The sequence below is a fragment of the Miscanthus floridulus genome, chromosome 14, assembly GCF_019320115.1.
Source record: "Miscanthus floridulus cultivar M001 chromosome 14, ASM1932011v1, whole genome shotgun sequence".
Lineage (NCBI taxonomy): Eukaryota > Viridiplantae > Streptophyta > Magnoliopsida > Poales > Poaceae > Miscanthus > Miscanthus floridulus.
Genome location: NC_089593.1, coordinates 74,041,506 through 74,113,594, shown reverse-complemented (window position 1 = coordinate 74,113,594; position 72,089 = coordinate 74,041,506). Strand labels below are relative to the sequence as shown.

At 49.1% G+C, this 72,089-nt stretch overlaps 2 protein-coding genes and 1 pseudogene across 2 annotated transcripts; 2 read left to right on the top strand and 1 right to left on the bottom strand.

The window, feature by feature from the left end:
• Positions 1 to 31,778: 31,778 nt before the first annotated feature.
• LOC136504652 (protein MAIN-LIKE 1-like) lies at positions 31,779 to 37,018 on the bottom strand (annotated as a pseudogene).
• A 6,971-nt stretch (positions 37,019 to 43,989) lies between these two features.
• On the top strand, positions 43,990 to 45,228 carry LOC136503750 (uncharacterized). Its single transcript, XM_066498731.1, has one exon. It carries the CDS (start codon positions 43,990 to 43,992, stop codon positions 45,226 to 45,228), a length of 1,239 nt encoding a protein of 412 aa, XP_066354828.1.
• Positions 45,229 to 48,487: 3,259 nt separating this feature from the next.
• Positions 48,488 to 50,843, top strand: LOC136506102 (cyanidin 3-O-rutinoside 5-O-glucosyltransferase-like). The gene is made up of 2 exons (XM_066501225.1): positions 48,488 to 50,019; positions 50,617 to 50,843. The coding sequence occupies exons 1-2, from the start codon at positions 48,500 to 48,502 to the stop codon at positions 50,630 to 50,632; spliced, it is 1,536 nt and encodes a 511-aa protein (XP_066357322.1). The 5' UTR covers positions 48,488 to 48,499; the 3' UTR covers positions 50,633 to 50,843.
• Positions 50,844 to 72,089: the final 21,246 nt, after the last annotated feature.

The window sequence follows — 72,089 nt, the reverse complement described above, 5'->3', positions numbered from 1 at the left end:
GGCTTGGGCTTCGGTCCTCGCCGCTGTCGTAGCGTTCGCCGCATCAAGGATGATAGCTGCGGTGGGCTCCTTCCCTCAGGTCATTGTAGGTGCGTCTGCGGGCGGCGAGGGTGCTGCGTGCGTCGCGGTTGTGGCCAAGGCATTGATGTACCAGGATCGCAGCGCGTTGCCCACCGCCTCACGACGCTTGGTGGACTAATGCGTCCCTAGCAGGGCGCATCGAGGGCGTACGCTAGGTGGTGTCGAGCTCGCATCGCCGAGACCATGAGCTCTCTGCCTACTGTGCTGCCGCGTGCTCAAGTAGCGTCCGAATTTCATGGTGGGCCCGACGATCCTCGGGCGTTGTGGCCTCTAGAAGGCCATGGAGCAAAGCCGTTGTGGTGGTGATGTTCTAGCTTGCCCGAGCAAAGTGAGGAAGGGTTTCATCGTCGGTGATAATCCTTCGGTTCACGTCATAGGCCATGGCGCATGCGCGCCCACTGTTTCCGTAGCGTTCGATCTCCTGATCGACCTCCACGTACTCCCGAACAAGCTATTGTCCAGCTTTGTTTATCTCCCGCTTTCAGCTCTCAGCTACTCCACCCCTATGTGAGGTGGGGCCATTGTTCCCCCTTCGGTTCCATCGCTGAGGTTGCCTGTCGGGGTAGCCACATCCGCGGAGACACTTTTGACGTGTCCCTCGGGGGTGTCTGCCACGAAACATTCCTGGGAGGGGTGATGGCTCCCACTACTAGAGTCATAGCCAGAGTCCGACCCCGGCCCCTCCGCGAGGAGGCCATGGAGGGATTTTGTGATTCTTTCGATCATCCCCACGAACTCGTTGTTCGTAGGGGACGGGATCGTGCGCTGTGCCACAAGGTGGCTAACGGTCGCCGCGGCGTTGCGGAAACCAAATAGAAGCGTCGTCGGGGCGCTCCATGCGAAGTGTTCCGGAGAGAGGGTGAGGCGGCATGGGTCCTCCCTGGACGGCTGGGGTCCAAGGGAGACACCGGGCTGGCGCTCAAGCCTCCTATGGTTGAAGCTAACGGAGGGGAGAGATTGGATGGCGGCATGGGCCAGCGCCAACTCTCCTCCCACCGTGACGATGAAGTTTAGGTCACCAAAATGCACGTGTGCGCCCGGGACCCAGCTGATTGCGTGGGTAGCCATCCGAGGCCTGATTTAGAATGCGCAAAGGCCCATACCTAGCGCGCCAACTATCGGTGTTTCGAACAAACACCGGCTAGTAAATTTATAATTGTTGCGTATTAGGCTCGAATGGTGTACTAAAGGACACAAGGTTTATACTAGTTCATGCAGAGTGTCCCTACGTCCAGTTCGTTGTTGCTCATGTTATTAGTACCGAAAAAGGTTCGTAGTAGGGTGTACAAACGGTCGAGAGAGGGATAGTTTCCAAGTCTCCGATGGAAGGGTCGAAAGGACGCCAAGAGCTCGGTTGCTGCTTGACTACATGTTGTGTGTCCCAAACGATCCATCAAAAGTTGGTCCCTTTAGTGGGGTGCCATGCCCTCCTTTTTATAGACCAAGGGGGAGCGGGGGTTACAGATGGGAGAAAGAGGAAAAAACCAAAGGTAGAGAAGGTCCTTCGGAGGAGCCGGGTCTTCCTTTTCCCATGTGCCTACCTTGCTAACATGGCAGACCATGTGAGAGATGACATGTTCGTTGATCCTTATAGGGCCATGCCCTGGCTTCTGTCAGCAAGTGGGTGCGTCCCATCCTATGCCGACGGATGGTGCGGCATGTCAGAGGGCCAAGCTATGACCCTTCAGGGAGTAGATGGGGAAGTGACCCTACGTCCGTCACTGTAGGTGATATGAATTCTATCTTGGATCGTAGTGGTTGTCGCATGCTTGTGTTAGTATCCGTGTCTGAGGGCTGATGGCGGCGCCTACAACACTGTAGGACAAAAGTCGGTGCCTACAACACTTTCAGGCACTGTTAGGTTGGAAAGGGCTTAAAGTGCCCGTCCCATCGTATCCTGGCGGTGCCTTCCTACAGGCGTACAGGGCATGACCCTCGATACTACGGTTGACTCGAATGTCCTGTCGTACCCTGTGCTCATCTTTATGAAGGATCAGGGTGCAGTCGTCGGGCAAGGCGAAGCTAGCCCTTGGTCATTGGGCGAGGTGGAGCCCACCCTCGGGCGTCGGGCGAGGCAGAGCCCGCCCTTAGCCATCAGGCAAGGCGCAGCCTAGCCCTTGGGGGTCGGGCAAGGTGGAGCCTAGCCCTCGGGGGACGAGCGAGGCGGAGCCCGCCCTCGGACATCGGGCAAGGCGGGGCCAGCCCTTAGCCATCAGGTGAGGCGAAGTCTAGCCCTCGGTGGTCGGGTGAGGCGGAACCAATCTTCCGTCGTTCGGGCAAGAAGCGCAGTAGCATTCTTGTTTGATCAGAAGTGTCAATGTTCGATGGTTATTAGTTCCACCTCATTGGGTACCCCAGTACTAGGTCCCCGACACAGGGGCACCCAAATTAGGACCTATGGGGGTATGGCCCCCGGTATCCTCAAGACAAGACATGGACCGCACCATCAGAGGTGGCCCAGCCCACAAGATCAAGGCGTGCACGGCGCTGCTCGGCGTGCACCGCAAAATATTGTATAGTACCAAATATGATACTTTTCATGTAACCCTATCCCTCCAGAGTATATAAGGAGAGGTAGGGGTCTCCTAGCGGATAGACTACATCAAGATACATACATATGCAGTCACACAATATCATATGATAGCTAATACAAACCAACAGACCACAGGAGTAGGGTATTACGTCATACCGATGGCCTGAACCTGTCTAACTTGTGTGTCTCTGTTGCCTTCTTGTTCTTGATCTCGCGCTCCTCTGCCGATCAATCTACCTTCGTAGAATACCCCTCGGAGGACTACCGATGATATTCTGTCGACAGTTGGCGCGCTAGGTAGGGGTGTGCGCTTGATCTCATGGTGACCCAGATGGACCTCAAATCAACAACGCGTTCTCATCGTCAATCTCGTGGAGATCTATGTCGGTCCATTAGACGAATCATCGCTGGCTACACCAGCCCCCACGACAGTAGATCCGATCTCAGAACCACCTCCGAGGCCGTCTTCACCAACAACTCACCGCTCGCTAGGTGTTCGCTGTCAACGCCAACCAGATAACGCCATACGCCGCCGACCAGACGTTCTGTCTAAAGCTAAGTCACGTTTTAATATTTTCCTAAATATGCTCCAATCTCCGTATATCGCCATGATGTTTCTCCGAACTATTTTCTCCATGTTTGCTCTCCAAATGATTTTTCGAACCCCTGAACAGTCATGTTGATGCTCGGACGCCTCCAGAGACGGCCCTGTCTCTGGCTCCTCCCTACACGTGCATGAGCGTCTGTCCTCTGCGTTGTGGGTGGTCGGCAGCGGCTCCTTAACGATGCCTGTTCCTCCTACACATGCACGGGCTCCGTGCTCGACGTTATGGACTATAGGCTAGCTAGGGCTGGAGACTCAGCTACACACTAACTGGTCGGGTGGTTTATATTAAATATAAATACATCTTCACACCAACTGATCGTCGAGCTGCATACGCCGTTTCCATTACTGATTTTTCTCTGGAGTTTATATATTTTTACATCATGAACTACACGTTCTACATATTTGTATTGCAGGATCATCGTCCAGGTGATCGGACCGCCTAGTGCTCGGACTTCTCCACCGATCAACTGGTCGGACCATTTGGTTCATGGACTCCATCACCGACCAATTAATCGGATTGTTCGCCGGCCGCTTCTACTCAATGCTCACTTCGCCACCGACCAGTTGACCAGATTGTTTGTCGCTCGTGCTTCATCGCCAGCTACGCCAGTTACTCCTCGGCGCTCGAATTCTTCTTGCTCAAGGACTAAGTGGGCACACTTCACCGCACGGACGTCGCCAGCTATGTCGGGACCTCCTCGGTGCTCGGACATCGCCGGCTACGCCGGAAACTCCTCATTGCTCAGACATCACCTCCTACGCTGGGTACTCCTCGCTGCTCGGACGTCGCCAGCTACGCCGGGGACTCATCGGTGCTCGGACATCGCCTACGCCGGGAACTCCTCACTGCTCGGACGTCGCCAGCTATGCCGGTGACTCCTCGGTGCTCGGACATCGCCAGCGACGCCGGGGACTCCTCGCTCCTCGGTGCTCGGACATCGCCAGCTACGCCGGGGACTCTTCGGACATCGCCGCCTACACTGGGGACTCCTCGGTGCTCAAGAAAAAGAAGTTTGAAAGCTTTGCCGATGTCATCCAATATGCGCGTATCAAGACCCTAGATGTGCTACCCAAGATCAGCACCCTGATCCGAACAGCATGGAGCAGCTTGATAGCACACCGATGAGATGTAGCAAGATCCGACCACCAAGGGCGATGTCCGAGCGTCGAGGAGTCCCCGACGTAGTTGGCGAGGTCCGAGCACCGAGGAGTCCCCGACGTAGCTAGCGATGTCCGAGCACCGAGGAGTCCCCAGTGTAGGCGGCGATGTCCGAGGAGTCCCCGGCGTAGCTGGCGATGTCCGAGCACCGAGGAGCGAGGAGTCCCCGCCAGCGACGCCGGGGACTCCTCGCTCCTCGGTGCTCGGACATCGCCAGCTACGCCGGGGACTCCTCGCTCCTCGGTGCTCGGACATCGCCAGCTACGCCGGGGACTCCTCGGACATCGCCGCCTACACTGGGGACTCCTCGGTGCTCGGACATCGCCAGCTACGTCGGGGACTCCTCGGTGCTCGGACCTCGCCAGCTACGTCGGGGACTCCTCGACGCTCGGACATCGCCCTTGGTGGTCGGATCTTGCTACATCTCATCGGTGTGCTATCAAGCTGCTCCATGCTGTTCGGATCAGGGTGCTGATCTTGGGTAGCACGTCTAGGGTCTTGATACGCGCATATTGGATGACGTCGGCAAAGCTTTCAAACTTCTTTTTCTTTGACCCTGCTACAAGATTCATTCTTCATCTTCCAGCAGGCTCGAGGACAAAGTGGGCACACTTCACCTTGCGGTGAATGTGCACTTTTCTCATCTCGAGGCTACGCCCGGGGACTGGCTGCCTGCTCGGCTTGTCTTCTACTTTCTAACCCTGGCACCACGTGACTACGTCACCTACTGTCAGGCTCGGGGACTAGCTGTGGGGGTATGGCCCCCGGTATCCTCAAGACAAGACATGGACCGCACCATCAGAGGTGTCCCAGCCCACAAGATCAAGGCGTGTACGGCGCTGCTCGACGTGCACCGCAAAATATTGTATAGTACCAAATAGGATACTTTTCTTGTAACCCTACCCCTCCAGAGTATATAAGGAGAGGTAGGGGTCCCCTAGCGGATAGACTACATCAAGATACATACATATGCAGTCACACAATATCATACGATAGCTAATACAAACCAACAGACCACAGGAGTAGGGTATTACGTCATACTGACGGCCTGAACCTGTCTAACTCATGTGTCTCTGTTGCCTTCTTGTTCTTGATCTCGCGCTCCTCTACCGATCAATCTACCTTCGTGGGATACCCCTCGGAGGACCACCGATGATATTCTGTCGATAGGACCCCTACTTTTGATTTGGGTGCTCTCCCTACTTTTGTCGGCTCAGTTTTTTACTTCCACTCCAACAGTAGCACACAAATTTAGTCCCACAAATCCATACATATAGAAACTGACAAAGGGACCCGCTTGTCATTCTCTATGCTCTATCAACTAAGCTATACACGTGGGAAAGAGGGGAAGCGGCAATGCAGGAGCGCGCTGCTTGTGCTCGTGGCGAGGACAGAGTCCGCTCGTCGGGGGTTGGGAATCGAGAGATCCGCTCATCGGGGCATTGAGGAAGTGGTGAGATCCGCTCGTCGGGGCATTGGGGGAGCGGCGAGATCCGCTAGAGGTGGACCTCCACTCGTCGGGGGATGGCAGGGTCCGAAGAGGTCGCACCGAGACAGGAGAGGCTCCTGCCAGGCTTGGATCGCTGCACTGGGAGGAGCTCTGGCAGAGGCCCCGTCGAGGTGGGGCCACGTCCACCGGAGAGGGGGGAGGGGAGTGGCTGCCGGAGCAAGAAAGGCCGCCAGAGGTAGGGGAGGCCGCCGGAGCAAGGGAATGGGGTGGGTCGCTAGTGAAGGAGGGAAGCCGAGGTCGCCGGTGAAGAAGAACCCGTACGGGCGTGGGGGAAAAACAGCCGCAACAGTCGGATGGGGCCGATGGGTGAGCCCCCAATCTCTCATAGGAATGGAGTCCGGAGGGTGGATTTGGGTGTCCACCCTAAATCGGAGGCTCTATTAGGGGCCCTGTGCGTTGGAGTGTGTTTTTTGTTTGGGCACCTATATTTAGTTACGAGGGCTTAAGTAGGGGCCTGGTGAAGTTGCTCTAATAGAATGAGGTAAGGAGCAACGTGTGGTGAAGAGTCTTTTCGTCCGATCAGATCGTCGCTTGATCAGAAATTAGCGAACGGTCGCGTGAATATAATTGGGTGCATCGCATGCTCACAGACCTCCACTTCACCACCTGAGGTTGTCCAAATTTGGCCTCTTCTTGACTTGCTTGCTCGTCATCCTCCACGGAGCAGTCTGCACGGATGTGAATCCATAGTGTTGGGGACGGTGAGTTCCGGAAGCTTCAAGACTGCGACGAGAGCAGCGGCACGATAGGGCTGGAACAGCGGGTGACCGGTGCGCGCTTAGAAAAGGTTCAAACTCTGTCCAAAGCCGGTAGGCCTGCTAATGGGTTGGAGGTGAAATTAGGGCTGGACAAAATACTCATGACTCGCAAACACGCTCGACTTGTGCTCAGCTCGGCTCGGCTCGGCCAGCTCGTTGTTTTAACAAACCAGTTTGCGAGCCGCTCACGAACTGAAACGAGCTGAGCTCTATCATTTCCTTAGGAAAGCTGAGGTCTATTAGGGAGACAACGATTCTTGGTCTTCAACCCACGACAATGACCCATTAATCCATGAGAGAGGCCCAGCAAGGAAGCCCACCAAGGCAACCCTAATAGAAACGACGGTGCATCCTCTCTACTCCTCTCCACTCTTCTGTCCGTGAGATGAACCAAGCGCCGCCAGCCGTAAAAAAAAATTACCGAACGCCGCTGCTACCACTAGCCAGCCTGTTTCCTCTGCAGCTCCACTCCGGGCTCGGCCAGCTCCTCTTGGCGCTCAGCCAACCTTCTCTGCTTGAGGCTCGCCCAACCACCGGTCGAGGCCCGAGGCTTGGGGCCCCATCGGTCTGTCCACTGCAGACGCCGTCACCATTGCAGTCGCCAGTTTCTACGGGGAAGAAAGATGAAATCATCAGCGTTCAGCAATCACCTAGCTTGTGAACTAAACAAGCTAGCTCGAGCTCCCAAACGAGCCCTCCAGCTCATTACATTAACGAGGCTAGCTCGTTAGCCTAATGAACCAGCTCGAGCTGGACCGAGCCGAGCTGGCTCGGGTTAGGTTGGATGGTTGGATTGTTTTTTTTTTATGTGGGATCGAATGGGTTCATGTTGGATTTTCTATAAATTATAGTATATAAGTACATACTAGCAAAAATACCCGTGCATTACAATGAGACTATAATTTACTATACTACTGGAAATGATAGTGGTAGTATGATAGAGCTACGTGTGGGCATAGCGGCCGCTACGAGGTGGCTTAAACCGGCAGCATGCATGGTAGCCATGGCAGCACGCGTGTGCGGTGTCAGTGGCATGGCGGCTACCATGCAGACCTAGGCCCGCATTGCACTACAACAAGGTTGACATAGTGCTCGTGCGTACATGGCTCCTATGATGGCGCGGACGTGGCCCGACTGCCACGGTTGAGATAATCTGCAACTTTGACGGTGCCCTTAGCAATCGAGAAGAGTGGTGCGCACAGAGAAACACATGATTTTGCTATCGAAGCTAGCGACGGTGCAGTGGTTGGTAGAGATCAACCTGATAAGAAGTAGCTAGATCTCGTGAGAGTTTATTGATTGCTCTACTATCGTTCTACCTAACACCATACGTCATAATTTTGTTACACTTGTCCTTTGTCTTGTCTCGTCATTGCTATTCTTCTGTTCTCTCGAGAGCTCAACAGGATGTATTCGAAATGAATGAAATCTTAAAAAAAGAACATAATAAATCATGAAAAGAAAACTCATAGAGAATGAAAACTTGGGGGAAAATAAAGAAACGTGGAAAGAAAACGTGCATACCAAATCGGAAAAAAGGAAAAGGAAAAACTTGAACGGAATAGAAAAATGATTGAAAGAAACGGAACCGCCAAAACACAAAACGGGATAAAGGGAATAAAAAAGAATTAACAATAGAAACCATCAAAGTCACGCGTATCGAGAAAAAAGCAAATGGAAAAATTTGAAAATAGAAACTAAGTAAGATGAGATACGTATACAAATTTGTACTCTTACTTTTACTATTTGATTAGAACTCCTATTCTATTTAGTTTAGGATTTTTATTAAGATTCATGATTAAAGAGATCTATTTGGATCAGAATATAATTCCTATCTACCTAGATCGGATTGCGTATCGCGCTAAACAAAGATATTCTAACCCGTATGAGTACGGGTTATATATATAAGTCTTGACGGAAGAAACTTCCTATTATCTGGTAGTTAGAGGAAGACGGACAAAAAAATGGATGGACAAAAAAATGGCAGAAAATTTTGTCTCTTTATTATTAGATATAGATATAGATATAGATATAGATATAGATATAGATATAGATATAGATATAGATATAGATATATTGGGTTTGAAATAGGTTTACTCATTGAATGACGTATTGGACTCAGTATGTTAATTTGAAGTAGGGCTCACATGTTTATCTTACACACTAATTAGTACAGAGTAATTTTATGACATTTTGAATCATATCAAAAAAATTCATTCAATTTTTTAAGGTGTGAATGCGAGCTTTTATTTCTAGGCCCCTTTTGATGTGGAGCCTACATACAGATCTTGTTGTGCTAATTGGCACAGATTAGTTTCATGATATTTTGATCCCTATTAAACAAATTTCAGACAATTTTGTTAAAATTTCAATGTGTGAACGAGAGCTTTTATTTCTAGGTTCTGGTAGTTTTAATTAGTTTGTGGGATGGAATGAGTGAATGGGATAGGTGGGTTCAATAAGAGAGTTAATTTGTTATGGGTCGGATTGAGCATCGGGTGAGTTTTAACCCATTATCAGGCTTGGTTCAATGTGAAGCACTGAGCAGCGAGCCTGAGCCCACTACGGCCCCTTCTAGGCCACGAGACCCATTTTTTTTCAATTTGGCCCTTTTTTGAAGAAAAATCACGTTTAGGCCCCTAGACGATGTAAACTCAACTTTGTACCCTGGGGGTCGGTGCCGTCATTCACGGCGTCGAGGTTACACATCTCGGTGCCATGAGTCACGGCGCCGAGGTGTCTGGCCCTTATTCTCGTCGAAGCTGATGTGGCTCTTACGTGGCAGGTACCTCGGCGCCATACATCACGGTGCCGAGCCTGGATTCAAAACCCACGGTCGACTTTCCCTATCTGAGGCTTGTTTCATTTGTTCCTCCTCCCTCTCGGGTTCTTCCTCTCCCCAACCCGTCCAATCTCTTAAATCGACTATTTGCACCTTGAAAACTTTGATTTGATCCATAGATTTTCAAGAGCAAGGTATCCTATCTCCCCTCCTCATTTTTTACGCATTGATTTGTTCTATGTTAGGTGTATTTTGTAGGCGTAGGTACGTCATTACTAGGTTTTTGAAGCGATTATTAATATTTATAATATGCAACCTTAGGATGCCAAGGCATGGAAAAACTAATAAACCAAGGTAACCTCAGCGCATCTTGTTATATTATGGTTTCATTGATGTGTAGAAAATGGGAAACCCTAGGTTTATGGTTTAATGTTCATTGCCTTTGGTTCTTAGAATGAAATTGTTTCAATTGTAGTTATGGCCGGATGACCGGAAATGCCTTCGACCCATTGCTTCTGCCTAGTGGTGTTCCTATGCCCATGTGTTTTTGCGGTGATCCTTGCAAGGTGGCCAAGTCCGATGAAGAGGACACATATAGGCAGAGGTATTGGATGTGTTCCAATTTTGCGTTTCAGCCTACACTTCGTCAGCGCAGCATTAACAAGATGGTGAGAAATTGATACTGTGTAATAATTATTTTGTTTCATATGAAATCATGCATGAATTATTTGTTGTGTAACATTTGCATGTATTGCAGACCCCTCCACCGCTCTGTGATTTTGAGCAGTGGATCGACACTGAGATCAAACCGGAAGACAAGGAGTAGATGCAGAAACTATTGCGTTGGGAGGCAGAGGACAAGGAGATGATCTATAGGAGATGCAGAGAGAAGGCGGCAGAAAAGGAGCACAAGGAAGAGGAGGAAAGGAGGCGTGTTGCTGTGTACAAGGAGGAGAGGGAGAAGAAGCTTGAGCGTGCGCGCCGAGCGAAAGCAGCGATGGAGGAGAATCCCGATGCCCTGAGGAAGGGAAAGTGGCCTCGTTGCACTTAGTAGTCTGTGTGACTTGCTAGTTGTATGGTTTATTCATGAACAATGTTGTCTATGCTTGGACTTTGCATTGTGTTGTCATATAATGCACTTTAAGTATGGACGTTATTTAGTTTGTCGACATGTACTTCTATCGTTATTGTGTTGTTTAATGTACCCAAGTGTCGGTGTTTCGAACAAACACCGGCTAATAAATTTGTAATTGTTACACATTAGGCCCGGATGGTGCACTAAAGGACACAAGGTTTATACTGGTTCGGACTGAATGTCCCTACATCCAGTCTGCTGCTGCTGCTCGTGTTATTAGTACCGAAAAGGGTTCGTAGTAGGGGGCACAAATGGTCAAGAGAGGGACGGGTCCCAAGTCTCTGATGGAATGGTCGAAGGGTCGCCGAGAGCTTAATCGCTGCTCAGCTGTGTGTTGTTGAATCGTATTGATCGATCTCTCTGTGAGTTTTTCCGTCATCCCCTCAGTGAGGTGCCCTGCCCTCCCTTTTATAGACCAAGGGGGAGCAGGGGTTACATGTTGGAGAAAGGAGAAAAACCAGAGGCCAAGGAGCCCCTCTGAAGGTGTTGGGTCCTCCTTTTCCACTGAGCCAGCCTCACAGACATGGCTAGACGGTGTCAGGGATTGGCACGTTCGCCGGACGCCTGTGTGCTGACGACGCCATGCCCTTACCTGATCAGCAATTGGTCACGTTCTGTCCCACCCTCCCGGGCGGCGTGTCGGACAGGGGTGTTGACCTGTAGCCCTGTGGGGAGCGGACGACGCGGTGACTATATGTTCGTCACTGTAGAGGGCGCGAGTCTCTTTTTGGACCATAGTGGTTATCGTATGTTTATGTCAGGTTCTGCGCCCGAGGGCTGAAGGCGGCGCCTACAACACTATTCAGACTCTGCCATGCCCGGAATGGTCTAAAGCGTCCGTCCCATCGTACCCTAATGGTACTTTCCTGCAGTGGTGCAGGGCATGGTCCTTGGTACTGTGTTTGACTCGAATGTCCTATCGTACCCTGTGCTCGTCATTATGAAGGAGCAGGGTGTAATCATCGGTCAAGGTGGAGTCTGCCCTCGGCCGTCGAGCAAGGCGGAGCCTATCCTTAGCCGTCGGGCAAGGCGAGACCTGCCCTCGGACATCGGGCGAGGCGGGACCTACCCTCGAACATCGAGCGAGGCGAAGCCTACCCTCGGACATCGAGCGAGGCGGAGCCAGCCCTCGGGGGTCGAGCGAGGTGGAGCCAGCCCTTAGCTATTGGACGAGGTGGAGCCCACCCTCAGACGTCAGGCGAGGTGGAGCCAGCCCTTAGCCATCGGGCGAGGCGGAGCCTAGCCCTCGGAGGTTGGGCGAGGCGGAACCAGTCTTTCGTCGTTCGGACAAGAAGCGCAGTAGCGTTCTCGTCTGATCGGAAGTGTCAACGTTCAATGGTCATTAGTTCCACCTCATTAGGTACCCCGGTATTAGGTCCCCGACAATAGCCCCCGAGCCCCCGGGTGATTCGGGCAGAATCGCCCGGGGGATGTTTCGGTTCGCCAGAGGGTGCGCGCGAGTGCACCCGATGGGTGTAGCCCCTGAGCCCCCGGGTGATTCGGGCAGAATCGCCCGGGGGGTGTTTCGGACCCTTCATGAGTAAGGCTATGAGACTCGATTTTTATTAACTGGACAGCTTTAAGGGAACCCTGGTATCCCGTTCGCGGGGATTTTGTCCAGGGTCAGTCTGGCTGGGGCTCGACCGTGGATCGAGGCTCTAGCTGATGCTCGTGTACCTGCGTCTTGGTCCCTCATGGGCCTGTCCCTCGTTGGGATGGCCATCGAGATTGTCGGGCCGACCCTTGGGCTTTCTGGGCCCATACGGGCCGAAGAAGAAATTTTCTGACCCATATCCCCTCTGTGGGAAAAGAGTCCAATCCGCTCGGGAAGGCGAACCGTCCGACGCGATTTTGGTGGGAAAGGATAGGGATCGTGGGCACGTATCCCACGACGTGACGCGGCGGTGTGTCATGGCAGGCTCGGAGATCGAGGCAGACAGTTGTCCTTCTCGCATCCGTCGCCCCTATAAAACCATGGGGTTCGCCCCTAGGGTTCCGTACTTCGCCTTTTCACCTTCGCATCGTCAACCTCCACCGCCAATCGCCAGAGCCTCCCACACTCACATCGTGGTCGTCGTCAAGCTCGCATCCACATCGCAGCCGCCGTTGAACTCACATCCACCCCTCCCAATCGTTTCAATGGAGCCATGGTGCAGATCCAGCATCACCCCTCAGCGCTCTAGGGCCTTGTTTGCCGTGGCCTCCTTTGCCCGCTGACCGCCGCCGAGGAGTGGCGGCTGCCCGGTGATGAGGACAAGCCATTGCCGCCCGAAGGGTATGTCATGTCCTTCGCTCACTTCCATGAGCAGGGATTCACCATACCTGCTCACAAGTTCCTTCGGGGGCTGTTGGATTACTACCAGGTGGAGCTGCAGCACCTTACCCCCAATGGGATCCAGCATATTGCGGCGTTTGTCGCCCTGTGCGAGGGGTTCTTAGGGATTGATCTCCACTTCGACCTGTGGCAGCATATCTTCGTCGTCAATCTTCTGAAGAGGTGGGTCAGGAAGCAAGAGCTGCACGCACCGGTGGGATGCGCCAGCATCTACCTCCGCAACAATCGGGCAGAAGCGTACCCGTTAATGCATCTGTCGACCTCCAACAAGAGGTGGCATTTGCAATGGTTCTATGTCAAGGATGACGCCACCGCCCCCTTGCCAGTCTTCTCTGGGCACGTCATCAAGGAGGCCCCGGGGCGTCCCAGTCAAGGAGAAGAAGAACATCAACGACCTTCTCGCTGCCCTCCAAACTTTGAAGGATAGGGGCGTGAAGGGATCGGGGATCATTGGCGCCTACCACGCGAGGAGGGTGGCGCCGCTGATGGCGCGCGTGCTTCCCCTGCACCAAATGGCGCCCGGAGCATCATTCGAAGGGACGGTGCTTGTTGACGAAGCGCTCCCTCCCTTCGAAGTGGTGCAGCGCATCAAGGAGGCAATGGAGCCTTCGAAGGACACCGCTGGAGTCGTCCTTGATTTTGTGTTTCCGGTGCCGGGGCATCCCCCCATGCGGTCGGAACCAGGGTTTATTGACTTCATTAGTTTTCTTTCTCCATACTCCTTTTTTACTTGAATTTTGGACCCCTTGAAGCTGACCTTGGGATGGCGGGACCAGCCGAGGGCACTATTCTTCAAGGAAAGCCTGGCTCCATTGTCGAAGGATCGGACCTTGGCGAAAGTGAACCGTATCGCGGCTGAGTGGGACAAAAGGATGAGGAAGCTCAGGAAGAAGAAGCTGCTACGGAAGCAGCAAGCACATGATCGAGTTGAGGAGACAGGCAGTGATGACAATGACGCCGACAAGGAGGTAGCTGCCGACGTGGATTAGGATGTCCTGGAGGACAAGGATACGCTGATAGATGCCCGCCCGCCCATGCAGGGACCCTTCCCATTCCATGCGGAGGGAAGCAAGTTTGTGAGGTCAGTGGAGGTGGGCCGAACCATCGGCCCATCCTCAGGGCCGGTGGGAGCCGGAGAATCTGCCGCTTCACCCGGGGTGCCGGTGGAGGATTGGTGGATGGGGGGAGGTGGATCTATCGCCGCCCCCGAGGTGCTGATGGAGGAGGGCGGCTCTGCTACCGCGCCCCATGAGCTGATGGGGGTGGGTGGATCTGCCGCCACACCCGAGGCATCGATGGAGAGGGGCGGCTCCATTGCCGCGCCCTTGGAGATAAGGGAGACGAGCCCCCCTACCCGAGAGCAGGGGGCAGGCTCGAAGCAGTCCTACCCAGACAAGTCGAGGCAGGGGTCTCGGGGTTCATCCCCAAAACATTCCCGCCGCCCAAAGGCGCCAGAGTAGGCCACTGATTCCCCTGTTTCCCCCCTTTTTATTTTTCTATTTTGACCTTATGCCTTTTACCTCTTGTAGATTCTTGCAACGGGGCTACTCTCTGGGGCTGGCACCCAAGAAGAGCCTTGCCTTTTAGGCAGGATGGACGCCGCTGCCCAATGTCGCCCCTATTTTGGGCAAGAGCGGCGCTGATGTTGCGGCCTCATCAGCCGATCCGGCGCGCCCGTGGTGGCGCCTACGCCCTCAGTGGTTGCCGAGCTGGCGACATCTTTTGTGGCAGGCACGACACCGCTAGCCAAGGGTCCGATGTCGCCAGTGGAGGTGGCCACGACTGCGCCAAGCTAGGAGCAACCGGACATAGTCACGGTGGTGTTCGAGGGGGCGGCGCAATCCGTGCTTCTGGCGGCCCAAGCGACGACGCCCGATGCGGGCCGGACGGAGGAGGACACGGCCGGAGTGTCCCCAACCCTGACGAGCCAGGCGCAGCCGGACACAGCCACGGTGGCATCCGAGGGAGCAGTGCAGTCCATGCCACCGGAGGCCTAGGCGGAGGTGACCGCGACCGCGACAAGCCCGGCGTAGCTGGATGTCGCCATGGTGGAGTCCGAGGGGGCGGCGCAATCCGCGACACCGGCGGCCCAGGCTGTGGCGCCTGAGGCGGGCTGGATGGAGGAGGACACGGCCGGAGGGACTGCGGGCATCGGGGCTGTGGTGGAGAGGACCAGCAGGGGGTTGCCCTTGGGCCTGGTGCCGGGGGGTAGCCGCTCGCCCGCGTGGGGTGAGCCGCTGCTCCACTGGATGGATCCCCAAGACCCAATGCCAACTCTCTTCTCGCTCGATGATGCTGCCGAGAGCGTAGAGCGGGGGAGTCTTAACGAAGGGATCTTGGCGATGATGGGTGTCCTAGATCAGGCCTAGGTCGTCCTGCGCGATGTCATTGTTCCCAATGGCCGGGTATCCGCTTGATCTTTCGTCTCACTTTCTTCTCGTCATCATGTATTTTTGTATTTTTGACACTGGTCTTCCTTTCAGTCCCTCATTGCTCATAGCCAGGAGAAATCCCGGTTCCTCCACGAGCAGAAGGTGGAACGGGACTGCCTCACCGAGGAGGTTCGGCTGCATAGAGATTTGAGCACCCAGCTCGCCGCCGCCCAACAGTGGGAAACTGAGGCGCATTGGGACACAGAGGAGATCCAAGGGATGTTCGAGGACCTATCGGTGAGGGTGAAGCTGGACGAGGAGGCGGCCGCCAGGATCCAAAAGGAGCGGGACGAGCTGCTCTAGAAGGATGCCGAGGCTAGTCGGCAGGCCGTCGAGGTCCTGGCTGAGCTGGAGACGGAGTAGGATCTCAGGCGGAAGGCCGAGGATAGGTCCATGGCCCTACAGTAGAGGGTGAACTAGGATGCCAAGGTGATCACCCGGCTACACAGGGAGCGGGACGAGCTACGCCTAACTGAAGAGAGACTTCACTCGGAGTGTAGCACGTCTCGTGAGGAGCGTGACAGAGCCATCCGAGAGCGCGACGAGGCACGTCAGGAGGCCAGGGCCCTCCGGGCGATCTTTGAGACGCGGTGGCCCGAAGACTGGAGGCCGAGGAAATTTCTGCTGGGCTAGGCATGGAGCTCACCGAGGTGTGGGGGATCCTTCAGGCCAAAAGCGATCAGCATGATCTTCTACGTGCCACCATCGTGGTGGTCTGCGATGACCTACAGGTGGCGCAAGAGGAGGGGACCTGCTCCCTTTCGACTCGTGCCGCTGGTATCACAGCGCGGGTGGGCCAGCTTGAGGAGGACGCCTTTCATGCCGGGATCACCCAAGCCCTCACTGTTGCCCGTTCTCATTATGATCAGGTGATCAACTTGGAGGTAATGAGCCAAGGCTTCGCGCCTGGCTATGAAGACCCCGAGCTGGACGAGATTGAGAAGGCGGTGACTCCCATTGCGTAGAACCTGGCGAACAGGCTAAAAGGCATGGTTCTCCCTTTGAGGAAGTAGTTAGTTAAATAAGTTTGATAAATATTTATCTGTAATATGTGGACAAGTGTCGGTACTTTCGTATCTGAAAATAGATTCATGACTTTGTTTCGCAATTTTGTTTCATTTGTTTGATCTTACCTTCTTCCCTTTTTGCAATGAAAAAGATTTATGCGATCCGACCCTTCCGCTCGTTAAGACTATTGGGACCAAGGTGTTTAGGGGAATTTTTGATTGTGCTGGTGAGCAAAATTGTTGTAGCCATCTGGGCGTGGGCTTTTTGTAGTCTTACCTATCTGTTCCCCCGAACCCTGTTGCCAGTCTCGACGCGAGAAAAAGGTCTGATGTAATGACTATTTTGAAAAAAGATAGGAGGTGCTTGTACCTTTGTTAGCCCCCGAGTGAGATCCGACCACTTGCGATCGCTGGGGCCGGATGTTACTGGAGACCGGAGCGAGGGTAGCGAACTTAGTCTTGCATTCGCATGTACCCCTTACTTAGGATTTTGGCGATCGCTGCATGATCGTGCATTTTGGTCTTATCGCTGGCCCAGCCTTCCTCGAGCCCCCGCACGTGGTGGGGATTCGGTCAAGGGCCGGCTCGTTTTGTGACTGTCGCCCCATCCACGGTTTCCGTAACTAGAGGGGTTAAGGCGATGTCACTTGCCTCGACGGCTCGAGTGACGCGCTTTATGAGCTCGCTAACGGGGATGTTCAGATGGAATCTGATCCTGTTTGCTTTGCGACAAGGTCGGCAAAGCCCTCGGGTGGCGTTTCGTTGCTCCTTGACCCACCTTCCAACAGATTCCCCCTCAATGGGGATTCTATGGGCTCGGCTAGAGGCTAGATTGAACTAGAAGGTTGAGATGACCATTTCCACCTTAATGCGGGTTGGGCAAAGGCCGCTGAGGCTCATCTGCGTTTTTCTCCCCTGGCTCTTGTTGGACGTGAGGCGGCCTTAGACCCTTCGTGGGTCAGCCTTCGAACCTCGATCTCTTGATCACGGATCGAGCAGCTCAAGCTCCCAAGCCCCTTAGGGTCTGATAGGGGTCGGCCATGTTTCGCGCATTACCCCGTCCTCGGTTTCCGCAACCGGAGGGGCTGAGTTGACGACACTTGCCTCGATGGCTCGAGTGTCGTGCTCCATGAGCTCGCTAACGGGTATGTTCGTGTGAAATCCGGGTCCATCATTCACTGACAGGGTCGGCAGAGCCCTCATGTGGCATTCCACTACTTCTTAACCCGCCTCCCGGCAGATGCCTGAGCCGTTCGGTAGGCTCTGGTGGCCCGTTGGCCTCTCCTCGATGGAGATTCTGTGGGCTTGGCTCAGGGTTAGAATCGAACGAGAAAGGTCAAGATGTCCCTGTCCGCTTCTGAGTGGGGTCGGGCAAGGCCGCTGGGGCCCATCTCGGTTTTTTCTCCCCTGGCTCTATTTGACGTGAGGTGGCCTCGAGCCCTTTGTGGGCCAGCCTTCGAACCTCGTTCAGTCGTCGCTCATATTGAATGAGGTGGCTGCCGCTTCGTGACGCGACACGAAGCATTGAGATGCAGCGATTTGCAAATGCAATGTTTCGATGTATGGATTTAAAGTATAACTTAATTGAAATGAAAGCGGGGGTCGGTGATGTTACCTTAGTGGTATGAGCAATGGGAAGCTCTTACCAGACATGTGCGTGTAGGCTTCGGATCCAACGTTTGCGACGAGATCGATGTAACCTGCACAAGTATTGCCATTTTTCGTTTCTGTCTCTCGGCGGCGATCTGAGCCGTTCGATTGATTTAAGCGACCTGACAACTTCTCCCCGAAGGAGATTCTGTAGGAGGACCCCTCCGAACCCTTCTCGAGAAGGCAGGAGCTAAAGCTTGCGGTGCGGGAGACTGTGAATTCGATTATGCTGGTGAACAAAAACACCATAGCCATCGGGGCGTAGGGTCTGGTGGTTCGTCCAGTTGTATTCAAAGTTTTATACCTGCACACCATGCTTTTGGCTTTAGACGTAAGGAGGGGTCGGGCAAAGAGGATGTCTAAACAGGTAGACACTCTCAGCAGCCCCTGAGTGGTGTCCGTGCCCCTGCCGTCGCTGGGGTCAGAAACTCGGTAATGAAATTAACGCGCAAAGTAAGAAAACAGAGGTGCTTATCTTTCTGCGACCGTTCGTTCATCGTTTCGCCTGGGCCATCCGATCGATCTAGGAGGCCCGTTGGGCTCCCCTTGGACGGGGGTTCCATCGTCAGGTCATTTCATGGTCCTGCCTAGGGAAGCGGAGAGTCGCTTGCATGTGGGTGTGCCCTGGTTCTCGCGCCCGGTGCGCATTATTGGCGGGCCACACCCAGGCAATGTCCTATTTGACCAGGCAACGTCTCATCGACCAGGGCGCGTCCCATCGGTTCCGATGCGTCTCCTTAGGTTCCCGTCGGTATTGATTTCCCATCTGCATTGAATAAAGGAAGGAAGAGAGTTTTCTGCCCCAACCTTTCACCTTTCCTCAGCCACCGCGCCTCTTCCTTAAATAGGGAGGGGGAGGGGAGTTCTCATCCCATTCCCTCGCCTGTTCTTGGGCTGCTTCTTTTCCTCCTTTCTCCTTCTCGCCGAGTGCATTCGTATGTCACGTCGATTCCTAAGTGAGAGAGGGTAATGTGAGGGGAGGAGAACTCACAGATCCATTCATCAATTCGGAGTGTGATGTCGAGCTAGAGGTCATCCAACGTAGATGAGATGGTGCTGTCCACCTTCGCCAAGAAGGGGCCGCCTCTGTCGAAGGAGGAGGTGCACTGGAGGGTGCTGAGCGTTGTCGGTTTTACCGTCGTCCATGGTGGCCTTTCTTCGGTGGGGAACGCCCCCCGCCCGAGCTCTGTTGTCAGGGTTGTGGCTAATCACGATGGCGTAGTCCCTGGATGCCCCGACAGAGGTGCCGTTGTCAGGGTTGTGGCTGATGACGATGGCATAGTCCCTAGGCGCCCCAGTGGAGGCACCACAGTCACCGGCGTGGTGCTCAACATTGCAGATGACGGCGCCCTTGAGGATCCCGTGGAGCGGTAGGACGTCGCCGATGGAGAGCGTAGCGCGGCGACCATAGCAGTGCTCACCGTAGAGCTGGGTAGAAGCTATAAACGAATAAGTCATGGGGGAGCCCCTGAGTGAACAGTTTTTTTGTATTTATGAATACATTAGTTCTTTCTGTGATGAAATCACTTTGTAAGTGGTGAATTTGTGCAAAAAAACAAATTTTCATCTTTTGTTATGGCAAACAACTTTTCAGCTTCCTCTTTTTTGTAGAAGAGGTTTTGGTGCCTTCCGACCCTTCCCATGGTTCAGGTCGCAAAAACTAGGAGTGCGGGCGAATCAATTTTGATCACGCTGGTGAGCAAGGATGTCGTAGCCGCTGGGGTGTGGGTTTCCCACAGTCCTACCAATTGTACTCAGAATTTGTTCCCGAAATCCTAGCTCTTAGGACTTGTTATGAGAAGAATGGAAAACTTAGAGAATGTTTGTGAAGGTAACACGGGAAGTGTTTGCAAGATAAACGTACTTATATCACTTATATCAGCCCCCGAGTGAGGTCCGACCCCTCGCAATTTGCAGGGGTCGGATGTCACTAAAGATCGGGGATTTCTAAAGACAAAAACTGATAAGGAAAAGTATGCGTTTATTAAGGGTAAAAATGACGTAGCTGCTCAATATTCCAGGCGTTGGTGAAGACCTCACCGTCGATGGTTTTCAACTTGTAGGTGCCTGGCCGGAGTACTTCCGCGATGACGTATGGCCCCTCCCAGGGTGGGGTGAGCTTGTGGCAGTCCTTGTTGCTTTGCACGAGGCGGAGAACAAGGTCCCCGACGTTGAAGGCTCGGTCGCGCACCCGTCGGCCGTGGTACCATCACAACGCCTGCTGGTACTTGGCCGAATGGAGGAGGGCGATGTCGCGGGCTTCGTCTAGTTGGTCCATGGTGTCTTTGTGGGATGCCTTGGCTCCCTATTCATTGTACACTCTAATTCTTAGCGCTCCATAGTTGAGGTTCGTCGAAAGGACGGCCTCGGAACCGTAGACCATGAAGAAAGGCATGTAACCGGTGGCCCGGCTGGGAGTTGTCCTCAGACTCTAGAGCACTGCAGGGAGCTCAACGACCCAGCGTGCACCGAATTTGTTCAACTGGTTGAAGATCCTAGGCTTGAGGCCCTATAGGAGCATGCCGTTTGCGCGCTCGACCTGCCCGTTCATCCGAGGGTGCGCGACGGCCACCCAATCGACTTGGATGTGCTGTTTATCGCAGAATCGAATGAATTTCTTGCCGGTGAACTACGTGTCATTGTCTATGATGATGGAGTTCAGTACTCCGAAGCGATGGATGATGTCAAGGAAGAACAGCACAGCTTGCTCGGACTTGATTGCGGAGATCAGCCGAGCTTCGATCCATTTTGTGAACTTGTCTATGGTGACAAGCAAGTGGGTGTAGCCCCCAGGCGCCTTTTTGAGAGGCCCAACCAGGTCAAGACCCCAGACTATGAAGGGCCACATGATGGGGACCATCTGGAGTGCCTGGGCTAGGAGGTGAGTCTGCTGAGCATAGTATTGACACCCTTCGTAGGTGCGTACGATTTGCTCGGCGTCGGCTACTGTAGTGGGCCAGTAGAAGCCCTATCGGAATGCGTTCCCAACTAAGGTTCTTAGCGCGGCATGGTGACTGCGGACCCCATCGTGGATGTCGCTTAGCAGAAGTCTTCCCTGTTTGATGGGGATACAGAGCTACAGGATCCCGGTGTGGCTCCGTTTGTAGAGTTCACCCTCTATAAGAACGAAGGATTTGGAGCGACGTGCGAGCCGTCAAGCCTCCATCTTGTCCGTCGGTAGCATGTCACGGAGGAGGTAGTCGAGGTAGAGTGTTCTCTAGTTGTCCAGAGGGTCAGGCTCTGTCACTGGGTCCTCTTCAAGCTCCATGACATCGGGATCGGGCGGAGCCGTTGGTTGGTCAGCCCCCGAGGCTGGATCAGATGGGCCATCGTCGGCCCGCTCTGACCCTTCGTAGCGCATCAAGGGTTTGTGTTGGTCACTGGCAAAGACGCCCGTTGGTACTGGCTCTCGACCGGATGCCGCCTTCGTAAGTGCGTCGGCCGCCTCGTTGAGGCGTCTTAGTATGTGATTGAGTTCGAGGCCGTCGAACTTGTCCTCTAGTCGTCAGACTTCTTGGCAGTACACAGCCATCTTGGTGTCATGGCAGCTTGACTCCTTCATGACTTGGTTAACGACCAGCTAAGAGTCACCCCAAATGTCGAGGCATCGGATACCCAACTCGATGGCGATGCGTAGGCCGTTGACGAGTGCTTCGTATTCGGCCACATTATTTGATGATGGGAAATGGAGCCGAGCCAGGTACCTCATGCAGACCTCGAGGGGTGATACGAAGACCAGCCCCGCACCGGCGCCCTTTTTCATCAGCGATCCATCGAAGTACATCGTCCAGTACTCTTGATCGACGACCGCCGGTGGTGTCTGAACCTCAGTCCATTCGGCGATGAAGTTAGCCAATACCTGGGATTTGATCGCCGTTTAGGAGGCATATGTGATGCCTTGATCCATCAGCTCGAGTGCCCATTTCGAGGTTCTTCCCATGGCGTCCTAGCTCTAAACGACCTCGCCGAGGGGGAACGACGTCACAACCATCATGGGATGTGACTCAAAGTAGTGGCACAGCTTCCTCTTGATGATGAGGACGACGTAGAGGAGCTTCTGGATTTGGGAGTAGCGGGTTTTGGAGTCAGATAGTACCTCACTGATGAAGTACATAGGGTGCTGCACCTTGAGGGCGTGCCCCTCTTCCTCCCGCTCTACTACCAGGGCGGCGCTGACCACTTGCGTGGTGGCCGCTATGTATAGCAGGAGGGATTCTCTATCGCTTGGAGGAACTAGGATCGGGGGCCTTGTCAGAAGTAGTTTGACCATGTCAAGTACCTCCTGGGCCTCGGATGTCCACTCGAAGTGGTTGGCTTTCTTCAGGAGCCGATAAAGGGGGAGTCCTCATTCGCCGAGGCGTGAGATGAATCGGCTGAGGGCGACAAGGCACCCTGTGATTCGCTGAACCCCCTTTATGTTCTGAATCGGGCCCATCCTTGCGATGGCTGAGATTTTCTCTGGGTTGGCTTCGATGACATGCTCGGAAATGATGAAGCCGAGCAGCATACCCCTCAGGACCCTAAAAACACATTTCTCAGGATTGAGTTTGATGCCATTCGCCTGGAGTTTCACAAAGGTTTGCTCAAGATCGGCAACGAGGTGGTCAGCCCGTTTGGACTTAACTACGATGTCGTCAACGTAGGCCTCGACGGTCTGCCCGATGAGGTCCCCGAAGCATCTGAGCATACATCGCTGGTACATTGCCCTAGCGTTCTTTAGACCAAACGACATTGAAACATAGTAGAATGATCTGAAGGGGGTGATGAAAGACGTCACGAGTTGATCGGACTCTTTCATTATGATTTGATGGTAGCCAGAGTATGCATCAAGGAAGCAGAGGGGTTCACACCCCGAGGTAGAGTCGACTATTTGGTCTATGCGCGGTAAAGGAAATGGATCCTTTGGGCATGCTTTGTTGAGACCCGTATAGTCAACACACATCCTCCATTTCCCGCTCTTCTTTCGTACAAGAATGGGATTTGCTAACCACTCTGGGTGGTGTACTTCCCTGATGAATCCGGCAGCCGATAGTTTTGCTATCTCTTCATCGATGGCCCTGCGCTTTTCCTCGTCGAAGTGACATAGGCGTTGCTTAACTGGCTTGGAGCCTAGGTGGATTTTCAAGGTATGCTCAGCAACCTCCCTCAGGATGCCTGGCATATCCGAGGGTTTCCACGCAAAGATGTCTTTGTTGTCGTGGAGGAAGTCGACGAGCGCGCTTTCCTATTTGGAGAGCATGGTACCGATGCGTACCATTTTACCCTCGGAGCTGCTGGGATCTACAAGGACCTCCTTGGAGCTCTCTATCGATTCGAACGACCCAGTTGATCTCTTCGCGTCAGGCGCTTCTTCGGTGACCTCCTCCTTGAGGGCGACGAGTTCCCCAGAGGCGACGATTGCTGTGGCGTGGCCGCAGCACTAGACCTCGCACTCGTAGGCTCGCTTGAAGGAGGTGCTGACGGTGATGACCCCATGGGGGCCTGACATCTTTAGCTTGAGGTATGTGTAGCTGGGGATGGCCATGAACTTCGCATAGCATGGTCGTCCTAAGATGGCGTGGAAAGTTCCAGGGAACCCAACCACCTCGAAGGTGAGGGTCTCGGTCCTGTAATTGAACTAATCCCCAAAGGTGATGGGTAGATCAATCTATCCTAGTGGCATGGCCTATTTCCCAGGCACAATGCTGTGAAAAGGTGCTCGGGTTGGGCGGAGGTTCATCCGGTCGACGCGCCCATTTCGTCGAGCATCTTGGCGTACATGATGTTGAGGCCGCTATCTCCGTCCATCAGTACTTTGGTGAGCTGCTTTGGGCCGACGATTGGGTCGACGACGAGCGGATACCTCCCTAGGTGCGGGATGGTATCCGGATGGTCGGTCCAGTTGAAGGTTATGGCGGACTCCGACCACCGGAGGAAGGGAGGTGTGGCCGGTTGGGCCGTGTAGACCTCACGGCGTGCGACCTTCTAACGGCGTTTGGAGTCATAGGCCGCCGATCCTCCAAAGATCGTAAGGCAGCCATTCGATGTTGGAAAGCCGTCGTCCTTCTCCTCGGCATCATCCGTAGTGGGGGCAGGTTCCTTCCCCTGCTCACCTTTGTTGGAGTTTCCGGACAAGAACTTCCGCTTGAAGCCACAGTCCTTGAGCAGATGCTTTATGGGAAAGGCGTGATTCCGGCACGGCCCCTCGAGCATTTTTTTGAAGTGATTTGGAGTGCCCTCCATGGGCTTCCGATCACCCTTGTGGTCAATAGCAGCCACAAGCGAATCCTTGTGTCGTTGCTTCTTATTCTTTCTCTTGGCGGAACGATTGGAGGTGCCTTCGCCGGTACCCTCGTCCCGCCTTACCTTGCCCTTGAGGCGATCGAAGATCACTTCGACCACCTCTTCTCCTGAGGCGTGGCTGGTGGCGATGTCCAGGAGTTCCTTGGTGGTTCGCTGGCCCTTGCGTCCCAGCTTATGCACCAAGGACTCACAGGTCATCCCGGACAGGAAGGCTCCTATCATGTCAGTGTCGGTGACGTTAGGGAGCTCATTGCACTACCGGGAGAAGCGCCGGATGTACCCGCGGAGGGTCTCACCAGTCTTCTAACGGCAGTTCTTGAGGTCCCATGGGTTCCCAAGGCGTTTGTATGTGCCCTGGAAGTTTCCCACAAAGATCTCCTTCAGATCCACCCAACTCTGGACTGTGTTGGACGGCAGGTGTTCCAACCATGCCCGAGCCGAATCGGCCAAGAACAGTGGAAGGTTGCGGATAATAAAGTCATCATTATCCACACCACGGGCTTGACAGGCAAGCCGATAGTCTTCAAGCCAAAGCCCAGGGTTTGTCTCCCCGGAGTACTTAGGGATGTTAGTAGGTGGTTGATACCTTGGCGGGAATGCAGCGTTGAGGATGTACCGGCCGAAGGCCTGAGGGCCTAGCAGGCCAGGGCTCAGGCTCTGGTCCTCACCACTGTCGTAGCATCTACCACATTGAGGATGATAGCCGCGGCAGGCTCCTTCCCTTGGGTCATCATAGGTGCGCCTACGGGTGTCGATGGTGCTGCATGCGTCACAGTCGTGGCCAAGACGCTGATGTATCTGGGTCGCAACGCGCTACCTGCTGCCTTGTGGTGCTTGGTGGACTGATGCGTCCCTAGCGGGACATACTGAGGGCATACACTGGCTGGTGTTGAGCTCGCATCATCAAGACAACGAGCTTTCCACCTGAAGCGCTGCTGCACGCTCGAGCCGCGTGCGAATTTTGCGGTGGGCCTAGCGATCCTTGGGCATTGCGGCCTCTGGAAGGCCATGGAGCAAGGCCATAGCGGCGGCGATGTTCTAGCTCACCCGAGCGAAGTGAGGAAGGGTTTCATCATTGGCGATGATCCTTCGGTTTACGTCACGGGCCATGGCGCGTGCGTGCCCACCGTCTCCACGGCGTTCGATATCCCGATCGACCAACGCGTATTCCCGAACAAGCTGTTGTTTGGCTTCGTTGATCTCCCGCTTTTGGGCTTTTAGCTGCTCCACCCCTACATGGGATGGGGCCATCATTCTTCCTTCGGTTCCATCGCCGAGGTTGCCTGCCAGGGTAACCTCCTTCTCGGAGGCGCTTTCGACGTGTCCCTCGGAGGTTTCCGCCATGAAGCATTCCCGGGAGGGATGATGGCTCCCCATGCTAGAGTCAGAGCCAGAGTCCAACCCTGGACCTTCCGCGAGGATGCCATGGAGGGATTCTATGATGCTTTCAATCATCCCCATGAACTCGTTGTTCATGGGGGATGGGATCATGCGCCGTGCCACAAGGTGGCTTACGGTCGCCGCGGCGTTGCAGAGATTGAACGGAAACACCGTTGGGGCGCTCCATGTAGAGTGTTTCGGAGAGAGGGTGAGGCGGCGTGGGTCCTCCCTAGATGGCTGGGGTCTGAGGGAGATGTCGGGCTAGCGCTCAAGCCTTCGGTAGCTGGAGCCGATGGAGGGGAGAGATTGGATGGCGAGATGGGCCAACGCCAACTCTCCTCCCATCGTGACGATGAAGTCTAGGTCACCAAAATGCACGTGTGCGCTCGGAACCCAGCTGATTGCGTGGTTAGCCATCCGAGGCCTGATTTGGAGCACACAAAGGCCCCTACCAACTGTCGCTGTTTTGAACAAACACCGGCTAGTAAATTTGTAATTGTTGCGCGTTAGGCCCGGATGGTGCACTAAAGGACACAAGGTTTATACTTGTTCAGGTTGAATGTCCCTACGTCTAGTCTGCTGCTGCTGCTCGTGTTATTAGTACTGAAAAGGGTTCGTAGTAGGGGGTACAAATGGTCGAGAGAGGGACGGGTCCCAAGTCTCTGATGGAATGGTCGAAGGGTCGCCGAGAGCTTGGTCGCTGCTCAGCTGTGTGTTGTTGAATCGTATCGATCGATCTCTCTGTGAGTTTTTCCGTCGTCCCCTCAGCGGGGTGCCCTGCCCTCACTTTTATAGACCAAGGGGGAGCAGGGGTTACATGTCGGAGAAAGGAGAAAAACCAGAGGCCAAGGAGCCCCTCTGAAGGTGTTGGGTCCTCCTTTTCCTCTGACCCAGCCTCGCTGATACGGCCAGACGGTGTCAGGGATTGGCACGTTCACCGGACGCCTGTGTGCTGACGACGCCACGCCCTTACCTGATCAGCAAGTGGTCATGTCCCGTCCCACCCCCCCGAGTGATGTGTCGGACAGGGGTGTTGACCTGTAGCCCTGTGGGGAGCGGACGGCGCGGTGACTGTACGTTCGTCACTGTAGAGGGCGCGAGTCTCTTTTTGGACCATAGTGGTTGTCGTATGTTTATGTCAGGTTCCACACCCGAGGGTTGAAGGCGGCGCCAACAACACTATTCAGACTCTACCATGCCTGGAATAGTCTAAAGCGCCCGTCCCGTCGTACCCTGACGGTACTTTCCTGTAAGGGTGCAGGGCATGGTCCTTGGTACTACGTTTGACTCGAATGTCCTGTCGTACCCTGTGCTCATCATTATGAAGGAGCAGGGTGTAATCGTCAGGCGAGGCAGAGTCTGCCCTCGGCCGTCAGGCAAGGCAGAGCCTATCCTTAGCCGTCGGGTGAGGCGGAGCCTACCCTCGGACATCGGGTGAGGCGGAGCCAGCCCTCGGGGGTCCGACGAGACGGAGCCAGCCTTCGGGGGTCAGGCGAGGCGGAGCCAGCCCTGAGCCATCGGGCGAGGCGGAGCCAGCCCTTATCCGTCGGGCGTGGTGGAGCCTAGCCCTCGGAGGTTGGGCGAGGCGGAACCAGTCTTCCGTCGTTCGGACAAGAAGCGCAGTAGCGTTCTCGTCTGATCGGAAGTGTCAATGTTCGATGGTCATTAGTTCCACCTCATTAGGTACCCCGGTATTAGGTCCCCCAACACCAAGTATTAGACTTTTCATTGTGTTGTTGGTTTCATTATTTGTGGTCATAATATTCAGTTTAATAATGTGGAGGTAGCAAAACAAGTTAACGTACTGCAAATAAAACCTAACGAAGTACTGCATTACATAATTCAACACTCACAAAGCCTAGATTCGTTTACTGATACTGAAAAGCCTAGATTCATCTGCAAAGCCTGTGTACTATACAATTAGACTACACACATTCAATGCTTTAAGTAATTTATTAAATGGGTATTATGAGAACTATTTAGTTTTTAGAAAGGGAATGTACCAAAAATATATTAACATTTAATCTGTGTACTACATTTGTGTCTTTTTTAGCTATGTAGTATAATGAATGATTCATGGAAAAAAATCGTAAGAGTTCCCCTTGTTTTAGGAGCATTCACAGTTAGAAACAGAGACATCATAATATGATCCAAACATTTAATCATCCAAATAGCACAACACAACCACATAGAACATCACAACCAACATAACATGTCTAGCATAATCCAAATAGTTCACAATGTCCATATAGTCCCAACAGTTATAGCAAAGTAACTGCATATTGTCCAAAGCTCCAGACATGCAAAATAAGCAAAGTTCATGCAGTCCAAATAGTTGTGATTCTAAGTTGGTAGCATAGTCCTAACCTACAAGTCCTTGTCACTGCCTACTAGTCTTACCCTTACCCTTGGGGCCAAGAGCATCGGTGCCTGGAGTGTACGGACAAGGCGGACGACGTGGCCTAGTTCCTACAACCTGCGTAGGCTGAGTCGAAGGAGCGTCTTGGAGCTGAGACTCACCAAGCTCATCATAACCACGCTCCATGAGAAGAAGTACCAAGGCCTATAGGTGTGTCCCATTGTCATGTGTGTGGCCTGTGTACGTCCATCGTAGCACTAGTACTACAACCACAACGAGTTGCAGCATGCCGCATGAAAGGTCCTTGTTTGGTTTTGGTAATTGAGTGACAACCTAGGTGGACTAATTATGTTTAATGTGAGATACATAGGTGATTAGTCCACAGGTACATCATGTGTGAGCAACCTTTGCCATGGAGATGAAATGGCTTGGAGATGTTACAAAGCTCACACATGTGATGAAGGAGCTCATTGCATATGAGACATGACATGGAGTCATGTGATCAAGGTGGAGAAGATCAAGATAAGACTTGGCTCGATGGACCGGTTGCAAGTGTGAAGGGCAAGTTGAGTGATGACTTGGCGTTGATGGACCGAAGCAACGGTGAAGAGCAACTGAAGTCAAGATCGATGAACCAATACGGTCACGTAATGATATGAAGTGGATCATATTATTTGGTGATTGGTTGATGCATGTGTTGCATCAACGATGGAGGAGATGGAATGGAATGCGCAAGGCAAAGGTATATTTGTAGGGCATTTCATTTCATCAGTCAAAGGTTGTGTAGAGAAGTGCGTGATCGGGATTAGGATAGATGGCCATACTATTAAGAGGAGCAAACTTGTTTGCATATTGGTCATCTAGTGCCACTTGAGTGATCTAACTTCGCATACATGTTAGGATCGAGTGGTGTGGTGAATTGAGTGTGAATCCTTTGGAAAAATGTTTGTGAAAAGCTAACACATGAGCACAAGGGGGTGATCACTTGGTGGTGTTAGCACATTTGCAAAGGTGAATAAGTTGGTGAAGAAAAGAAGGTGAAACTAGGCTCAGGGTGCTGCCTGGGTTGCACCGCCACCCCATGTTCGGTACACTGCCACCCTTATGGCGGTGATCACTGGGAGGCCAAGAGCAGCGTGTTGGGGGCTGGCACCGCCATGCCTTGTCCGATGGCACTACCACCCCAAGGGTGGTGCCCACCAGGACTTGGTCGAGTGTAGCAGGAGCTAGGGTGGTCACCGGAAGTGGCGGTGTACACCACCATGTGCAGGGCAGTGCATTGCCGGGTGCTGTCCGATGCCACCGCCGTGTTTTTCCTAGGAGCAGGAAAAGGAAAGGGGGGCACCACCATGGGCACCGTCGTGCCATGTTCGGTGCACTGCCCCTTTTATCTAGAGATGGGGTGTTTCAGGGTGTTGGCCGGGGTGGCATCGCCACCCCCCTGTTCGGTGCCACTGTCGCTTGTCCGGTGCCCCAACTGCTAGTGGATGACTGTTGGAGTGGCACGCCACCCCCTGTCCGGTGCCACCACCGCCATGTCCGGTGCCCTTGTAGAAAAAGGATCTTTGCTCCAACGGCTCTATTTGGCTTGGGGGCTATAAATAGAGGTGGAGCTCGGGCATTGGGATAGTTGAGCACCCTTGGGACTAAGTGTCCATGCTTGGGGACTGCTTGGGAGCTCTCTAACTCACTTATGCTTGATAGTGATCATCCGATCGAGTGAGTGAGTGATTCTAGTGCGATTGCATCGAGTGGCACTAGGTGATCGTGTTGCAAGCCGGTGGTGCTTGTTACTCTTGGAGGTTTCCACCTCCTAGACGGCATGGTGGCTTGTGACTACGTTGAAGCACACGAGAAGATTGTGCGGTGCTCTGGAGAAGGATTTGTGAGGGGGATTGTGCTCACCTCATGGGGATCATGAAGAGCAACTTTAGTTGAGCATGTCATTGAGCTACCCTCACTTTTAGGGTAGGTTCTTGTGGTGCCAGATGTGCAGGCTTGGCGGGTGATGCCAATTAGCCGCCGAACCACCAAGTGAGCGGTCGACACAACGGGGACTAGTGTGTTGGCAAGCATGTGAACCTTGGGATAAAATCATCGTGTCATCCTTGTCTTCCCGTTGGTTTGCAATCCCTTTACACATGCTTGTAGTTACTTTCATATATATTGTGCTTGTGTAGTTGCTCTTGTAATTAGTTAGCTTATGTACCTTGCTAGTTACCTTCTTGCTTGTGTAGCATAGAAGTAGCTCCCTTGCGCAACTAATTTGGCTTGAATAGCCTTGTTAGTTGCATTGCTTAGTTTATTTAGCTAAGTAATTTGTGTTCTCTAATTTGGCTTGTGTAGCCTTGTTATTGAGCATTGCTAGTGAGCTTAGGAGCTTTGTGCACTTTGCATCACTAGTTGTGTAGGAGCTCCCCCGGTTGCTTGAAGTACTAGTTGCATAGGTTTGTGTGACTTTGCAAGCTAGAATTGTTAGGTGAGCTCTAGCTAGCCTGGGACCTTTTTTGCTTAACTAGGATCCTTTATAAGGTGCTTGAGAACTTAGATAGAGGGGTGTAGTCTTGGCTAGACCGATAGTTTTAATCCCGCATTTGTTTCGGTTAGCTGGCATGATTAATTTTAGAAAGGAATATTCACCCCCTCTAGTCCGCCATCTCGACCCTACACTGCAACCTATGTGCTAGCCTCTATCATGCAAAGATATAATTAGTAAGCTTTTTAGTGTGTGCAGAAAAGTCATGTATAGTTGCATGCTGCAAGAAAAACCAGAGGTAGTAGCAGCTTATGGAACTGGAGGTGCTTATTATTAAAATGAATGGCACATCATCATCATCATACTAGTATTAGTTGCATGGATATCAAGCTTACATCACAGCAGGAAGGGAAGGCAGCAGTAAGGTATCAAAAACTAGAGATAAACATGTCAAGCCACTATTTTATGCTAGATGTCATGCTTGAGCAGTGAGATATTATGGCACCACTTTGGATAGCAGCTTAATTTAGTAGAAACCCACAAGCTCAGGCAATAACTTAATTAAGCATAAAACAACAAGAGGACAAGTGGAGAACTAGAGGCAGGCTGCCCTAGGCGCCAATAGGAGGAACAAGAGGATTGTGTTGGTGTCAACTTACTCCAAGAAAGCTGTTGAGTGTGTGCTCGTCCATGCTTGTCCTTGGAAATCGTTCGATGTCAAGCACAGATTGCTTTAGCGCGTTGCCTTGCAAAATAAAACAAATATTATATCACTATTTGTTGTTTATGGTTATTATAGTGATTGCAGTACAGAAAAGTTTAAAGATCATTTACCACTCGGTCCAAGACAAGTGCTGCCTCCACAAGTGTCCCTTGTTGTGTCACAAGGTCGTAGAGGACGTGTCTTCATTATCTGAAGAGTCAAGGTCAGCGTAGTTGGCTAGGGTCCATTGAGTTTTCAACCTTGTTCATGTGACACCACATTACCGAGATAGGTATGTGCGGAAGTTGTAGTTAGTGTGTGGCTGGTCATTTTCATACAGGTTGTCATGAAGCTGATCCCACATTTCCATGTGCTCACGGTGTAGCGTCTCAAACTCAACCGTCTTCTTCTGTTTCTGACGATCAATCCTAAAAGTGTTCATTGCTTATGATATACAATTTTAGGAAAAAATATCATCTCCTACCACTTACATTTGCATGTATCAATTGGTACATGAGAACTAGAAGAACTATTTATCTAAGTCTAAACAAAACTAATATATAAAATAGTTATCTAAACGGAATGACACTTACTTGTGCAACTCCACGGACGTCGAGAACGGCTCGACTGGCCACTCCTGACTCAAGCCAAACTGGCGTGCAACTCTATGTGGAAGGTGATACTCAACAATGTAGAAGTAGATCAGCGGGCACCTCATCATGTACAGGTCTTCGTCTGCGCTGCACATGGTGCTTACTCCAAGCTACACCACCTCTATGTCCTTGTAGGGCTCCCAAGTAACCTACAAAAGTAAGCCATCGAGGGTTTAAGTTAGAATAGTTATCCCAGATACGTAGTACACAATAACAAATGCATTTAACTCACCATTGATGGCCTAAGTGTGTTGAGCTCGTTGGTGTACTGGACATAGGCATGTCCAGTCCTAGCGAAGGGGACTTTGCCCTGGTCCCAAAGTTGGGCAACCGTCGGTTGGTGTCGAGGGTTGTTCACTGTGAACCAGTCACGAGGAGCTTGCACTATGGGCTGGCCAACTGGTAGATGGGACCACATCCAAAGTCCAACGACATGCCTCGCAGAGGTGGCGGTATAGGAACAACAACACTCCGGAAGCCCAACTGTAACCCCCTATGGTGTCCCAGTCAGTGAGGCACGGGAGGTACATGGAAGGTCCTAATGGCTAGAGGGGGTGAATAGCCTATTAAAACTTTCTACAACAACACTTAGCAAAGATGTTAGACAATTAAATGGTGAAGCGAGTATTGCGCTAGCCTACTAAAATGCAAGCCACCTACCACAATTCTAGTGTCTATGATCTCTAAGCATACAATGGCTATGTCACTACACTAAGTTAGTGTGCTCTCAAAGACTAACTAAAGAGCCACACTAAACACTAGACCCTACTCAAGCTTGCTCTCAAAACTAATTACACTAAAGAGCGAAGCAACATTAGAAATGTAAATGCAAGATAGGAAATGTGATGATTATACCGCCGTATAGAGGAATTGAGCCAATCACAATGAATACCAAGAAATCCTCGGATGAGATGACACAAGATTTTTACTATTCACTTGTTTGCCGGCAAGCTAGTCCTCGTTGTGGCGATTCACTCACTTGGAGGTTCACGTGCTAATTGGCATCACACGCCAAGCCCTCAATAGGGTGCCACACAAGCAACACAAGATGAGGATCATAGAAGCCATGAGCAACCCCACTAGAGTACCTTTTGGCTCTCCGCCGGGGAAAGGTCAAGAACCCCTCACAATCACCACGATCGGAGCCGGAGACAAGCACCTTCCTCCGCTCGGCGATCCTCGCTGCACCAAGACATCTAGGTGGCGGCAACCACCAAGAGTAACAAGCGAATCATGTAGCGAAACACAAACACCAAGTGCCTCTAGATGCAATCACTCAAGCAATGTACTTGGATTCACTTCCAATCTCACAAAGATGATGAATCAATGATGGAGATGAGTGGGAGCGCTTTGGCTAAGCTCACAAGGTTGCTATGTCAATGCAAATAGCCAAGAGTCAGAGCTAGAGCCGGCCAAATGCCTTATATAGGTGTCCCCTAGAAATAGAGCCGTTGGCTCTCTGCTGTCAACTTCCATGACACGACCGGACGCACCGATCAAGTTGATCAGACATAGGACCCCAGCGTCCGGTCCTTGGATTTGTGCCATGTGTCCCCTACTTCAAATGCCAGCCACGCAATGCCAACGGCTAGTAGCTGTTCCCGCGTGCTTTAAGTCACGACCGAACGCGCTCGCGATCGACCTGACTCACAAGCTTCGTGTTAGGTTAGCACAACACCACGCGCCCCCTACAGTTGACTGGACGTGCCGATCCCCTCAGCTTCTCAGCATCCGATCACTTACAGTAAGGTTCCAAAGACGAAAAACCATGACCGAGACGATTCTATCGTCTGTTGCATCGTCCGAGCCACCTTAGATAGTCACTCCTACACTTGAGGCTTCAGCGACAGCGACAGCAGCAGTTGTGGCTCCACTTCCTACAATGACACCTCTAGAGTCACAGGCCGTGCCAGTTACTGAGCAGACCCAGACCGCTTCACCTTCACTTCTAGCTATAGAGGGTCAGACCGCTCAAAGTTTATGGTCAGAGGATGATGCAGCTCAGTTCTAGATCTCTCACCGCACCTTAGCGCCCGACTCGTCTGCTCCTGTCCTGCCGTTCGACCCTTAGGTTTTGGTGCTTGATGCCAAGGGGAAGAGGGAGCGAGTATGTTAGATCTAGGGGGAGTGTGTGAGATGTTCTCAATTCGATTCTTTTGGTCTCTCAATTTTATTCTTTTTGGTCTTTTATGTGTGATACTTCATGCATTCACATTTACCTTCATGCATTATATTATATGCATGTGATGGTGAGACTTATGTGACATGTGTCCTCTCTACATTGAGATATATATATGTCATGTCACTTGGTTATGGTTATGCTCATTTGCATTGCTTTCGTGTTTTACTCCGATTGAAATGAACTTTACTTCATGTACTCAAGCTTAATTCATATCTTTTGAGTACACCATGTTAGCTTGGGTCGTATAAGCATGCCTAACCCCTTTGTTCTTATTGTCAAAAGCTTATATGAACCAAGCATGTTGAAAACCTCACTCATCTCTTTTACATACTCGAGGTTGTGTTGTCATCAATCACCAAAAAGGGGGAGATTGAAAGCATCTAGGCCCCTAGTTGGGTTTTGATGATTAATGACGACATAAAATTACTATAACTAATGTGTGTTTTGTAGAGGCAATTTTAGTTAGGTCATGGTAATGTAAATTGATTGGGCAATCATGGTTGTCATGCCCCTGTCGATGGAAATCATTTCGGTTTTCAAAGGATGGACGACAAGGTTAAGGACGGACTAGTTCTAAGTGTCGTTTGGTGTTGGAGAGACACTTAGAGTAGTTTAGGACTTTGTTTTTCCTTTAGCCATACTATTAAGGGGGGTATGGACTAGTAGCTTGACCTAGGTGAGTCTAATGGATTAGGTGTGGTGCACACTTGTCAAACTTATCACTAGGTAGCTCTGGAATAGTCGTAAGATCAATTGGAGTCAACTTCATACACATAGGATTTAGAGTTGGAAGTGAATGGAGGGTCAAATGACTGACTGGACGCTGGTCTGGTTGTGACTAGACGCTGGAGGATAAGTCCAGTCAGTTCATTTGATCAACTGTAGTCTTTTGGTACTGACCGAACGCTGAGTGGAGGAGCACCAGATGCTGGGGTGCCTGCGTTCGGTTGACTCCAGTAAGGTTCCAGAAAGGACTTTTCTTGATCGGACGCATCCACCGGACATTGGTCAGAGTCTAGTCAGAACTTAACGGCTCTCTCTGACATAGTGGCGGGCACAACTGACCGGAGCGTCCGGTCACCCTGACTAGAGCGTCCGGTCAACCCGCAGAGTGGTGACTCAGCCTCCAAACGTTATGTTTTGAATGAGGGGGTATAAATACTTACTCCACTCATCCATATGAGGTCTCTTGCCCATTTGTTCAGCTGAGAAACACCTTTGGAGTGCAAGGGAGAGCAAGAGCCTAGTGAGGTGATTAAGATTTGATAATCCAAGATTAAGGACCTCATTAGTGCATAGGGAGTAACAAGTGTGCATCCACCCTTCTCATTAGGCTTGTCTTGGTCAAGTGAGAGTTTGTGCTTGTTACTTTTGGTGATCGCCATCACCTAGATGGCTCGGTGGCGATTGGGAGCTTGGTGATCATCTGGCGGAGCGTGTGGATGACCCAAGTCATGTTGTGAGCGGTTGTGGGTGATTCACCACGACGGAGTGTCAAAGAATTAGCCCGTAGAGAGCACTTGATCCTTGCGTGGATCAAGAGGGAGCTACACCCTTGCGTGGGTGCTCCAACGAGGACTAGTGGGGAGTGGTGACTTTCCGATACCTCGGGAAAACATCGCCGTGTTCCTTTTCCTCTCTTTACTTTGAGCATTTATATTTGAGCAATTCATTTTATGTCTTTACATTCCTAGAATTGTCATGCTAGAGTAGGATTGGAACCTAGGGTGCAAAACTTTTGTGCGGGAAAACAATAGAAACACATTCTAGGCACAAGGGGTGAAATGGGCTAAGTGTAGGACTTAATTATTGCAAAAATTTAGAATTAGCCCAATTCACCCCCCCCCCTCTTGGGCATCTTGATCCTTTCAATATGCAAAGAGTTAGAGCATCTAGTGACACTTTGATAACCGCATTTCACGATGAGTGTCACCCCTCTTAATAGTATGGCTATCAATCCTAAATGTGATCACACTCGCTAAGTTCTTGATCACCAAACCAAAAAACTCCTATCAAGTTTCACCTTTGCCTTGAGTTTTTTGTTTTTCTCTTTCTTCTTTTCCAAGCCAAGCACTTGATCATCACCATGGTCACACCATCATCATGATCTTCACCACTTGCTCCATTACTTAGAATGTGCTACCTATCTCATGATCACTTTGATAAACTAGGTTAGCACTTAGGGTTTCATCAATTCACCAAAACCAAACTAGAGCTTTCCGTACATCCATGACGCGGTGTCCCCCATCGCATCAGGGAAGAGAAAACACCCAAACAAGTGTAGGATCCAAGCCCTGCAGTAGCAGGTAACTGTCTCCTTGTTTGCATCGTCCGGACACTGAGCAAAGTTCTGCCTGAGCCAGTTAATAGATACCCCTATGGTGCAGGTACCCATTGCCTTCGGAGGAAGTGGTCTCCCGAGGAAGGCCTCCACTCTATCTCTCCAACCATTAGGCCTGCAGTGGCCGATAACTGGACGACCTCTAACACTCACACCAAGGAACTTCTAAGTGTCCTCAAGCGTAACAGTCATCTCTTCACAAGGTAGGTGGAAACTATGAGTTTCCACCCTCCACCTACATAAGCAATGAACGAGTATTGTTGTTAGGAGGACATCAAGGACATAAAAAATGGAAGTGGAAAATAAACGATTAGTATTGATAATGGGTGTACCTATCAACCAAAGCTATGATCGCCGCGGGGTTGATGACAGGCAACCCACGGCGAACCTGATACGATACGACATCCAGGCCAGCCCTCTGTAGTAGAGGCATGTACCTGTCATCGTACCGCATCTCCTTGAACTTGTCATGGGTTCAAGGACGAAGAGGGGCCAGTTCCTGCAACCATTGTAGTTATTTTATTTAATGCATGAGAAATAAAAGAAATAAAAGGTCACAACAACAAAAATTTAGTCCGTACCTCCCCCTTCGTGGTGTGTCGACCTCGGTGCTTCTCCTCGTAGTACGGATCTAGGAGGTGGAACAGCTCCATCCTATAAAAAAATACAAGGAGTTGTAAATAAATAATAAGATAGCAAAACAAATAAAGTACAATGCATATAGAATTAAACAATTTAACAATTAGTGCACTAACTATTGACCAACTGTAGTAGCTAGAATCTAACATGCACCTGACTAAGCGGCCAATGGCATGTCCGTGAGTTGTGCCCAAGTCTACCGCATTTGCCACATTGGTTCTGCTCGAGGTCAGTAAGAAAGGGGGTTGCTCTCCCTCGTCTCGTTCAACTAGAAACCTAGTCCATGACCATCTTGTGCCTCATCCTCTTCCTAGTTCCACGTTTGTCCCAACGTGTACCTGGATCCGCAATGTACTTTGGCCCAGTGTATTGTGGCCACTGCCCCCTCATCTAGGTAAGGCTCGAAATGGGGTGACCAAGTAAGTACAAGGCTGTCAACACTGAACTCCCATAGTATCTTGATCTCGTAGTCAAAGTTGCGATGCCAAGATGCTGCAATATAATGAGAACATAGAAAGTGATACTACCTTGTTCTCCCACATCTGCATGAAAAATCACTAAGTACCACAATATAACTCCTTGATGGCTGGACCTCACCATCAGACATTGTACCACCCCTTTCCGTGATCTGGTACTTGCCTATGTTGTGGTCAAAACAACAATCGACATCATGTGTGCAAGCCCTTGCCTTTTCCTTCTCAAGATGCCGGTTAGGTTTAGGTGCCCATGACTGATTCTTGCTCTATAGTGCCATTGCTTGAGCATGCCTCTCATTAAACCATGCAACTCGCCTATAGAAGGTGAATGATACGATAGCATTGATGGGTATGGCATGTAAAGCACACTGTTAAATGACTCGGCCATGTTGCTAGTCTAAATTTCGTACCTCTATCCACCATCGTCGTACGCTCGTGTCCATTTCTCAGGTTCCCTCGACAATCCTCTCAACCAATGTCTACCTTCTGCATTTGTTGCCATTTTTAGCTGCTCCAACTTCTCCTCAAAGAACGGCACCTCAAGCATGCGAGCAACCTCCTCGAACAGCGGGAAGTTGTCCTTCGAACCATCCTTCCAGAGTAAATTCTCGACAAGGTGCCGAGTGCACCAACGATGGTGTAAAGGTGCATACCCTAGAATCTGCTCCTGTACGGCACTAAGTATACCCTAGTGTCTATCAGATATGACACCAACCTCCCTGCCAGGGCCTATGACATGTATCCGAACAAGCCGCAAGAACCATCCCTAGCTGTCTTTGTTCTCCCTCTCCACCAAAGTAAATGCTAAAGGAACCAATGCGTTGTTTGCCTCACAAGAAATGGCTACCAAGAGTGTGCCCATATACTTGACAAGCAGAAAAGTACCATCAATGGATAACACTGGACGACAGTGCCTGAAGGCCTCAACGCACTAGGGAAAGCACCAGAATGCACAGAAGAATATTTGCCTCCCGTTCTTCCATTCATTCGGCTTTAGGATGTACTCATAATGCATGTCTAGGTTAGCTGCTTTCATGGCATTAAACAGTGCTGGCAACTTCTCGTACCCCTCCTCCCAATCTCCATATATCATCTTCTAGGCCCGTTATTTAGCCCTCCATTCTTTCCCATACTTTATGTCATAATGAAATATTTTCTGAGTCATCTCCATAATTGTCCTGACCTTCAAGTTGGGTTGACCCTTCAATATTGAGTACAGATTTCTAGCAATGAGAGTAGAGGTCAACTGTCGATGCTTCTGGTTTAGATCTTTCTTGGCACAGGTGTGTGGACCAACAATTTTGGTGATCTTGAACTTCCCTATGGACTTCTGTTTTCGAGCACAGACCCTCCAATTGCAATCAGCCTTCTCGCACACCACTGAGTAATGGCGCTCCACATAGTAGTGCCTCACCTTGAATGGTCTTTTATGTCTCACAGAATATTCTTGTAACCACCTTCACAATTTTGGTAAGTCCTTGAAGAGCAAGCCCTTCTGAATTTCCACATTGTCACCGGCTTTAGGAGCCTCTAGCAGCTCGTCATCTCTTCATTCTCCATAAGCATGTTGAGAATGACTGAGGTCGCTAAATTCATGAACTAGTGGATCACGATCAGGACAAAAACGTCTGATGAGCTCCATTTCTTGTTCGTTCAAAGCTGCAACTGGGCGGTCATCATCAGAATCAATGGCTCTTGTTGTGCCATAAGGCTCCTCATCATCCTCAATACTAACATCCACACTGTTAGAGGCTATAAACCCTGGGTCCACATTGGTTGATGGAGGCACATGAGGACGACCATGATTATCCGGATTGTCTCCTGCATTTAAAGTACAAATATGGAGAGAATTGAGACAAAGGAACGCAATGAAGGAAGAACAAGGAAAGCCAAAGTATTACAACGTCACTTACTTGGATGATTCTGGGTCCAAGGGATCTCCTGAGGGCAAGAAGCAACATCATCGGCACATATTCCAACCTCATTCGGGGCGGATTGAGCATCGGGCACCACAACCACATCTTCCACATCCACCTCGCAATTAGGTAACGGAGGCTGAGAAGGTGCCGGATTCTCCGGTTCTGGCGAGAACCCACGAGGGGGTGAAAGCCGAGAGGTGGGATCATTGGACAACTTCCACACAACCAAATCCAAACATTGAAACTCGTTCTTCATGACAGTTTTGACATATGTCTCATTGAGCCTCTGATGCAATTGGGACCAACCGCCTAAAAATTGTCCCCAACCTACCATGGTGAAGTACCCCCTCAACTAAGATGGCATCTTCATTTGAATTGCATTTAAGCTCATCACGAGCCCTACCAAACAACTCACAAAACAATGGCCGATCATCGAATATCACCCTTTGCATTCCAACAAAACTGACATTCCCAAACTCATCTTCCTCCACACTTCCTTCATGATACAGGGTGACTACGTTGTCCATCTAGTTGGTATGCACAACAACCAAGTTATTATAACTAATACAAGTATAACTAAATTACATACACAAATTAGTATCTAAGTGTCTACCTAAATAAATAAGTACCTAATAACTATCTATCTAACTATATAACGAAATTTGCTAACTACATTTGCTACAAATACTACCTATCTAACTAAATTACATAACTAAATTGTCACACTAACTAACTAAATTACATCACTAACTACCTAAATAAGCTAACTAAATGACATAACTAAATAATTAAATTAGCTACATAAATTATATCACTATATAACTAAAATACAATAATTAACTAAATTATCTAAACTAAGACAACTAAAAAAATGAAATTACTTAAAAAACTACCTGGGCACCTGCTCAGGGCTGACCGAGGGGATGGGGGGAGGGGACAGGCGTGGGGGAGGGGGCGGCCCTGCCAAGCACGGGGGACGGCGGCCCGCCGGCAGGTGGCGACGTCGGGGAGAGGCGAGGGCCACCCTCGCCGCTGGTGTGCGTAGAGGAGGACGACGGGGCGACGAGGGCGGCCGGGGAAGCGCTGGACGATGAGGGGCGCAGGTGATGGCGTGGGTGGTTGTGCGGACGCCAGTGGCGTGGACGGGGACGGGAGGAAGCGCTGGCAAGGGTGGTGGTGCGATCGGCGGCGGGAAATGGCGGTGGCGCGGACGCCGGCGGCGGAACAGAGCGAGAGCGAGGGAAAGATGAGAGAAAGCGAGAGGGAAAGGAAGAAAACGGCCGTTTTGATTTAATAGCTCGGCGCCGAGATCTGTGGCACCGAGCTCGGCGCCGAGGTATCTGCCACGTAAGAGCCACATCAACTTCAACGACAATAAGGGTCAGGCACCTCGGCGCTGTAAGTCATGGCGCCGAGACGTGTAACCTTGGCGCCATGAATGGCGGCGCTGACCCCTAGGGTCCAAAGTTGAGTTTACGTCGCCCCGAGGTCTAAATGTGAATTTTCTTAAAAAAAAAGGGGCCAAATTGAAAAATATTGGGGCCACAAGAGTTGTTGGACCATCAGCTGTTGTGATCACTTTCTAATAATTATAGTTAGTTTTATTTCTAATTAAAACTACAAGAACAACTTATGTAGTGGTAAGAAATATTTGTTTATTATCAGCTAAGGGTCAAGGATCTAAAGACATAAAAATTGTTTTATTATTTATTTTTTTGTCTAAAAAAACAAATGGAGATACATCTCTCGGGAAGGGTGGCACTAGCACGGATGGAAAAGTCACGTTACGGGCGACACTTCACCCGACGTACCGAACACCACGACCCAGAGACGAACACCGAGAGCGGAAGGAAAATAGAGACGGCGGAAAAATATAAAAGGACGCAGAGGAATGCTGGTGATTGCACCGGATGAAATTTTAATATTAGGCCAGTCTCAATGGATTTCATCAGATTTTTATGAACATTAAATCTGCCGATGTGCCACCGTATTAATGAAGAGAGAGATGATAAAAGTTTTATAGGAGCAGAGAGAGTTTCATAGAGATGAAACTCTTCTGCATTGTTTCCAAAATAACATGTGTTGAAAATAGGGATATGAAACCCCATTAAGACTGTCTTAATATACACGTTCGTGTGTTGCAAAGTAATTCAATAAATATAGCATTCTGTATTAATTATCGCTAGATGTAAGTTGTTGTAATACATTTGACTGCGGGAGTCCAAGTCAAATAGTACATGCTATATAGGGCCTGGTTTAGTTTCACCCCAACTTCCAAAAAGTTGCTACAGTACCTGTCACATCGAATGTTTGCGGCCCGTGCATGGATCATTAAATGTAGACGAAAAGAAAAACTAATTGCACAGTTTGGTGGGAAATTGCAAGACGAACGTTTTAAGCCTAATTAGTCCATGTTTGAACACTATTTGCCAAATAAAAACGAACGTGCTACAGTAGCCCCAAAATCCAAATTCCTCCAACTAAACAAGGCCTAAGGCGCAGAGTGCAGTTTAGGAAATAATATAGTGGCACGGGACAAACTCTCCAATACCTAGCTAGTCAGGGGAGGTTGACGAAAAAAATAGATAAAAGGAAAATTTTACCTATTTAATATTAGATATAAATTAAATATTACTATAAATATATAGATATAGATATAGATTATTCCAATGTCAAACTTATCAACTTTTGACAGTTTTAAAAAAATATATATATCAAGTTTGACTGCAATTTTATTGTTGTTAGATGTTAAAGCTAATGAGCATATTTATTGTTGTTAGAGCAACTCCAAGAGAGTTGCTATTCTTATTGTAAAGTCTAATTTAGAGTTTCTGACGAAGAAATCAGCCTCCAACAGATCCTCTATCCGGTATTCTAAATTAGCTCGCTAGCTATTCCGTTCTTTCCAGTCGCTAGAAAAAGCCAGCCGGGGGCGCTCGCTATCCGCCTCCCCGCGCCTGATTCCCGCGCACGCTGAGTGTTCGGCGTCCCCTTCCTCGAGTCAGGCCCTCGGGTGGCTAGACGCTGTCCCCATCTCCAATGCTCATCGCGATCCGCAGAGTGGCGCGCTGGCCGGTCCCGAATCCGCCGCAACACCGGCACCGCGTCCAGTGCGTGATCACAGACACCCCGCACGTCGTTGTCCTCCGGATCTAGATTGCATCCGTGAGTCCCGAAACAGCATCATGAGGGACATGGCCATGCACGAAGGCAGACGAGCAGCGCAAAGCAAACGCTGCAATTCTGGAGGAGCAAGCAGGTTGCTTGCTTTGCTCTCTGGCTGCCTTGCTATGCCTTTGGGTCGGGACCCGGTGACATGGCACGCTTTTGAATATGGAGGAACGCAAATTTTACTGAGTCTCTTGAACTAGTCTGATTTTTTTGAGAGAGTTCTATTTTAGAGAATAGCTAAATCAAGAAATTTAGAAAAAAAAAATCGGCTAATCTCTTGGAGTTGCGATGTTAAAGCTAAGCAAGTTTGACTGCTCTTGCTTCCTGTTGTAGCTAGCTGTAGCCGCTGGCGTCCTATCCGTTGTCCATGCCTAGCTGCTGCATGCTACTGTACCATGCTGGGCGTATCTCGTTGGATCGGACTGCAATTAAGCACCAACTCAGCAGATGCAGTCTCATTAATAATCTCCTCGCTCCCTTCTGATCGAAGCAAGCGACTCCAGCCATGGCGTGGTCGTCTGTCGCTGGACTGCTCCTGCTGCTGGTCACGTGCTCCGACGACGCGATCGTCGTCGTCGGGGTCGCCAAGCCCATGGGGTACGAGTACCATAGTTTTGTAGCATTCCCTCATCTCTCGCCCCACACATACACTGCCCCAGCGGCTGCCGCCGACACGTTGGAAGATGTCACCGTGTCATCGTCGGCGGCTCTGCATGTCCACCTAGTCCACCGCGACTCGTTCGCGGTGAACGCCAGCGCAGCTGACCTCATGGCGCGCCGCCTGCAGCGGGACGAGCGAAGGGCAGCGTGGATCATCCCAAAGGCGGCCACACTGGCAGACCCGGAAAACTGTACGGTGGTGACCGGGGCGCCGACGAGCGGGGAGTACATAGCCAAGATCACGGTTGGCACGCCGTACGAAAACGACTCAAGCTTCTGTTGAGTGTAACCCTGAGTACACTGTGTCAGCCAGCTAAGCAGCAACATGTCAGGTGTGAAGCCTAGGCGGGAACGTGGGATTCAAACGCCAGAGGTGGAGGAGCGGTGACCGCGCCCACACACGACGTGTTGTCTGCAGTTATCTTCTATGTGTGTTTAGCCTATGTTTAGGCAGTTGCTTTTTATATCTTAGTGCGTGAGTTTGCTGCTGGTATAAGTAGCTAGTCCAGGCTTCGTGTTTAACTGCTTGGCTCATTTGTAATCGTCATGTGCTGTTCACAAACATCTGAGTAAAAGAGCTCTGTCAGCCAACAGTTCTCCTATGTTCTTCAGCGTTCAGTGCCTGTTTTACATCTGATCCATAATCCGGTTAGGATTAACCACTGTATGAGCGTGTGATCTTTGATCCTATATCCTTCATTTGGTATCAGAGACATAGATGACGCATTCTTGCATCCACAAATACCACAAACTTGATCCATGTCGACCTCTGGAGGAGATGGTTCGCGGGGAGTTGGAGGCGGAGGGCAGCAGGTCTATCCGACCCTGACAGCGACGAACTACACCAGTTGGTGCATCCGGGTGCAGGAGATCATGGAGGATCAGGGGGTGTGGGAGGTTGTGGAACCGCCAGAGGGGACGTCGGTGGAGAAACAGACAGAGGTGGTAGCAAGCAAAGACAAGAAGGCAAGATCTCATCTACTTCAGTGTCTGCCTGATGATTTGCTGATGCAAGTCGCGAAGAAGAAGAGTGGCAAGGAGGTTTGGCACTCTTTGAAGGCGCGGTTTGTTAGAATAGATCGGGTGAAGGAGGCACGGCTGCAAACTCTAAAAAGTGAGTTTGATGGCCTGAGGATGAAGGAGGATGAGACACTCGATAGTTACACTAGACGATTGACGGCGATGTCGGTGAAGTTCAGTAACCTGGGAGGGACGCTTGATGATGTAACGTTGGTGAAGAAGTTGTTCGACATCGTGCCCGATCGCTTCATCAACGTCGTGGCCGGGATCGAGCAATTCTTTGATTTGCAGAAGCTAGCGTTTGAGGAGGCGGTTGGGAGATTGAAGGCGTTTGAGGATCGGACATGGCGGGGAGCTGGATCCGTGAAGAGTGACAATGGTCAACTGTTACTCACTCAGGCCGAGTGGGAAGCTAGGCAGAAGAGATCAGGCGGTGGTGATTCCTTGGAGAGGGGGAGGTCACAGGATGGTGGCGACCGGGGGCGTGGCCATGGCCATGGCCGAGGCCATGGTGGTTGTTTTGATTCATCTGGGAGAGATGGAGCAGGAGGTGGCAAAGACAAGAGCCACATCAAATGTTTCAAATGCCATAAATATGGACACTATGCCAACAGGTGTCCAGATGCCAAGAAGCAGGAGGAGGCACATCATGTTCATGCAGAGGAGGGCAAGGAGCCACAAGCACTCATGCTTGCAGAAACAGAAGGTGTTGTTTCAGGAGGCGAGGTGGAGAGTGTGTATCCGCATGAAAGAAGTGTGATGCTAGAACTGCATCTTATAGGAGGCAGTGAAACATCTGGTGATTTATGGTATCTTGATAATGGAGCAAGTAACCATATGACAGGTGATGTGGAGAAGTTCAAGTCACTTGATGAGGGAATCACTGGAAAAGCAGATTTGGAGATGGCTCTACTGTTGATATCAAGGGTAAGGGAACAATTTTATTTCAGTGTAAAACCAGTGATCATTGGGCTTTGACAGAAGTGTTTTTCATTCCCCAACATCGTAGCAACTTGATAAGTTTAGGCCAGTTAACTGAATGTGGACATAGAATAATACTTGATGATGATGTATTAGAAGTGTCAGAGAAAAATCCCTTGAGATTGATCATGAAGGTAGATATAACTCTGAATAGACTGTATAAAGTGGAATTGAAAATTGCAACACCTGTTTTTTTCTGGCAAGTGTTAATGATCAGGCTTGGTTATGGCATCGTAGATTGGGTCATGTGAGTTTTCATTCAATGAAGCTTTTGACTGATAAGGAGATGGTAGAACGTGTACCTACAATAGCACACCCTGATCAGCTTTTCAGGGCTTGTCTGACAGCAAAACAGACAAGATCTTCTTATCCAATGGTAGCAAAACGGAGAGCACAAAAGAAATTGGAGTTGGTCCATGTTGATTTGTGTGGCCCAATAACACCAGCAACAGCTGGAGGTAATAGGTACTTCATGTTGTTGATTGATAACTGCACTAGGTGGAGCTATGTGTATGCATTGAAGACCAAAGATCAGGCACTTGATGCTTTTGTGAAATTTAAGGCAGAAGCTAAAAATGTTACAGGTGAAAAGATCAAGATATTGAGATCTGACAGAGGTGGTGAATTCCTTGCAGCAGCATTTAGAGAAGTGTGTGAGAAAGCTGGAATTCAGAGGCACCTAACTGCACCTTATTCCCCACAGCAGAATGGTGTAGATGTAGTATAGAGGAAAAATAGGACAGTGATGGGGATGGCTAGATCACTGTTGGAAGGTATGAATGTCCCAAGGAGACTGTGGGGTGAAGCAGTGAGGCATTCAGTGTATCTGTTAAATAGATTACCTACCAAGGCCATAGGAGACAAAACCCCTTTTGAAGGTTGCTATGGGAGAAAACCAAATCTTGGTTACTTGAAGGTGTTTGGCTGTACTACTCATGTTAGGATAGCAGGGTCACATCTCAAGAAACTTGATGATAAAAGAACCCACTTGCTACAGAGAAGTTGCAGGAGATGCAGGCTAGGAAGCAGCCATGAAGAGTGAAATACAGTCAATAACCAAGAACAGACTTGGGAGCTAGTCAAGCTACCACCTGGTCATGATGATTTAGATTTACCTAGCGCAAAGAAACAACGTGGCTGAAGTTGGTCGGTTGTTTTCTGTTTCTCCAAGCAGCGTTGTAGACTTGAATGTACTATAGTTACAGTACCATGTTTAGCTGGCACCTGTGTTGTGCAGCTTTTGTTTAAAAAAGGTGCATTTGTGAGACATGTTCAGCTCTTGAGCTGAAACAATTGAAAAAAAAATGTATGTTAGTCTTATATGTAACCTTTTTCCTATATATATATTGAAAAAAGAAAGGCGAAGCTCTATTTACAGTGGAATCAGCTATGTTGTCTGTCCGAACTCCGAAGGTGAGAGATGAGAATACCTTTTGCAGTAATGCATAGGAGCGGCCGTCCGCCTGTCCGGACGCCACTTTCCGAGCCTACGCATATCGGTCCAACAGACCTGTTTACTCTATACGTCTCTCACCTCTCTCTAAAATATCCCTCCATCGCTCTCGCCCATCGCGTGTTGTTGTGTTGTGCGCTCACTGTTGCCATCTTCCCCGCCGCGCACCCCATCTTGCGCCGCGCGGCTCCCCCATCCTGCGCCGCGCTCCATCCTGCGCCGCACCCCCTCCATCGCCACATTGCGCTCCATCCCCCGCCGCGCCCGCTCTAGCTCGCTGCGTGCCGCGCCCCCATTGTTGCTCACCATGCCCTGTCACCCACAGGCGCCGAGGTGCTACCGCCGCCGCCGTTCCCCACGAGAAGGTCGTGGCCACTGTCGATGCCGTGGCCACTGCGATGCGCGACCTCAGCAATGAGAGGTTGCGATGAAAGCGCATGTTGCAGGTGTATGTTTCAAGTGTTTCAGACGTTCTAGAGGTATGTTGCAATTGTTTCATATGGATGTTGCAAAAGTAGATCCAGGATGTTGCACATATTGCATATGTTGCAAGTGTTTCAGAGACATGTTGGAAGTGTTTAGAGGTTTGTTCAAAATATTTTATCTGTTCCAGACGTATGTCGTAAACGTTTTGATCTGGATGTTGCACATGTTTTACACATATGTTGTAACAATATGGTCCCAATGTTTCAGCTATTTGAGTCTTATGTTGCAGTAAGAGTTTTCATGTTGCAAGTTGTAAGTGTTTTATCTGGATATTGCATATATGCCACACATATATTGCAAGTGTATGTTTCAGATGTTTCATCTATTGCATACGTATGTTGTATTCAAGTGTTTTATATTGCATATCTTTCATGTTGTTAGAGTCATGGGGCGTGGGAAGTGATGGTGGCACGACATGAGCATTGCACTGCTGAATACTTTCTTTAGCATGCTGCTCTGCAATGGTTTTGTGTCGTTCGGCTGCTCATGTAAGCCAGCCATGGTACGTATCTTTCTCTCCTAATGAATCAGTCGTACAAATCAATACAAGCGGCTTATAGACCAGCCGAACAAAACCTTGATCTAGTTTTGGAAATTTCCCCAGCTGCTTTTTTTACAAGTCTTTGGAACGGATGTTATGTTTTTTTAAGGGGTTTCTTCGGGCTATTTGTAAAATACGGAGTACTCCTACTCCCTCCGTCCCAAAAAGACTGTAGTTCTACGGTTTGAAATTTGTCCAACAAAAAACGCTCATGTAGCTAACAGGGTAAAGGTAGCAGGGGGTACAGAACCCACCAAATGTTGGACACGTATCCACATCTCACGTAAAAGAAAGACACCATGGCCATAAAAAATCCAAAAGACATACAGGCAGACACGTGGACGCTCACCCTTCCATACGTTTTAACCCTAGCTATGAATACATACCTGCTAAACAGAGCTGCAAAGGGAGGCCGTCAGCCATTCCCAGGAGCATTTTCGTCATTTGCCAACTACATTGGTTCCCGAGCCTAGTCCTAGAATTGTAATATTTTTAAGACGGAGGGAGTAGTTTCTGTATATAAAAGGGCTAAATTGAATAAATACAACCCACCACACCACCGCATCACGTGTCCAGGTTTCCTTCAAAGGATAAAGAGTCCAGAATGAACTGGCACGCACACGGCACACGTCAGACCAGTTTGTCTCTGATAAAACACGTCAGCGCTGATGTCACCGGTAACTGCCCTTGGCAGCTTGGCGGACTCTTGGCAAGCGTTTACTTCACTGCAAGGCTGCACCTGCGCACACCTCCTCACTCTCGTCCCGATCGCCACTTCAACTTGATCCATGGCCGACCACGCGGGCCACTGCAGCAGCAGCAGCCAGGACCGCCGGAGCCATTTCCTGGTGGCCGCGTACGGGTACCAAGGCCACCTGAACCCAGCCCTCGCCCTGGCGCGCAGCCTCGCGCGCCCCCACGGCGGCGGCGCGCGCGTCACGCTCTCCGTGGCGGCCTCCGCGCACGCCCGCATGTTCCCGTCGTCGCCGCCGGACCAGCTGGTCGTCTCGCCACCTGACGCGGAGGTCTCCGACGGCGTCATCTCCTACGTGCCCTACTCCGACGGGTTCGACTTCGGGGCGCGGCCGAGGACCGCCGCCGACCGCGCGCGCAGGCGCCGCGTGAGCGCGGCCAGCCTCTCGGCCATCGTCCGCCGCCTCGCCGCGGCCGGGCGCCCCGTCACGTGCGTCGTGTCGGTGCTCCTGCTTCCCGCCGCGGACGTGGCCGTGGAGCACGGGATCCCGCTCGCCGTCTTCTGGAACCAGTCCGCCGCCACGCTCGCCGCCTACTACCACTACTTCCACGGCCACGAGCACCTTGTGGCCGCGGCCGCCGCCGCGTACGTCGGCGGCGCGGATGACCCGGCGAGCGTGACCCTCCCGGGGCTGCCACCGCTCCGGGTCCGCGACCTCCCGTCCTTCCTCGTGGACGCCACCGGCGGCGAGCATGCCAGGGCTAGCATCGACTCGATGCGGGGGCTGCTCGAGATCGTCGGCCGGGAGAAGCCGATGGTTCTCGTGAACACGATCGACATGCTGGAGCCGGAGGCCGTCGCGCTGCGGGCGATGCGGCAGCAGCACCTGGAGGTCTTCGCCGTAGGCCCGATGCTCCCTCGCCTGCAACTGCTGCAGCAGACGGACGCAGCTGGCGACGACGAGGGTCGCCGGATGGATCTGTACGAGCAGGACGACGAGAAGGGCTACACGGAGTGGCTCGACGCGCGGCCACGCAGGTCGGTGGTGTACGTTTCGTACGGGAGCATGCTGGGGTACAGCAGGCAGCAGGTCCAGGAGATGCTGCGGGGCTTGCGCGAGTGCCGGCGGCCGTACTTGTGGGTGGTGCCGAGGGACGGCCGTGACGGCGACGTGGAGCGCTGCTTGATGGAGATGGACGACGACGACGGCGACGGCGAGCGAGGGATGGTCATGGAGTGGTGTGACCAGCTGAAGGTGCTTGCGCACCCGTCCACGGGGTGTTTCGTGACGCACTGCGGGTGGAACTCCATGCTGGAAGCTCTGGTCTTTGGTGTGCCTATGGTTGCCGTCCCGAATTGGTCCGATCAGCCGGTGAATGCGCATTTGGTGGAGGAGCTGGGGGTCGGCGTTCGCGCAGAGCGTGATGCTGCAGGGTTGCTTGTCGGAACGGAGTTGGCAAAGTTCATTGCGGTAGTGACCGGTGATGGTGATGAAGGAATGAACATACGGAACAGAGCTAGTTTGTTGAAAGACAAGGCAAGAAAGGAAGTGATCGAAAGTGGCCTTACGGAATCCAGACTGCAAAAGTTCGTCAATGCAATGCAAAATTCAACGTAATTCCTCTGTCATTTTGATTTTTCTACGTACATCACTTTTGTCATATTGTACATTTGATATACACCACATCACATCTAGATACATAGTCAAAATAATATATATCTAAAAAGTCAAAGCAGAGGGAGTGGAGGATGGAACCTGCGACCTCACTTGTTACTACTCTAACCACTCCATCCTAAACTAACTTATGTTTGTATAAGGTGTTCTTTCTCCTCGTACAGTCATATTATATTCATCCAATTTTGATATTACCTTTTGGAACCCAAAATGAATTCAAACGAAAATATTAATTGTTAACTACAAGTTGTATAACTTTTTGAGATCTGTAGCTTTAGTTTTGATTGTTTCTCTATCTGAGGTTATTTGAAAATTTTAAATTTCAAATGTGAGAAATTTAAATATAACTTTCCTTCGATAGAGGATTCTAAATGAAAAATCTATCAACTATAATACAAAGTTGTACAACCTTTTGAGATCTATATCTATAACTTTGATTTTTGTCGTTTCTTCGTGTGAGGTTTGTTTGAAAAATTCGACTTTCAATATATGGAGGATTTTAAACTAAATTTTTTGAGATCTACGACTTTCTGTAGGTCGTCAGAAATCTAGGGCCCGCGTCCGCCTCCGACGACGATGTCCCCAGCAAAATCCATTGGCATGTTCGCTGGTTGGTTTCTGGGCTGGTTTGGGCTGGCTGGTGCTGGTTTGCTGTGAAAGGAAAACACTGTTGGCTGACTGATTTGGGCTGGCTAAAACCAACAAGCGAACAGGCTGCATGTCAGCTCATCCAGCACTTCCGAAGGGAGAGGCTTACCCTCCAACAACGGGTCCCCTGCGCCAATATATTCCCACATGGGGGTGGCCCAAGCCTTCAGGGGCTGCACGCGACGCGACAGGAACGTCTTTGCCACGGTCGACGACACTGTCCAGACTGCAGTGCTTCTCAATACAGAGGATCGGATTGAGACCAGCAAATGACGCATCCAAATCATCTCTGTTCGCTTGAATTACTTCAGCGTACTTTTCAGCGAACGAACAGTATTTTTTTTTACAACAAATCAACATATGTATCAGCCTAACAGCAAATCATCTGCAATCCGAAATGTACTTAATTTTATGGTGCACTAGAACTAGAGCTAGAGAAGAGTTGGAGAATTGGAGGAACGTGGAAGAAGTGAGAATCGAAAAGGAGTCTTTTCAAAAAAAAAATAGGACGGTAAAGGTTTTGCTCCATGTTTTATTAGAAAAAAAAACACATGTTGCGGTTCAGTTTTCTGGGTGCCAACTGCTAGGGTATCAATATTGAATAAATCTAGCTAAAACTTAACACAACTTCTAACTCGGGGTGTTTGGTTTCCCCTTGTAAAGTTTAGTCCTTGTCATATCGGATATTTTACACTAATTTAAATTATTAAACATAAACTAATTTTTCAAGATCGAATCTATTAAGCCTAATTAGTTCATGATTTGATAATGTGATGCTACAGTAAACATATGCTAATGATGGATTAATTAGTCTTAATAGATTTGTCTCGCGAATTAGTCATGGCTTCTGTAATTAGTTTTATGATTAGTATCCAAACACCCGATGTGATACTCAATGTGACACCTCCTAAACTTTAGTTCCGGATCCAAACACCCATAGCAAATGCCCGTGTGTTGCTACGGGGGTTCAAAACTTTCAATGCAATAAGAGTACATACGAAGAAAATAGTGGGTCAGGAGTTTCAAATTTTACCACGTAATAAGAGTACGGAAAAAATAGTGATAAAAAATCAACAGATAACATAAAAAAAGTCTTGAAAAATCAAAATGAATATGATAAATTCATCCGAGAGAAACAAAATTCTAGTGCTAAGTTCATCGATAATTGTTGACACTTCCTAGCATCACTACTAGAATGACACTAAGAAGTACTTTGGTATTTTATTGTCACTAAAAAATAATACAAATATATAAATGAACAGATAATATACTATTGTAGCATTTCATCTAGGAGTATTTCATGTATCGTTATTTATATTTTTACCATAGGGAAGGACAAACAAAAGGGAATATATCGATAACTTATACGTATGATGAAGAGATAAACAATAACCAATCTTCTACTCACGACAGGGATAAATCAAGAGATAAAGATAATATGAATGATAAGTGATAAATGATAATTGAACTCCTTTAGATGGCACTATAATGGCTAAGTAGATACGATAGAGAAATAATTTCTAAGTCATTCTTAATTACAAGTCAAATCATACTATGATTAGTGCAATTATACTTAATAATCATGGCTAAGATCAACTTCATATCTACACATAAGGGATATTACTAAGGAAGATCAAGAACAGAGCCTGACTTCCTTCGCAACTAAATCCTACTTGACCTATATTTGGGGAGTGGACTACAAATGACTCAACGAGAGTGTCACACTTGCGATCTACCACATGGCCCAAAATATACGGTGCATCCACAGGTAAACAACATATAACCACCACGATTACACAATGTCGACCACTCACCCCGTGTACCTTAGAGCGAGCGCTATACAAACTTATGCTTGAACATAAAGATAATCGAGCTATACTAAGCATATAATCATAGTAGACAATGAACATAATAACTAAAAACATGAATAACATTGAGAATAATGTCGAATCAATTGTAGCAAACATATGAATAATGAAAGATACAAGAGAGGATACAAAGGCTATACCAAGCCACGCTCTTGACAAGATCAAGAATCCAAGCGAAGCTTGCCTCCCTCTAGATCTAGCTTAACTGCTATGCCCTAAATATTTGTGGAGCTCTGAGGTTCTTCTCTTCTTGATCAGGGTTTTAGGAGGAGATAATGATTGATGCCTTAGGGGTAGGGGCTAGTATATATAGGGGAACCGTCAATCCTGGGTCCTCGGATCAAACCAACTTAAAACAATGGTGTATATTGATCCTAGGAGGCGGTGAAGAATCGACATCACGAAGAGAGGCCGACATGTGGGCCCTAGGGGCCGGCGGGCCCCACCTAACAGCCACTTTCCCTCTGCCGCGGTGGGTTGCCTTCAGGTGTCTTCTAGAGTTTTCTGGAGTTGGTTTCATCGTGGATAAGCGTGATTAAATCTGACGCTTAGGTCCACCTTAACGGTTTTCTGGATAAACCTTGCTGAAACACTGATTCACCAAAACTTGTGGAATTTGTCAGTTTAAACCCCTAAACCTATGTTGATAGTGCATTTATATAAGTTACATTGATGGTTTATGATGGGTGTTAACTACCGTCGACAATAACCCAAGTGGATTAAAATCAAAGTACAGTACTAATAATATCTCATATCGAAGTGAGCCAAAATCTGAAAATCATAAGATCAAGTGAAGTAAATTCAAACAACAAAAGCAGTCAGCAGCACCTCCCAATAGCCAACGGTACGTGACGACACTGAATAGGTCTACACTAAGTTTGCCGATCAAGGTACATGACATTAAGCTTGCTGATCAAAGTACAAGATATTGAGCTCATATAGGTGAAGTACTGAACCAATAAAATTAAGCAGCAGTAGGCAATGGCACGCCCAACAGTAGGCAGGATAACAACAAGCCATGAGGCAGCTCTGCTCGCCTACAATTTTGGAAGAGGAGGAACAGCATTGTATTCAGGAATGATCGTACTACAATTCAAGGAGCACTGATGGCATATGCAAGACTGAGGCTCATCTCCGGAGAGTGCAATTGCCGACGAAAGACAGGGAAGTTGCTGATAAATGGTGTGCAGTATTAGTTAACGCAATGTAAAAGCTCAGTACAAACCATGTAATGTTTTCCAAACATTTGGCTACAACATAATATGAATCAGGTGGGGGATTCTCTCTTTTCCACCCCCACCCGGTCGACTTATAAAAAAAATGATAGGAGATCATAAGAATTGATACATATTAGATACTGAATTCATGTGTACAAAAAAATATTCTAGGTCGCACAGATAGATTTTATACATCAGATTGACACAATTCTTTTTTTCCATTTACCATTTCATTTTTGAACTATCTAAAATTCTGAATAACCAAAATTGTGTTGCAACATTTGAAAACACACAGGATCATAAACTGAAAAAATACAGAAGGCATAGGGAGTAACCTGAAGCAAACGAAACCCTAACCGTCTTCCTCTTCTAGTCCATAATTTGTCACCATCATCATGATCCATAATGCTGTCACCGTAATTGCATTCTGCCATTTTCTTCGATCATGGTTACTATGCCATCCGCCTTTTCTTCAACAAGCAATTCAGTGATATCATTCCAAATCGGTGAAGTCTTCTTTTTCTTCTTTGGAGCCCTGACTTTGGTGGCCGGACTTCTTGCTGGGGTCCCAGTCCCAGTCTCAGCACCATCTGCACCAGTAACCTCTATATGAGGTTCTGTCTCCATCTCACTTGCATTCACATTGGCTATGGCAGCTAATTTAGGATATGGACTGCATGTAAAAACTACTGACAGAAACTATATCCTTGTAAAAAAAACTCTCTCCCTCATAAATGTTATATATATTCAGTTAAAAAAACATGTCAAGTTTGCTTGTTGCCTGGTTGATGATGAAATACCATCATTTGTGATACTTGACAGTCACAAAGGGATCCACAAACACAACAGTAGGATGCAGGTGTCATATTCATCAGATTTTCTTTTTACTTTACATCTAACACTGCTTTTCTCAACAACAGAACTTAATCATTCACGTATGTGTATGAAGGCACCTTCTTTTTTGATGATCTTGTCGTTCTTGAAACCATGGCTATTAATCAGCTTCACTACGACACCTTTTGTTCCCAAATCTGTAGCTAGACTATAGAGTGGCAGATGTAGGAGCAGATTGTCAGCACCTCGGCATCAATTAAGCCAGCACAAGCCTGAAGCGGTCAGCATGGAAGAAGGTGAGGTTAAAGGGCCGGATGCTGAGCACGAAGAAGAGGCCCGGCCAGCAAGGCCCAGGAAGAGCAACACTCGCTATTTCGGCCCAGAGTGAAAGAATGCATGAGGTTGCCAAGCCCAGCACGTCGTCTGTAAGCCAGCTGTGGCAATGCTGCGTATAAGTGTAGCTTTTCCCCTTTGTCAAGACTATTAATCTTGTAAACAACTATCGTTCAACTAAGAATACCTCGTCCTTCCTCAACCTCTGCTGTTCTTCCATCCCCATACTCCGATTCATCTGTTTCCCTTCCTCTGCTGCTAACAATTGGTATCCAGAGCCACCCTTCCTTGGCACTTCTTCTCGATTTCTCGCCTTAATCCCGGATCGTAACCCCTGTCGGCAACAAATTATATATCTTACCTTAAAAAATTCTTCTAACGCTTTACTAACACGAAGTTATTTCCTCCACAGCAATTATTGCCACTCATCTGGATTTCTTGAAGTGCTTGTATTACTCTTAAAACTTTATCAATAGCTCCTCTTTGTGATTGTATCAAGTCATCTATCCTTCTCTTCTTTTTTCTTTTCTCACTTCCAGATGCGTGCTTTTTGGGCAACATGAGTTCACTATAAATAGTAAATTTATATACGAAAAATATGTCACAATATATTGAAGCCAACATCATAATAAAAATGAGTGCTAGTAAATTACCAGGTTGAGGACTAGAGAAAATGATTATTCACTACCCTAGCTGCACAGTAAATCCCAAATCACAATTTCAGAGGAGTCCCAAGTGGCCAAGACGCCAAGTCTTGTATTCTAAAGATTAAAGATTGGAGACAAAGAAAATTAAATATTGATTTAACATATATATTCTTGACATACATCAATCAAGGGCTTAGGGGCAATTGGTACCTTCCCAGAACGCTCAAACGGAGAGATCGAGTGGGCCTGGGCGACGCGGCGGCCTGCCGCCCGGTGGACGCTGGTCATTGCTGCGATAAACGGGTGCACAACCGATCGGCGATGGCGATGCCACGGTGCGCATCGGCGTAGGCTCAGAGGTTGAAACGGGGAAGAACCGAAGAAGCCGCGCGGCGGAAGGCGAAGAACGAAACGACGCGGATGCGGGACTGCGGGGGACAGGTTGACGCAACACGCAAGGAGTCTTGGGCTCCTGAATTTTTCTATGGGCTAGGGAATACTATACCTATACCTTCACATATAGGGTTGGGCCCCTTGGGGTCGAGGGCCTAGTGCGGTGGCACAGCTCGAACCCCACCAGGGTCGGGCCTGATCGCTGGTCTCGCACTCTGGTGTGGGATTGTGTGAACCCATAGTCCAAGCCGAGGCTGATCTGATCGGTGTGAATCGGAAGTTGCTTGCTCGCCCACCCTGCCCACCCTACCTTGGAGCCCCACCAGATCGACCACAAACACTTCACTTGCTTCCGCAGAGATCAAGGAGCCATGGAACCCAATTTCAAGTTGGTGCTGGATGAGATGAAATCCTTGAAGACTTCGCTCGAGGGGAGCATCCAGGCAGTGCAGACCTCATTGGGCGGCCGCATTGGCGCCATGGAGCGGACTCTGGCTGACCGATTTGGTAAACTAGAGAATGCAACCAATTTGTTCGACACCTGGAAGCCTTCAGTTGATGCATCTGTTAAGGAGCTTTGTGAGGAGATTCACGCGATGCGCAAGTCGGAGGATATGGTGGAGAAGATGTGTGAGGAGATGACGGTGTTGCGCAAGATAGGGAGCCACGTGGCCCTCGACGCCTCTCGACCACCGCCATCGGTGTCCTGTGAAAGGATCAAGATGCCTAAGAGAGGGGTGAATTGGGCTAATTCTATTTTTTTTGCGAAAATTAAATCCTACACTTACCCCATTTCACCCCTAGTGCCTAGTAGTGTACTCCCTCCATCCCACAAATCAGTTCGTTTTGGACATGATTTAGGATACCAAGGAGCAATTAAGTAGAGTGTATTTTTTCCTGTATGCCCTTATTAAATAGGGCTGTGGGTATCATTTATACACTAACCGTGCGTAGCTAGGGTGGTATGCACGCTGCCTCCTGATCTAGGAGGCCTCAGTTCGATCCCTACCACGCTCGGCATTTTTGCAAAGGTCACGAATTTTGCATGGCAATTGTGCACACGGCCGCGTTTTTCGCCTTTGCCCGCGTTTTTTTTGTATGGCACTGTGCGCGTGCGTGAATTTTATTTTATTGGCTTGCCCGGAGTATTTGCGCGCGTATTGGCCTTGTATTCGCGCGCATATTCACGGCATACTGGCGCGTTTCCGAGGGACGCTTGGTTTCTGCACTCGTACTATTAATAAAACAGAGCCATCCTTATTAGCTTCTCTGCTACTCGTGTGAGCCACAGTACTTCGTGAGCATCCAAGATGGAGTTCGATCTCAATGTTGAGCCTCCATTGGAACATGCCAGAGGTATTCTTTTTTGCTTTTCTTCTTTCAATCTACCGTCCTTTCTTCTAGCTACGAACTTCATGAACATGGTGCGCTTGTAGGCTTCTTTGATTTGAGCATTGCTTAATTTTCAATAGGCTTTGATCTGAACTTAGAACCGGAAGACGCTGCTCTTGATGATGTGATAGATTCGACTTTACAGTATGATGAGGAGGCTCCCATACAAGGTACTCGTGCTTGTTCTTTCATGCTTTGATTTGTTCTTTTCATGCGCTTTTGTTGGTAACTACTGGATGTCGTTGCACTCATATGAAGGCACCGGCAGGAAAAAAGACATGACAGAAGAATTCACTAAGCTAGTATTTCAAACTTTGTTGGCTAGAAGCAACAACGGGAAACTAGGGAAGAAAGATACAACAGAGGTGGCTGAACAATTTGGAATTAGCCTTCGCTCTACTCAAAAGTTATGGAAAAGAGGTAAAACTCATCTTGACCAAGGTATCCCGGTTGATGTTGCTAGTCGTAAAAGAGGTAGGAATGGCCGTAAGAAAATTCCAGTTGATTTAGAGCGTTTGCACAATGTTCCACTCAAAGATAGGATGACTCTTGAAGATGTCAGTAAAGTACTTGGCATTAGCAAGTCCACGTTGCATAGGTACTTGCAGCAAGGCCTCCTTAGGCATCACTCTAATAGCATCAAGCCTTACCTGACCGATGCTAACAAAATGGCTCGTTTACGGTGGGCGGTTGACATGGTTGATCAAGGTTCTAGTTCTTGTGGTGATCCAAGGTTTAAGGGGTTATTTGACCATGTCTTTATAGATGAAAAGTGGTTTTTCCTCGCACAAAAATCAGAGAATTATTATTTGCTACCTGATGAAGATGAACCCCACCGTACATGCAAAAGCAAAAATTACATTCCTAGACTCATGTTTTTGTGTGTGACTGCTAGACCAAGGTTTAGAAATGGACAATGCATTTTTGATGGAAAAATAAGCTGTTTTCCTCTTGTGACTTATGAACATGCTCAAAGGAGAAGTGCCAATCGTCCTGCTGGTGCTTTGGTTGTCAAGCCGATCACATCGATTACAAGAGATGTGATCAGGGATTCCATTGCCACTCTTGCTGCATCAAGCAATTAGACTTGTAAGGTTAGGCATGAGAATTGATTCAGCTGCTACTCTAGATTTAACGCATGAAACATGTAGTACTCCAATGCAAGACGTGAGCTTTTGGACCTTACAGTATGGTTTACGTAATCTTTCTTTGCATCTTGTTCTTTCTTTAAATATTGCTTGAACGTCCTGCACCGTCTTCTCCGACGCGACCTCCGCCGTCATCTTTTCCAGCGCGATGGACTCCGGCGCCGACGCGATCGAGGCACGAGCTGCATCTGTTCAATGCCCGTCCTCGTCTTGCATGCAGTCATGCGCTAGCGCCGCTCCGCGTTAATGACCCATGCGGTAACCGAAGAGGCCAGGGCAAACTCGTCTACTTTAGCCGTGGTCCACTCAAAACGAACAGATATGTGAAAACTGATCTACAACCCAGAACGAATTGATTTGTGAAACGGAGGGAGTATCTATTTGTTCTACCGCACAAAAGTTTAGCAGCCTAGGTTCCAATCCTACTCTAGCATGGCAATTCTAGGAATGTAAAGACATGAAATGAAATGCTCAAAGTAAATACTCAAACTAGATGCTCAAAGTAAGAGGCAAAGGAGCACGGCGATGTTTTCCTGAGGTATCGGAGAGTCGCCACTCCCCACTAGTCCTCGTTGGAGCATCCGCGCAAGGGTGTAGCTCCCCCTTGATCCGCGCAAGGACCAAGTGCTCTCTACGGGTTAATTCTTCGACACTCCGTCACGGTGAATCACCCATAACTGCTCATAAGATGACTTGGGTCATCCACAAGCTCTGCCGGATGATCACCAAGCTTCCAATCACCACCGAGCCGTCTAGGTGATGGCGATCATCAAGAGTAACAAGCATGAACTCTCACTTGACCTAACCAAGCTTAATGAAAAGAGTGGATGCACACTTGCTACTCCCTATGTACTAATGAGGTCCTTAATCTTGGATTAGCAAATCTCAAAGACCCTCACTAGGCTTTTGCACTTCCTTGCACTCCAAAGGTGTTTTCAGCTGAACAAATGAGTAAGAGACCACCCATGGACGAATAGATGAAGTATTTATACCCCCTCAAATAAAATAAGCTGTTGGGAGGCTGAGTCAGCACTCTGCGGGCTAACCGGATGCTCCGATCAGTTCAACAACACCCTTTGTTAGAAAAGAGCAATTAAGTGGTGATCGGACTCTGGCCTGCGTCCGGTCAGCACCCACCAGACACGTCCGATCACGAAAATACCTTTCTGGTGCCTTTCTGTTAACGACCGGACGTAGACCCTCAGCGTCTGGTGCCCTTCAACTCAGCGTCCGGTCAGTACCAGACCGCTGGCTCTGATCAAATAAACTGACCGAACGCACCCTCTAGCGTCCAGTCACTACCTGACCAACGTCCGATCAATCATTTAACCCTCCATTCTCTTCCAAATTGAAATCCTATGTGAATAAAGTTTCTTCCAATTGATCTAAGGGCTTCACCTGAGCTATCTAGTGCTAAGTTGGCAAGTGTGCACCACACCTAACTCATTAGACTCGCCTAGGTCAAGCTACTAGTCCATACCCCCCTTAATAGTACGGCCAAAGGAGAAACAAAGTCCTAAACTACTTTAAGTGTCTCTCCAACTCCAAACGACACTTAGAACTAGTCCGTCCTTAACCTTGTCGTTCATCCTTTGAAAACCAAATCGAATTCCATCCATGGGGGCACGAAAACCATATTGCCCAATCAATTGCCATTACCATAACCTAACTCATAATGCCTCTACAAAACACACATTAGTCATAGTAATCATGTGTCGTCATTAATCATCCAAACCCAACTAGGGGCCTAGATGCTTTCATCCTGCCTCAACCATTGAAGACCACATCATCTTCATCTGTCGGGCTCCCGGTCTTTGGCCCATCTGTTGGGCACGGCACTGCACACCACCACTAGGGGCTTGAGTCCATGACTCTGCTCTCGGTCAAGGGTTCAAATCCACATCCCTAACCCCATCCCCTGTCGAACCCTATCTTCACTTTGCGCAAGTCATTCTCTAGTTCAATGCTGGATGTGGGTCCTGCTGTCACGGGGCTAGGTGTGGGAACGCCGTGGGGTGTGCCAGATCCACCCTGGGATGGTCACTCTAATGATAAACTGTCCAAACTGACGTTTCCATGTTTTGATGGTGAAAATCCACGCCTCTGGATTCGTCAGTGCAACGATTACTTTGAGATGTATGATGTTGCGCCGCGTCACTGGATTAAGGTGTCCAAGATGCATCTCTCTGGCGCTGCAGCGCACTAGTTCCCCGTAGTGGAATATATAGTAGGTGCTCACCATGACTTGGCATGCGTTCTGTGCTCTGGTGTTAGAACGTTTTGGTCAGGATCAACATGAACTTTTGATTCGTCAGTTGTTTCATATCAGGCAGACGGGGGCTGTGCAAGAATACGCTGACAAATTTACATCTATTGTGGATGGGTTGATAGCTTATGGCAAAAACACTGATCCTATCTATTATGCCATGAAATTTGTTGATGGGTTGCGAGAGGACATTTGCACTGTTGTTCATATGCAACGTCCTTTGACTTTGGATACTGCTGTGGCTCTCGCGTTGTTATAGGAGGTGATGCTGGACTTGACTACAAGGAGCCTCGGTGGGCCCACCATCAAGGTTGGGTGCGACCGCTGGGACAGGGACACTTTCCGCTGCCACCACCACCTCCACAGGCGGATGGGCCTCCGAAGCCACCGGGAGCAGGCCTAGGGTACAACAACCGCCGCGTCCGCGGTGTCGACGACAAGCTATCTACCATGTGTGCCTATTGTCGCGTGCGGGGACAATGCGACCGCTATGGCAAGAAATGATCGCGCGATCATCGCTGCCCCGACAACATTCAGCTTCATGTTCTGCAGGAGGTCTGGGAACTGTGCCACTCTAAAGTAGCTGATGATACGACACCCGAAGAACCAGAACAAGCTTGTCATCAGGTTTTCTTGGCTATCTCAACTGCAGCTTACTCTGGTAAATGTTCTGATAACACTATGCAATTCTCGAGTTCTATCCAAGGCCATGCAGTCAGTATTCTACTTGATTCTGGCAGTACACACTCATTCATCAGCTTTGAGGTTGCATCTCAATTGAGTGGTCGGTCTTCTTGTCATACCCCTCTTTGGGTTATCGTGGCCAATGGTACCAAGATCCAGTGTTCTGACGAGTTTCAGAATCTCCAATGGGCTATTCAGCAATGCCATTTTGTCTCTACTGTCAATGTGTTACCTCTGATTAAGTTTGACATGATCATGGGCATGGACTGGTTGGCCCGTTATAGTCCTATGCAGGTGGATTGGAAGCTCAAATGGGTTACTATTCCATATGAATCATCTCAAGTTCAACTGCAGGGAGAATTGGCTTCATTACCGGCTGGGTCAGTTATTCAGGTGGCAGCATGTCTGGGGGATGAGACGTCAACAGCTACACCACCTCTATCACCGGCTGTTCAGTCGCTATTGTCTAAGTTCCAGTCGGTGTTTGCTCCTCCCAATGGATATCCACCAGCGAGATTTTGTGATCACACCATTCCCTTGGTTCCGGGTGCGGCTCCAGTTCAGCTTCGCCCGTACTGGTATCCACCTGCCGTGAAGACTGAGATTGAACGTCAGGTTGCCGAAATGCTCAGTACAGGCATCATTCAACCAAGCAGCAGCCCCTTCTCTTCATTAGTTCTGCTCGTCAAGAAGGACGGTACATTTTGATTCTGTGTTGATTTTCGTCAGTTGAATGCTATCACCGTCAAATCTAAGTATCCGGTGCCTGTTATTGAGGAGCTCCTAGATGAACTATCTGGTGCCTCTTGGTTTTCTTCTCTTGACTTGGCGGACGGTTACCATCAGATTCGTCTGGCACCTGGCGAAGAACCGAAGACATCTTTTCAAACACATTCAGGCCAGTACGAGTTTCGCGTGATGGCGTTTAGATTATCAGGAGCTCTAGCCACGTTCCTCAAGGCAATGTACACAACGCTACATCCTCTTCTGCGTGTCTGTGTCTATTGTTTTTTCATAGGCGGACCTAGGGCCCGGCGACCCTGGGCGCCTGCCCGGGCTCTGTTCGAGGCTGGACTGCTGACTGCATGCGCATCTGCTCCGTTGGAACTTGGAAGCTGTATAGTAGGCATCTTCTGAGTCTAGGTGCAATGATCAATGCTGAGAGCCTGAGACATCAATCCGATTAGCTTTTTGGCCCTTTTCAAAAATGCTACAATAGCCATCACATCGAATCTTGCGGTACATGCATGAACCATTAAATGTAGATGAAAAAAACTAATTGCACAGTTTTGTTGAAAATTGCGAGACGAACATTTTGAGCCTAATTAGTCTATGATTGAACACTAATTGTCAAATAAAAACGAAAATGCTACAGTAGCCAAATTTCCAAAATTCTCGAACTAAACACGCGGCCTTGTTTAGTTCGTTCAGGTAACTTAGGCCTTGTTTAGTTCGTTCCTATAAAGTTTACTCCATATTTTATTGAATATTTAAACACATGTATAGAGTATTAAATATAGAATAAAAAATAACTAATTGTACAATTTGCCACTAATTTGTGATACGAATCTTTTAAGCCTAACTAGTTCATGATTTGACAACATGGTGCTACAGTACATATGTGCTAATGACGGATTAATTAGGCTTAATAAATTCGTCTCTGGATTACTGACAGATTCTGTAATTTGTTTTTTTATTAGTATCCGAACACTCACGTGACACACGATATGACACCCTAAAACTTTACACCATAAATTTAACTTAATATAATTGGCTTTTGCTTTCTTTAGGCGCCTCCTAAAATTCGTATCACATCGAATGTTTAGACACATGCATGGAGTATTAAATATATACTAATTACGAAACTAATTGCACAACTTGTGACTAATTTATGAGACGAATCCTTTAAGTCTAATTAGTCCATGATTTGACAACATAGTGCTACAGTAACATGTGCTAATGACAGATTAATTAGGCTTAAAAAAATCGTCTCGCAAATTAGTCTCCATCTATGTAATTGGTTTTGTAATTAATCTATATTTAATGCTCCTTATTAGTATCTAAACATTCGATATGACATGAATTTTAGGAGCAACTAAAGAACCAAACATCCCCTTAGTTCATAACTATTAAGTTGTTTACTTCGCTTATGTTAATGGTCGATATGTCTTATTGTTATGTTCACCCAGGCTCTCAAAAATTTCTGGGTCCGCCACTATGTTTTTTTTATGATATTCTCATATATAGCCGTACTGAGGAAGAACACTTGGAGCACATTCAGACTGATTTTGCAACTTTTGCTGAAGGATCACTGGCAAGTTAAGAAGTCTAAGTGCTCATTCGCACAGCGACAACTCTGTTATTTGGGACACATCATATCTGTAGCCAGTGTGGCCACCGATCCAGACAAAGTTCAATCCGTTCGTGTTTGGCCCGCCCCGACTACAACCAAGGAGTTGCGCAGTTTCTTGGGGATGGTGAGGTACTATTGTCGCTTTGTCCGCAATTTTGGAATCATAGCGAAGCCGGTGACAGAGCTACTAAAGAAAGGCACGCAGTTTCATTGGGCTCAGCCTCAGGAGGATTCCTTCCAAGCTCTAAAGGATGCTCTCACAACGGCCCCTGTTCTGGTCTTGCTTGACTACTCGAAGTCCTTTTGTATTGAGACAGATGCTAGCGGCACGGGAATTGGCGCCGTGCTGATGCAGGCGGGTCATCCCTTAGCTTTCCTCAGTAAAGCTTTGGGTCCGCGATCCTAAGGATTATCTACCTACGAAAAAGAATACATGGCAATCTTACTCGCGGTGGACCAATGGCGTTCTTATATCCAGTATGCTGAATTCCAAATTCTGACCGATCAAAAGAGCCTCAGTCAGTTGACAGAGCAACGTCTACATACTCCGTGGCAACAAAAGGTGTTCTCCAAGCTATTGGGTCTGTCCTATAAGATTGTCTACCATCAGGGCACTGACAACAGGGTGGCCGATGCCCTTTCCCGTTATCCGGGCGGCGCCTATTCTGCTATTTCGGTGGTCCAACCAACCTGGCCTGAGTTTGTGGTTGCTTCTTATAGCCAGGATGCTCATGCTCAGTCTGTGGTCACTAAACTGTCTCTGGATCCAAATGCAGTACATCATTTTACTCTCAGTGATGGTATACTTCGCTACAAATCATGTATTTGGGTGGGATCTAATACCGAGTTGCAGCATCAGCTCATCCAGGCTTGTCATACCAGTGCAGTGGGTGGACATTCTGGGGTGCCAGTTACTCTGCGTCGATTCAAGCAACTCTTTGCTTGGCATGGCATGTAGGCTGCTGTCCATCAGTTTGTCTCTACCTGTGCAATCTGCCAACAAGCAAAACCTGATCGCTCCAAACTGCCTAGTCTTCTTCAACCGTTACCAGTACCAGATCGTGCAAGGAAGGTGATCTCGCTGGATTTTATAGAAGGTCTGCCAGTTTCTGGTTCGTTCAACTGCATTTTGGTGGTTGTCGACACTTTCTCAAAATATGCCCATTTTGTCGGCCTCAAGCACCCCTTCACGGCTGCCTCTGTCGCAAAGGTGTTTCTGTCACAAGTTTACAAACTCCATGTAATGCGCCTCGCCATTGTCTCGGATCGCGACAGAATTTTTACCAGTCGGTTTTGGCAAGAGTTTTTCAAGTTGGCAGGAGTGGAACTTCGCATGTCAACAGCTTACCACCCTCAATTGGATGGGCAAACCGAGCACGTTAATCAATGTCTCGAAACCTTCCTCCGTTGTTATGTCAATGCATGCCCCAAGCGTTGGAGTTCCTGGTTGGATCTGGCGGAGTTCTGGTACAACACCATCTCCCACTCTGCTCTTGGCCGATCGCCATTTGAAGTCATGTACGGTTATCCTCCAAGGCATTTTGGTGTGGCGCCAGCTCAGGATGGTCCAGTCACTGACCTGTCTTGGTTGCACGATCGTGAACTGATGTCTGAGCTGATTCGTCAGCACCTGTTGTGAGCAAAGCAAAGGATGAAGAGGCAAGTTGATACTCATTGCTCCGAGCGGCAATTTTAGATCAATGATTGGGTCTATGTCAAGCTTCAGCCTTATATCTAATCCTTCGTGGCCGACCAAGCTAATCAAAAGCTTTCCTTCAAGTTCTTTGGACCCTATCACATCATTGGTCGAGTTGGATCCGTGGCTTACCGATTGGAGCTCCCGCCTTCCGCTATATATCATTCATCTTGTCTTTCATGTGTCACAGCTCAAGAAGGCGGTGGGTGCTCATCAGACTGTCACGGCTGTTCCTCCAGCGTTGACGGCCATGTGGAGTGTACCTGAGCGCATTCTTCAGCAACGCTCAGTCATCAAAGGTGCGTCTCCAGTGCTTCAAGGCCTCATCAAGCGGTCTCATTTGCCTAGCTCTCTGGCTACTTGGAAAGACCTGGACTATCTTCGTCAGCAATTCCCCCGCGCTGCTGTCTGTGGTCATCCAGGCGCGCAAGAGGGAGGGGATATCAGCACCTCGGCATCAAGCCAGCACAAGCCTGAAGCGGTCGGCATGGAAGAAGGAGAGGTTAAACGGCTAGATGCTGAGCACGAAGAAGAGGCCCGGCTAGCAAGGCCCAGGAAGAGCAACACTTGCTCTTTCGGCCTAGAGTGGAAGAATGCATGAGGTTGCCAAGCCCAGCACGTCGTCTATAAGCCAGCTGTGGCAATGCTACGTATAAGTGTAGCTTTCCCCTTTGTCAAGACTATTCACAATCTTGTAAGCAACTATCGTTCAACTAAGAACACCTCGTCCTTGCTCGACCTCTGTTGTTCTTCCATCCCCATACTTCGATTCATCTGTTTCCCTTCCTCTGCTGCTAACACAGATATAGCAAGATGCTGCCAGTCCTAGAAGGCTAGAAGCAGCTATCATCAAGAAGCAAGAATGAGTCACCTTTACGGAGAGCAGGGGAAGATCTAGAGGGGCAGCAGGAGCAGTAGTACCCGCTGACACTCGTCAGGCCTGTCATGAGCTCGACCTCGAATCGAGTTGGGGTTGTGCTCGTCGCAGCAGGAAGTGGAGCCCCCTCCCACCGCCGTGGCCCCTAGTAGCGGAAACTTGGGAGCACAAAGCAGAGCAGAGCAGAGCCTATGGCTCCTCGGCTTGGCGCGCGGCGCGGCCCAGCGGTTGAGGTGGCGCTCAACTCCCGCCTCCGCCTGCGAGCCCCCGACGACTCGGCCTCACCGTCGGGCTCATGGTCCGCGGCGCCTCCCACCGTCACTGCGGAGCAAGAGCGGGACGAGTATGAGGTTTGGAGGTGTGGAGGAGTTGGTCAGACACGCGGAGCTGCTGGGCGGGGGCGGCAGTGGCATTGGACGCTTTGCAGGAGGACCGCGAGAGTGAGGGCATAGGCAACAAGAGATGAGCGAGAGGTGGAGCGGTCCTGTTGGCCCACCTATCGGAGCACACGGGAGAGAGACGGAGCGGGGAGCATGCCGAAGTCGAGAGGCACGTTGAAGTAGGTGTTGAGGTCTCCTGTTTCGTCTTTTTAGGAGTAGAGATTGGGCTCATAGACGCAACGCAACGCACACGGCACCACCTGAAGGCCCAATCATGGCCCAGTTGGCGGTGACATTGGCCCGGTTCAACTTTGTGGCCACTGAAGGAGACATACCCATCCAATTAATAATCCAAAAAATTTGCTAAAAAAATCAATCCAAAACAAAATTGAGAGCTGAAAAGCTGTTTATTTCTGCATGTCTGATGTTTATTTTCTGTCGCATGGACAGGTTGCGTCGTCCACCAGCCTAGACAGCAAACCAATCTCCGTGGCATGGCAACCGGCTTGCAGGCACCAGTTTTGCGAGATTGCTTGTTTTTAACAGTTCTATTTTTGTTTTTTCTAATGTAGTGTTGGTTTATATCTTCACAAGATAGTTGCTTTTATTTACTTGATGTGAACTTCAACTTATATGAAATATGACTCTTTAGCTTTTGTAATTATCTTGGTACATTTATAAAGGGCTAAAAGTCTTACTACAAGGTTCGATTGTGTAGGAGGAATGTTGGAGTTCAACATCACGCTGTTCTTCTTCTTGCAGGTTCAGAATTGGAAAGTTGTTGGGCACCTTCACTTTTCTGATCGTTTTGTTCAAAATGTCTAGCTATGTGTGACTGCATGCCTTCATGAAACAATTCTCGGTTTCTCAGTTACACTAGTAGAGAACAGACCTTTGATCCTCGGTCAAAATGGGCTCTAGTCCCGGAATTTTTTGCGCCCGGGACTAGAAATACCTTTAGTCCCGGTTGGTGGATCCAACCGGGACTAAAGGTCCCTGCCCAACGGCTACTGCGCCAGACAGAGGTGGCAGGGACCTTTAGTCCCGGTTGGAGCCACCAACCGGGACTAAAGGTATACTTTTACTCCCGGTTGGTGGCTCCAACCGGGAGTAAAGGTCTACTCCCGGGCCGTGGCTGCGCCCGGGGTTGGAAAGTTACCTTTAGTCTCGGTTGGAGCCACCAACCGGGACTAAAGGTCCCCCCTTTATATTCCGGCCGTCTCCTTCCTCCCCGAGCCCGAGCTCAGCACATTTTGAAGCTCACTGCAGTAGTGTTCTTGCTTCCTCCCTCCCTCCATTGTTTCTCCATCCATTCTTCGTTTCCTCCGTCGATTTCTTCGATTTCTCCGTCGATTCTTCAGTTGTAAAGGTTACCAATCTCATACTCTCATTTTTCACCATTGTCTTATCTCATTTTGTTCACTATATATATATGGTTCTTTATTGTGGTTTTTTTCATTTGTAAGCAATTTGAGCTTAAAATCACTTCAAGCTTGCATATTTACATGAAAGAAGGTTAAAGTAGCTAGTTGAACTTGCGGACCGTGTTCATCTCGGCGACCATGTTCTCTGCCGAGCGGTAACGGACGTCAAGGAGGAGCTTTGATTCTACGAGGGAGAGCGGCAACGGTCGTGGAAGACCGTGTTCCCTTCCTCGTAGAATCGGAGCTCTTCCGTGGCAAGTACGGTGCCGTCCGGTGGAGAAATGCTCGCCGAGATGATCACGTAAGCAAGTTCAACTAGTACGGATGGTTATTTATTCATATGTCCCGATATCGTCGCAGTAGTCTGTCAATCACCGTACTTTTTATTTTAACTTTTTATGAAATAAAAACTTAGAAAATAGTTAAAAAATTATAGAAAATCCGTACTAGTTGAACTTGCGGACAGTGTTCAGCTCGGCGAGCATGTTCTCTGTCGAGCGGTAACGGACATCAAGGAGGAGCTTTGATTCTACGAGGGAGAGCGACAACGGTCGTGGGAGACCGTGTTCCCTTCCTCATAGAATCGGAGCTCTTCCTTCAAGTACGGTGCCGTCCGGTGGAGAAATGCTCGCCGAGATGATCACGTAAGCAAGTTCAACTAGTACGGATGGTTATTTATTCACATGTCCCGATATCGTCGCAGTAGTCTGTCAATCACCGTACTTTTTATTTTAACTTTTTATGAAATGAAAAACTTAGAAAATAGTTAGAAAATTATAGAAAATCCGTACTAGTTGAACTAGCGGACCGTGTTCATGTCGACGAGCATGTTCTCTGCCGAACGATAACGAACGTCAAGGAGGAGCTTTGATTCTACGAGGGAGAGCGACAACGGTCATGGAAGACCGTGTTCCCTTCCTCGTAGAATCGGAGCTCTTCCTTGACCAAGTACGGTGCCGTCCGGTGGAGAAATGCTCGCCGAGATAATCACGTAAGCAAGTTCAACTAGTACGGATGGTTATTTATTCACATGTCCCGATATCGTCGCAGTAGTCTGTCAATCACCGTACTTTTTATTTTAACTTTTTATGAAATGAAAAACTTAGAAAATAGTTAGAAAATTATAGAAAATCCGTACTAGTTGAACTAGCGGACCGTGTTCATTTCGGCGAGCATGTTCTCTGCGGAGCGGTAACGGACATCAAGGAGGAGCTTTGATTCTACGAGGGAGAGCGGCAATGGTCGTGGAAGACCGTGTTCCCTTCCTCGTAGAATTGGAGCTCTTCCGTGGCCAAGTACGGTGCCGTCCGGTGGAGAAATGCTCGCCGAGATGATCACGTAAGCAAGGTCAACTAGTACGGATGGTTATTTATTCACATGTCCCGATATCGTCGTAGTAGTCTGTTATGTGTGTACACTCCCATTCTTCTGTTAATTTACGGAAATATCATGTGAATTACTTACCTGCCGTAGTAAAAGACGAGAACACAATGACCATTAAAAATATCATTGTTTAGAGATCTAGATAATTTTATAGTTTCTTAATTTTATTTGTTTATAAAAGGAGAAATTTATAGTGTATTAAAAAATGAGTATAGAGAGTAGATGGCAACTGCTTCCGGGTCCTCGGCCTCTCATGGGTTTCCAAAGCGACTTAGGCCGGGCCTCCCTCTCATTCCATGCGGCAAGTGTCGTGATGAGACGAAGATTGTGATGGAGTACCGAGTGAAGAAGGAGGGTCCCAACAAGGATCGTATCTTCTACAAGTATCCGGATCGCAATGTGAGTTATTTTATCGTATTTAATGATTATGGTTAGTTTATACCTATTTTCATGATGGTTGTGATTAAAGTTCTAATTTTTTGTTTTAATTTCAGCGGGATGGCAGTGGACGATGTTCAGGCTTCTACTGAGAGGAAGAGTATGTTGAACCCATGCAAAAATATCTTGCACAACAGGCAGATACGGCGGCTAATGAGGCAGTGATCCAGCCGAAGAAGCCCAAAGATGTTGCACAATCGGGGGATCTGTCTGTTTTAGTTGAGATTGGTCGTGAAATCCTAGTGCTACTGAAATGTATTTTAGCTTTAGTTCTTTTAGTGGTAGTTGGGATTGTCTACATTGTAGCGATGCTTTCATAAATTTATATCTTTTGTGGTGGCACGCATGTTGTATAAATAATTAATTATGATCTAGGTTTTAATATGGTATTTATGTCATGTAATGCAGATGAGCCGTCATTGGATGTATAATGCTGATCGCCGCTCCCAAGAGTTCATTGACGGCGTGCATTCTTTGTTACGTGCGGCCGAGACAAACAAACGCGACGGTTTCATGTGCTGCCCATGTGCCATATGTAAGAATACGGTGGAATATCCTTGCTCAAGGACTCTTCATTCACACTTGTTCAAGTCGGGTTTCATGCCAAACTATATTTGTTGGACAAAGCACGGAGAAACCGGTGTTGTAATGGAAGAAGGTGAAGAAGAACAATGGGACGACAATGATATTATTCCCAATGGTGCGTGCTTCAATGATACTGCAATGGGAGAAACTGAAGAAGAGGTAGCCGCAGAAGATGAGCTGGCTGATGATCTTTCTCAGGTCATTCGTGATGCACAAAGAGAATGTGAAAGTGAAAAGGAGAAGATCAAGTTCGAGCGGATGCTAGAAGATCACAAGAAATTGTTGTACCCAACTTGTGATGCAGGGCAGAAAAAGTTGGGAACCACACTAGAATTGCTGCAATGGAAGGCAAAGAATAGTGTATCTGACAAGGGATTTGGAGAGTTACTAAAAATCTAAAAGAAGATGCTTCCGAAGGACAATGAATTGCCCGCCACTACCTACGAAGCAAAACAAGTTGTCTGTCTTATGGGGCTAGAAATAGAGAAGATACATGCATGTCCTAATGACTACATCCTGTACCGTGGCAAAGAGTACGAGAAATTAGATGCATGCCCGGTATGCCATGCGTCACGGTATAAGATCAGGCGAGATGACCCTGGTGATGTTGAGGGCGAACGTCCGCGGAAGAAAATCCCTGCCAAGGTTATGTGGTATGCTCCTATAATACCACGCTTGAAACGTCTGTTCAGAAACAAAGAACATGCAAAATTGTTGCGATGGCACAAAGAAGACCGTAAGGTAGACAATATGTTGAGACACCCTACTGATGGGTCCCAGTGGAGAGCAATCGACAGAGAATTCCCGGAGTTTGCAAATAACGCAAGAAACTTAAGGTTTGCTTTAAGTACAGATGGTATCAATCCTTTTGGAGAGCAGAACAGTAGTCATAGCACTTGGCCTGTTACTCTAAGTATCTACAACATTCCTCCTTGGTTATGCATGAAGCGGAAGTTCATTATGATGCCTGTGCTCATCCAAGGCCCGAAGCAACCTGGCAATGACATCGATGTGTACCTGAGACCACTTATTGACAAACTTCTCATTTTGTGGAATAAAGAAGGTGTATGTGTGTGGGATGAGTACAAACAGGAACACTTTGATCTGCGAGCATTGTTGTTCGTAACAATCAATGATTGGCCTGCTCTAAGTAATCTTTCAGGACAGTCAAATAAGGGATATAATGCATGCACACACTGCTTCGGTGATATTAGAGGTGTATTCTTGAAAAAATGTCGAAAGGTCGTGTACCTTGGCCATCATCGATTTTTCTTGCAAATCACCCCGTAAGAAAGAAAGGCAAGCATTTTAAAGGGAAGGCAGACCACTTGACCAAGCCTCGCAACCGAACCGGTGAGAATGTACTCGATATGGTCAATGATGTGAAAGTCGTCTTTGGAAAAGGACATGGAAGCCAACCTGTTCCGAACGACGCTAACGGTC

Excerpts from the sequence above, each read along its gene's own strand:
- LOC136503750 (XM_066498731.1), top strand. The coding sequence starts at position 43,990 with ATGTCGACCTCTGGAGGAGATGGTTCGCGGGGAGTTGGAGGCGGAGGG.
- LOC136506102 (XM_066501225.1), top strand. The coding sequence starts at position 48,500 with ATGGCCGACCACGCGGGCCACTGCAGCAGCAGCAGCCAGGACCGCCGG.